Here is a 54,740-nt window from a genome sequence, read left to right on the forward strand (position 1 = left end):
TGCTTATCATTCTCCAAATTCACTCCTGAAGCTAAGTTCTTCCTAATTGATTCCCAAACTCCTAGAGTGTGTTCCCTATTTCTCAAAATACCCCCCACTACAACAATTGATAAAGGAAGTCCTCTGCAATTCTCTACTATTTTCTTTCCAATTTTCTCTAACTCATGAGGGCAACTTCCAACCCCAAACATAATTTTTGAGAAGAGTTCCCAGCTTCGAACCTCATCTAAAAATTCCATTTGAAGGCTATAATTGTTGTTCAATTGGGAACTCAAGTGTGAAAGCCTAGTCGTCACTAATATCCGACTACAATTCTCATTTTCAGGAAAGAAACGTTGTATCCTATCCCAGGCATCGATACTCCACATATCATCCATCACAATTAGAAACCTTCTACCTGACAAATACTGGTAGAGCTCTAATTCTAGTTCATCTTCACTCTTTTCACTCAGTTGTTCCTTGCTTTTTTTAGTGGCTTGAGAAACAAGTTCATAAAGAATTTCCCTTGTGTTGTATTGTTGAGAAATGGTAGCCCAAGCACAAACATCAAAACGCTGCTCAATAATTTTCTTCGAATAAACAGTTTTGGCAAGAGTGGTTTTACCTATCCCGCCCATTCCTGTGATCGGGATGACTTGGCGTTCTCGTTGGTCCGAAACGAGCCTTTCTAGGATTCCATTCACGACACCCTCGGACCACACCACCATGCCACTGCTGTTCTGCCCAGTGGAAGAAGAAGCAGAGATGAAGCTACGCTGCTTATCGTGGATCGCCACCTTCTCTGCATTCCTCTGCATCGCCAAACTCTTGATCTGATCCATTTCTTGTATCACATTTTGCACATCTTGAAACAAGTTCATCTTTTCCTCAGCTCGAAAGCAGCTGTTGAAGCGGCTGCAAATGGTTTCTCTGGATCTGCTCTGCTGAATCTTGGCCACGATATGAGATTCGATGGCGTCTTCAGCTGCGTAAGCTGCATCTGCAATACGCATCTCCAATGGATCTGCTTCGTCGGAAACAGGGGAGTTATAAGCTTCGAGAAACTCCTGCAAGAACGTGACATTTTCAGTGAGGGATTGAGCTTGTTGTTTGTCGAGAGAAATCGGAGGGGAATGATGGCTCTCAAGGTCGTCTATGATATGCATTAGAGAAACCAAGGCTGCGTAGGCCGCCATGATCGATATCAGTTGAAGGGAAACTAATTTTTAGCTTCTTATTTATACTAACACTTTCAAAACCACTCGGCTTTCCTAGAGAACTGTGCATGCTTGTTCCTTAACCACTGAATAATTCTGTGTTTTCAGATTTGTCCTAATGTACACGTTTCGACCTCCGTTGGTCCATTTTTGTTACCTTTGCGACTAAACTGTGGGTATTAAAAAGAATACAAAAACTCCCGTGAAACAGGTTTCTCGGTGAAACCGATTTTCTGAATGAAACTACTTTAACATACAAATGACACTTAAATATTTCCAAATGACACTACTTTAACATACAAATTATATTTGAAGATCATTTGTATGTTGGAGTAGTATCATTCGGAAACTGATTTCACGGTGAAACCAGTTTCATGGAAGACCACTTCCAAAAAGAATAAGTAGGCGACGTCAACGAATAGTAAACTGTAGGGCCAACCGACATATCTTATCTTAGCAGTTGGCAATAATGTGAAAGCGAATGTTTGTGATAATAATTGAGGAGAGATATATAAGCATTGTGACTTACAGATTCTTCTTGTTTCAATGGGATGCTCTAATGGACTGCCTCAGAAATGGGATGCTCCAATTAAACTCCTTATTGCGAAAATAGTTAGAATTATTTCATTGAATCTATAAACCAATTCTACCGAAATCTATAAATTAATTCTACGAAATCTATAAATTTAAGAAATACTAGCATTTGCCCTTTGTACAATGCACATGAAACAATTTTATATTTCTATATTTATATAAAATTGATATAACTCAATTATAATATGAATAAATATAATAAAAAATTAATTTTAACTGAATATATTTGAAATGAATATTAAAAAAATATAAAATATTAAACAAGAATTCACAAATTGATATCATGAAAAGACAAAAAAAATGAAAATAAAAATAAAAAATAATTGAAAAATAGATTTATTCAAAAAAAGAGGAGAGAGAATTTTTATAAAATTTAATCTTTAAATAAATATAACTTTTACACTGTAAATAAAATATATAAAATATTTACAAAAAATATATCAAATTAAAGCTCTTATCGTGATCTTTAATTTGATATGCATATTAAATATTTTATAATTAGTTGAATTTTATAATTTTAGAAGGAATTGAAACAAAAAAAGAAGATAGAAAAAAAAACAAAAAAAAACAAAAAACAAAAAACAAAATATATAGTTTACAAATAAACATTTAATTTTATTATAACTACGAAATTGCCACCCAATTTCGAAATTAATTTGAAATTGACTTCAAATTGAAAGTTATCTATTTAATATATTATACATTTTTAAAAACATTAACGAAATTCGGTCGTAAATTCGCAATTTTATACGTAACACCTTCTTCTCAAAATCACAAGCGGAATACTTTAGTGGGCTAAAGCCCAATAAAAACTTGATTTGATCTTCATTATACTTGATCTTATAGATCCATTTCAGTTGATGGATTCCATCAATTTTTTTCATGTTTAGCTTTTCTCAATGCTTCTCATTTCTTCATCCATCGGTTTTCTCAATTTAGCATTTTTTTACAGCTTCCTTGAAACTTTGAGGTTCGCCTGCAAAAGAAGTAGAGTATGCAAGAAACGGCAAAAGCGAAATTGCACGAGACATAGATATCTTCAAGAGACACTACAAAAAAACACGAAAATAGCGGCGAAAATTACCGGCGACGATTTTGCCGTCGGTAATTACCGGCGGCACGACAGCGGCATTTCAGGCGACCCGCCCTTTCGCAATCACCGGCCAATTACCGACGGCAAAATCGCCGCCGGTAATTAGCGGCGGCAACGCCGCCGGTAATTTTAAAATACGCAATAATTAATTAATTTTATACAATTATCGACGGCGATATTGCAGCCGCTAATTAGCGGCGGCAATTGCCGTCGGTAATTAATTAATTATAGGGCACTCGTATCCCTTCTTTTTTCAGTTTTGCGCCGCACACAGAAACCCCCCCCTCCCCCTGCTGCTGCTGCTTCCGGTCTCCACTCGCCGCCGCCGACCGCCGCCCAGGTAACTCTCTCTCTCTCTCTTTAATTTGCTCTCTTAAAGATCTCTCTCTCTCTTTAATTAATTTTAATTATATATATATATATATAATTATTTAATTTTCACTTATATTCTTCATTGTAGTTCGACGACCTCGTTTCGCCGCCTTCTTCACGACACCCAGCCGGAAACCACCACCGTACGCTTCTCGTATTTATTTATGTAATTATTTATGAATTTATTTATGTATTTATGTTAATTAAATAGATTTATTTGTTAGATCTAGTTAATTAATTTATAATTGGCTTTGTTTATAAATAAATTATATGAAGCATGATTAATTTTAAATTATATTAATTGAAGCATGATTAATTTTAAATTATATTAATCAATTAATATATGTTGTTAGTTTAATTTTAAATTATGAAGCATGATTAACTTTAAATTATATTAATTTTAATCAATTAGTTTAAGTTGTTTGTTAGAATAATTTATATATGTTGGATAATTTTGTTAAATTAAATGTTATGTGCTATGTGTTTATGAAATGTTATGTTATTATATATATTGTGGGATAGATTTAATCAATTTCTTAAGGATCTTCTCCCTTTGGGATAGAAATTGATTATTTCTTAAGGATCTTCTCCCAACAAATGATTGTTTTTAATTTAATTACCCTGATTTTTATTGCTTTTATTTGTATTGTATTATTGCTTCGACATTGGGGGACCGGGTAGACCTAGTATAGGCTTAGTAAATTAGGACCACTATGGTCACTATAGTTGCTGGTAGAGTCGAGCACTTGGTAGTTAGGATAGTGGGGTTATGCTGTCGAAATTTTGTTAGATTTCAAATAATTTATTATATTTTATTTGTTTTTTTCAATTAGAATTTGCAAGAATGAATGATAATCGTATGTGGATGTACGCGAGATACAATGATCGTACTACATTTGAAATGGGGCTTGAGTTTTTCCTTGAGTGGGCGAGAAATCAAACGGCGTACACAGATGGACAAGGTAACATTAGGTGCCCGTGTAAGAAGTGCAAGAATCAAGCGTATTTAGATGTACCTACGGTCAGAAAACATGTTAGTAGGCGTGGATTTGTCCTGAATTACACAAATTGGGTTTCTCACGGGGAAGCACCGCTGTATATGCCGAGAGAACATGCTATAATGAATGAGGATGATGGATTATACAATAACTACGAAAGGATGGTGCATGACCATGCTGGACCTAGTAATTATCAAGATCCTCCAAATCTGGAGCAGCCGCCCAATAATGACGCTCAACAGATTTATAACATGTTGGATGCAACGGATACTCCATTGTACGCAGGATGTGACACGTACACACAATTAAGCTGGATGACTTAATTCATGAGCATAAAGACTGAAAGCCACATGTCAGAGAGAACTTACAATCAGATGTCTTCGATGATGAAAGCTGCTTTACCAGAGGGTAACAACTGTCCAGAAGACTTCTATAATACGAAAAGAAATCTACGTGGTTTGGGTTTGCCAGTAGAGAAGATCGATTGCTGTGTTAATAACTGCATGTTGTATTGGGGGGCAACTAGTGAGCTACATAGTTGTATGTTATGTGACCAATCACGATATAAGGACAGCTTGCGTGCATCTGGGAGCCGCCGAAAGAAACAAGTACCCGCCAAACAGATGCACTATTTTCCCTTGACGCCCCGATTACAGAGATTGTTTGCATCTCCTGCAACTGCTGAACATATGCGGTGGCATGCGACCTCCACAGACGATGGGATAATGCGCCACCCGGCCGACTCTCCGACATGGAAACACTTGAATTCAGTCTTTCCTGGATTCGCCGAGGAGATCAGAAATGTGAGATTGGGCCTCTCTACAGATGGTTTTGCCCCATTTGCACAATCAGGGCGTCAATATTCTTCTTGGCCAGTTATTGTCACGCCGTATAACTTGCCTCCGTGGTTGTGCATGAAAGAACAATTCATGTTCCTCACAGTCCTCGTGCCTGGCCCATCAAACCCAAAGATGAAGTTGGACGTTTTCTTACAGCCACTGATACAAGAGTTAAAATCTCTGTGGGAGGTTGGTGTGAACACTTACGACATATCGTTGAAGCAAAATTTCCAGATGCGAGCAGCTCTGATATGGACTATCAGTGATTTTCCAGCGTACGCTATGTTGTCTGGGTGGGGTACAGCTGGGAAATTGGCATGTCCACATTGCATGGAGAATACAGAAGCATTCACTTTACCGATGAGTGGAAAACAATCGTGGTTTGATAATCATCGAAAGTTCTTACCTCCTAACCATGTGTTTAGGAAAAACAAAACTTCATTCTTGAGGAATAAGACCTGCAATGTTGGTCCACCAGAACAAAGATCAGGAATAGAAATCTTGAATCAAATCGAGGGGTTGGGCTTCGTGAAGGTTACCGAAGACTTCGATGGCAGGAACGCTCAACTCGCCAAATATCAACATGTAGGGTGGAAAAAGAAAAGCATATTTTGGGATCTACCCTATTGGAGACATCTTTTGATTCGGCATAATCTGGATGTCATGCGCATTGAGAAAAATATGTTTGATAACGTGTTTAATAATGTCCTGAATGTGAAGGGGAAGACAAAAGATACAGAAAAATCCAGAGAAGAATTGAACACATTCTGCAAGCAGAAAGAGTTGAAGAAAGTGGATGGAACCCGACAGTATCCGAAAGCATGTTATACGCTTGACAGGGAAGAGAAGAAGATATTACTTCAATGGATCAAGAGTCTTAAGTTTCCCGATGGGTACGTGTCAAATATTAGTAGATGCGTTGACATGAACGCCCTGAATATGCACAATATGAAAAGTCACGACTGTCACGTGTTCATGCAAATCCTTCTGCCTGTTGCCTTTAAAGAACTTCTTCCTAAGAATGTTTGGGAGGCAATTACAGAGTTAAGTTTCTTCTTCAGAGAATTAACATCCCGCAACGTGGCCATATATGATATGGGAATACTTAGTGAGAAGATAGCTGTTACTCTTTGCAAACTTGAGCGTATCTTCCCTCCTAGTTTATTTGATTCAATGGAGCACCTACCAGTTCATTTGGCAGATGAGGCACGATTGGCTGGTCCAGTGCAATATCGGTGGATGTATCCTTTTGAACGATATTTGAGGACATTAAAAAATCATATAAAAAACAAAGCCAAGGTTGAGGGGTCCATCGCTAATGCATACTTACTTGCAGAAATGTCAACTTTCTCTTCGTTTTACTTTGAAGATCAAATATCTACAAAGTGGACAACTTTGCCTCGCAATATTGAGATGCCTGTTGCTGAAAATGATGATCCTCTTTGTCTCGCCATATTCAAACCTATTGGGCGTTTACTTGGCCGAGGGACGAAGAGATACATGGATGAGCGCGAATACATTGCTGCACACATGTATATTTTGAGCAATTGTGCAGAGGTTGCAGAGACATATAGCAAGTGAGTATTCTCGTTCAATTTATGTATAAGAAGTATTCATCATATATAGGTGTTAACATATAACTTTTTCTTTGTATCCAAGGATCTTCGAGGAGGAAAAACGATATGCAAATCCTTACATGACTGATGCAGAGTTTGAGGTCGCGTTTGACAATGAGTTTATTGTGTGGTTTAGCCATTACGTAAGAGACGATAAATTTATGTTAAATATACATTTACTTACTCTAAAATTGGCTTGCAAACTTAAATGATATTTGTGTGAAACAAGTTTGTCGTCCTTGTAACGACGAGTTGAACCCTTATATTAGGTCGCTTGCAGCTGGACCATTAAGGGAGATTGAAACATACTCCGGCTATTTCGTGAATGGCTATAGATTTCACATAACTGATCATGATAGAGAGAGTGCGACTGTGAACAGTGGCGTTTGCATAAAAAGCTCGGTCTATGGTAGTGATAGAGATGTACTAGACTTTTATGGGCGTCTGCAAGAGGTTTGCGTGCTGGAGTATCCGGGGTATCCAATTAAGCAGACAGTCTTGTTCAAATGTGAATGGTTTGACTTGTCGGCTCAGGGAACTTCTATTGATACAGACTTCAAGTTAGTTTCAGTGAACCACACAAGAAGATATAAGAAGTATGATCTCTTTGTTTTGGCGAGTCAGGTAGTTCAAGTGTTTTACTGTCCCTATCCCAGTACGAACCAATCAAAGAAAAATTGGTGGTCAGCATGCAAAGTCAACGCAAGATCAAAGGTTGAAGTGTCTACTGCAGCATCTACATCAACATTAGATCAACCATTTCAAGAAGAAGTGGTTACTATTATGTCTACTCACACAAGTGTAGGCATTGAACAACCACTTCTTCTTCATCCCCTCGGTGGAGTCGTTGAGATTGAAGATGACGATGAACCAGAAGACGAGGATCCCCCGTTGACATCTAACGATAGTGATGATGATAGTAGTGATGATTATGAATAAATGTAAATGCACATTTTGGTTGAATTTGATAATAAATTTGTTATGTTTGTTAGTTACTGTTAATGTTATGTTGGCTATATATTTGTTAATGTAATTGTATGCAACAGGTATCATGTCTACCCATAGAGGTTTCTTGGGATTTAGGAGGCGATCTGGCGGTAATGCGCCATAAGCTACTACAGATACATCTGATGGGTCCGGGACGCATATTTCTGGGACTCCCGAAACTCCCCAGGCCTCTGCTAGTAGTTCACGGGCTAGAAGGCCTAGGGACCCTACAGTTGTCGATATCAGAGAGAGAGCGGCTAAGGAGAGTACTGGGAGGATTATATTTCAGAGGCATCCTACGACTGGGTAAGTATTTTAGTTTAAATTACTGTTTCTCGTACACCATGATTAAGTGATAAAATTACTTGTACACATTGTGTTGGAGGAGCCCTTCGGCCTGTCCAAAGCTTGCACGCAAGCATTTAAGAAGTTTGATATTAAATTAATTCTCTTTCTTTCAACAGAAAGAGTTTCATTGGCAGCCCGAGGATGAGAATGACGTGAGGAAAATGTGGGAGAAAAACGCCCGCAAAAGGTACTCCGACATGATGAGCGACTACAAGAAAGAGCTCAAGGAGTGTACCCGCCAAGGGAGAGAGATGTCTAGACCCGTCTGGATGACTCCCGAGTTTTGGACTGGACTCCAGGAATACTGGCAGCGTCCCGAGGTTGAGGCTGTTTCTACACGAGCACGTGCCAACCGGATGTCCGAGCCCGATGGGGAGGGTACAGGGATCAGTAGGCACGTGAGCGGGTCTCAGTCGACTCGTATCCTGCAGCAGTATATGGTTAGTAATTAACAAATAATTAAGTTCATAAGTATATATATATATATATATATATATAGGGTGTGGTTCTAGAGAGAACTACATTATTTGTGAGAACGGGAGAACCATCAAATCTAATGCATCCACTGTAAAAATTAATGCATTCGCTGTTAAAATTAATGCACTAAATTTTTTTTAAAAAAATGCTCCCTTCAGGATTCGAACCCAGGACCTGCATTCATCCAACAAGATGATGCATCCACCGTAGATCTTGATGATCGAATGGCTGAAAATGGTTCTCCGGTCTTCTTTTATTTATGGTTCTTTCTTGAACCTCTCCCTATATATATATATATATATATATATATATATATATAAGTATATAATTATTTATATACTTATAAATATATTTATATATATAAATATATATAAATTATTTATCTTATATAATTAGGTTCATAAGTATATATATATAAAAATATATATATATAGGGTTAGGTTTTATTGAGAAGCTCAAATGTGTTGAGAAGTTGAGAAGCAATCTAATAGATGAACATGTCAATTAATTTTTATGAACGCGGGTTTGATCTGGGGTTCGATCCTTGGTGGTGGCGTATTTTTTAACAAATTAAATAGATTCGTATGTTCGTCAGTTATATTTGGTATGTTCAAAGAATTTTTTGATCTGGGGTCTAATTGCCATGTTCATCAAAATGTACTGACATGTTCATCTATTAGATTGCTTCTCAACTTCTCAACACATTTGAGCTTCTCAATTGAACCACTCCCTATATATGTATATATATATATATATATATACATATATATAATATCTTGACTAATATAACTTATTTATCTTATATAAATGCATCTACAGAGCTTGGAGCCTGATTTTCCCCACGATGCACCGAACTATGTCACCTTCCTCCGCCTCCACATGTATGTACGCCGACGGAAGTTATACGTCGGAGAGAGATGCAAGAATTGACGTAAGTGTTTAAGTTTATTCAAATATTTAGTGAATGTATTTATTTTCTAACAATTATGCATTGTTATGTATGAATTAGGCCGAGGTTCATCGACTGGCCGCTGCCACAAGACGAGAGTCACGGCTAGATGAGGTGTATTTGGAGGTGGTGCATCCGGATAGGTCACGGATCTACGGCGTCGGGAGTGCCGGGCAGAGTCAGGCTAGTAGGGGGTCTATCCGCAGCACGGACACTTCTGCGGTGTCTCAGCAGCTTTATGAGACACGGATCTCCACGCTGGAGGAGCGATTGGCGGCAGAGCAAGCAGTACGCCAAGAGATGCAGGAGCGCATGGCTCAAATGGAGGCGTTTATGAGGATGTATAATGCTCGGCCACCTCCACCCCCTGATGCCGATAATGATGATGATGATGATGATGATGATGCTTAGGACTTTCCGTCTTTTATTACCATGCTAGACTTATATTTATGTTTTCAAACAAAATTACATTTGCACTTTCTTTTCAAATTTATGTTTTATTGAACTATATATTTCAAGTGCTTTAATTATTAAAACTATATATGTTTTATATATTTATGGCAATGATGATGATGATTGCATTTAACATAAACAAATAAATTCAAATCACATTATAATAACCAAATTAAAACACTTTTGGTGTATTAATGTTAAAAAAAAATATTTAATTAATAATTAAATATTAATTAAATATTTTACCGACGATAAAAATAAGGACGAAAACGAACTCGATCACTAATTAACAACTTATTTCAGGTATTATCTCCACATATTCAAAGATTATAAATATATGAGTGAGTATATAGCATTTAAATGAATTAATAGGTGTAGATATATCAATAATACGAGTGTTCTGTACTGGTGACCATTCGAAAAGAATTTCAAAGTTAAGCGTGCTTGACACAGAGTACAAGCAAGATGGGTGACCCACTGGGAAGTCGGGTCACCGACTGGGAAGTTCGTCTAAAGTATGCAATACCGTATAAATACGAAAATAAATTGTGGATATACAATACAATATATAAATAAATAAATAAATAAATACAATAAATAAATAAAAAAAAAAAATTACCGAGGGCAAAATGCCGTCGGTAATTACAGAGGGCATTTTGCCCTCGCTAAAAGCCCAGCCCCCTCCGGCGAAGCGCCACCGGACGGCGGTGGTTTATTACCGACGGCATTGTACCGTCGGTAATTAGCGGCGGCAACCACCGCCGCTAATTCTCCGGCATGGCTCCGCCGTTTAACGGCGGAAATTCCGGTGGCAAAGCCACCGTTAATTGCCGACGGCGGCCGATGGCCGCCGGTATTGTCGTTACCGACGAGTCGCTTAGCGGCGGCAGCTTGCCGCCGGCATCGCCGCCGGTAACACAATTTACCAGCGGCCGTCTTTTATTACCGACGGCATTTTGCCGTCGATAATTGCCGATTTTTTTGTAGTGAGAGTGATACTTTCTTGGATGATCTTCCGAGTCCGAATTTGAATCGGAATAGTTCTCTTGAGCATTACTACTCGATGGATCCATAGTCCCCTTTGGTGAAGCATGCTCCATAGGAACAATTGTTGCAGGTTCATTTTCCCACTTCCATGCTACACTCTCATCAAAAATCACTTCTCTAGAAATCACCAATTTGTTAGTTTGAGGGTTAAGTAGGCGGTGGCCTTTCGATTCATCACTATAGCCAATGAAGATGAGTTTTTCACCTTTTTCATTAAACTTCTTGTTTTGAGAAGGAACTAAAACTTTTGAATTCACTAACAAGTTTTTTTTTATGCCACGCTTCAAACGGTGTTTCTATATTTAACAATTATCGATCTTTAAATATTATTTTTATTTATTTTATTGATTTATTCACGACCGAATAATGTAGGTGGAAAACATAATTGATTTAATATTTAATCTTACAAATACAATAACGGCCGATTATTCGATCATTAATATTCCCTCCGTCCCGCTTCAAATGACCCAAAAAATTTGGGCACGAAGATTAATGTGATAAAGGTGTAAAGTGGTGGTGGGACCATCCAAAAAGTAGTGTTAAATATTTCTAAATTTGGGTTGGGTCATTTGAAGTTGGACAATCCAAAATAGAAATTCGGTCATTTGAACTGAGATGGAGAGAGTAGTATTTACTTCTATTATTATTTTTTATTAACTGCTAATGATGGTTTTTCTTATTTCTATTTTTTGTTTTAATATAACGATGGAATAATATAATTGGTTACTACTTTTTAATAAATATTTTTAAAACATTAATGAAATTCGGTCGTAAAAATCCGCAATTTTATACGTATAGCACTTCCTTAATAGTTTTCAGAAATCACAACTGTAAAGGAAAGAAAGTGTCTGCAGGTTATCAAGAGCTTCATAAGCCATCTCGATTTTACACAACAAATTTCTCAAAATTATTGTTTACTGGTTTCAATTTTTCTTTTTCTTGTTCTAATTTCAAAGCAAAACTGGGCCAACCCATTCACTATCTTTTCATCAGTGCGATTCCGCGTCATCCAATCACTATTCCGTCAGTGTAAAACCGTGTCACCCAATCTAATCACACACTAGCTAGCTCAATGAATTCAACTCTCCCAATTTATATTGTTGAAATACACGAAAAAGATTGCTTTTGATGAGAAATGAAAATAACATATAAGTCAATCTACAATAATAATTGAAAATAGGAGTAACCTATATCATGGTCTTCAAACGATATCAATCAATTTTGAGTTCAAAATTCTCTATATTGTTTTTTTTTTAAAATTAAAATTCTCTACATTGTTATGAGAATTGAATTGATACTGATGATGATAGAATTAGGGATTCCCTTTTTGATAAAGAAAGCCCAAATGAGATGTTTTAGGCCCATCTAAAGCTCAAATATATAAAGGGTAATTTTAAACATAGCCCCCAATTTTCTCACTATAACCACTTAATTTAAATAATTATAAAAATAATTATGATTGTACTATTTTACCCTTATACTCTTAAATTAAAATTTTCGTATAACTTATTATTGTAGCCCTTAATTATAAAGAAATAGAATTGCAGGAAAAAGAAAGAGAATTAAGAAAAGTTACGGCGGACTCAGAAAACTCTTTGCCCCAAATTTTGTTCTTGAATTTATGGGCAAATATAGAAAATTTGATTCTTTTTTATAATGAATTTACAATACACATAGCCGGAACGCAGCTGGAATGGGACTCCCTAATCGACGAATACAATCTCGACGGTGCTGCCCGCCTCCGTTTCTGGACAGGCGGTGTTGAAAATAACTACAAAGTCAAGAATAGCAGCATCCAAAAGTCAGAAATTGCAGTAGCCAAATCTCCATGTATCAGTCAAATATTAACCAAGGATCCCTTAATCATAGGGATCCTGGTATGACTTTAGAGGAATGTAATACATTATAAAGGGTGATTGTATTCTTCAGAAAATATAAGCAATACAATAAAATCATTTGCTTCTCTTTATCTTTCTCTATGCATTATGATAATACCATGTTTTAACATGGTATCAGAGCAGGTTCAACCCTAGGAACTCAGAAACGAATCGTCATCGTTCATAATCCAAAACCAAAACCGTTCCTAGCCAATTCACCAAATCAAGGCAGCCCCTGTTCTTCATTTCCTGAAAAAAAAAAAATGCCAGGAGAGATTGAAACCATAAACCAAACAGATTCAAATAACCCAAATCCAAACAGAATCCACAGAATGGGTCGAAGAGACCCAAATCCAATCAACTGCAATGAAGAAGGGATTAATAAGCACCGAAAACTAATCGGAAATTGCCGATTATTTCAGTTCCTCCCTAGATTAGATGGGAGATACGACAAACTTTTTCGGGACATTCTCAAGAAAGTTCTCGTTCCCTCAGTCGAGTCGGCGTTCTCAAAAGTGAGAAGGGAGGCCGCCCGACTACAAAACTTGCAGCCGGCAACCAACCGCTCCGACATCGACGCCTCATCATCGGGAGGGGTCGGAGCCGGACTCGCCGCCACCCACCGCCCTACTCAGCGGCCTGAGCTCCGACCGCCACACACCGCCGCCGGTCCAGGCAACCCACCGGAGTGGTGGGAAAACAATCACAAAATTGCCAAAGGGAAGAAAGCGAGCGACGACGATGAGGTGGAGCAGCTGCTGCGAGCAGCGCAGGATGACGTGCTTCTCAAACTCAGCGTCAATTCCCACACGGCGCGCGGCTCCGGTGCCGCCGCCATCGACCCAGATCTCGACCGCCGTGTCCTGGCCCTCAAGAATTCCCCAAAAGAAGCTCACGCCGGCGACAGCAAAGCGGCGGATGACTTCCTGTCCATCAGATTCGCAGCCCTCAAGAGTTCACTTCCGTCAAACAACAGTAATTTTACCAAGGAAGAAGAGGCAGCGGCGGTGGCCGTGGACCGGTCTGCAGAGATTGGGCAGAATGGAGGAGGCCGATTTGAGGGGGAGGCGACTGGAGAGAATTGGGGAGGCTTGGTGAGGCAAAATTCAGGTATAGGGTTTGGTGTTTTCACACCAAACCCTCCCACTTCTCCTGAATTGCAAAAAGAGCCCCACTTTATGCAAACTACCCCCTGGATTTCCATAAATTACAAAACCACCCCAAACCTCTACATAATACTAAAAACACCTCTCAATTATGTAGAAATTCCCTAAATACTTCCGCTGCATATCAAACCTCTTGTGATAATAGGGATAGAGATAAAGGGTGGATTTTTTATTGTGGAGCCACTGATACAATGACTTTTGATAAAACTGATATTATTAAGTCATCAACATCACATCGTACGCATGTTCAGACTGCAAATGGTGATTTGACTCGTGTTAAAGGAGCCGGAACTATAGAAATTTCCCCTACTTTACGTCTCTCAAATTGTCTTTATGTCCCGTCTCTTTCACACAAACTCTTATCTATTAGCCATGTTACTAAAGAGCTCAATTGTACCATGCTTATGCATCCTCACTTCTGTTTACTTCAGGATATCAGAACGGGGAAGATTATTGGGCGTGGCACTAAGCGGGATGGATTGTACTATGTGGATGAGATAGCTCAACAAGGCAAGGTGATGCTGGCTCACGGAACTGCTGACCGGGAAGCCTGGCTTTGGCACCGTCGGTTAGGGCATTCATCCACGGGTTACCTTAAACTTTTATTCCCTAACATTATGCAAAATAATACTTTGTCTTGTGAAACTTGTGTTTTGGCTAAAAGTCATCGACAACCTTTTAAACCCAGTGATACTCAAGTCGATTCTATTTTTTCTTTAGTTCACTCTGATGTTTGGGGTCCTTCACCTGTTGCCGGGGGTCAAGGGTTTAAATATTTTCTGCTTTTTGTTGATGATTGCACTAGAATGACATGGACATATTTTCTCAAAAATAAATCTCAAGTTTTTGATAAATTTACTCATTTTTTCGCCATGGTGCAAAATCAATTCCAGAAAAATATCCAAATCCTTAGAACTGATAACGGGGGTGAATTTGTCAATCATAACATGCAGAACTTTTGTCAACAAAAAGGGATAATTCATCAAACCACTTGTCCCCATACCCCTGAACAAAACGGTGTTGCCGAACGAAAGAATAGAATCTTGCTTGAAATGACCCGAGCTATGATGATTGAGTCTAAGGTACCCAGCCATTTTTGGCCCGAAGCTGTCGCAACCTCAGTTTACCTTATAAACCGCCTTCCCACTAGAACCCTCAAACTTCAAACCCCATTACAAAAATTATCCACTTTGGCCTCTGTCCCTGTTACTCTCACTCTTCAACCCCGGGTCTTTGGTAGTTCTGTTTTCGTTCATATCCCTAAGAATGAACGGACTAAACTTTCTCCTTGTGCCATTAAGTGTGTGTTTGTCGAGTATGGTGTTAACCAAAAAGGGTATAGATGTTACAATCCTAAAACCCGTCAAATCCTAACTACCATGAACTGCGACTTTCTTGAAACTGAGTATTTTTACAGTACCCACCTTAACAGTCAGGGGGAGAGTGAAAAAGAGAGTGAGACCGACCTGTTAAGTTGGTTACCAATGCCAGGCCCGGAAGCAGACCCAACAGAAAAAGTTAGCCTTGACACCAAGCATATTTCATCCGCTCCAGAACAATCTAGTCTGCTGCATGAGCCTATATCTTCTCCGCCACTGATATCTGAGGTAAGATCTTCTGAACCTACTATTGTGGCTTCTAATTCTGCTGATAATATTTCTCAAGTCATTGAAGAAGAACAGGAGGATAATACAGTAGATGGAGATACTGGGAGATATGTGCTACCACCCAGGAGTAATCGGGGTGTACCTCCTAAACGGTATACCCCAGAGAAAATTGTGAGGAATTCGCGATACTCAATTGGGAATATCGCCAAGGGAAACTTGTCCAAAAATGCCACAGCCTATGAAGCGGCCTTATATGATGAGGAGATTCCACAAACAACAGAGCAAGCCCTGAAGATCGAGCATTGGAGAAATGCTATGAAGAAAGAGATAGGAGCCCTAAACCGGAATCACACATGGGAGAAGTGTCGGTTGCCAAAAGGGACGAAAACTGTGGGATGCAGATGGGTTTTCACAATCAAACGAAAACCCGATGGATCTATTGAGCGATACAAAGCTCGGCTGGTTGCAAAAGGCTACACACAAACATATGGGATCGACTATGCAGAAACTTTCTCGCCTGTGGCAAAGATGAACACTGTTAGGGTGCTCCTCTCCATTGCTGCAAACAAGGATTGGGATCTTCATCAGTTTGATGTTACAAATGCCTTTCTTCATGGTGAGCTTGAAGAAGAACGGGAGGTATACATGGATGCACCCCAAGGTTTTTCAGATGAGTTCGAGGAAGGGAAGGTATGCAGATTGAAAAAAACTTTATATGGACTCAAACAGTCTCCCAGAGCTTGGTTTGGAAGATTCACCACAGCTATGAAGAAGTTCGGGTACCAGCAAAGCAATTCAGACCACACCTTATTCTTGAAGAAACGAGGTGATCTTATTTCTTGCTTAGTCATTTACGTTGATGACATGATCATAACAGGGGATGACTTAGAAGAAATCCAGAAGTTGAAAGCAAATCTTTTCAAGGAGTTCGAAATGAAGGACCTTGGGAGACTAAAGTACTTCCTCGGGATCGAAGTACTCAGATCGAGGAAAGGGATTTTTATCAATCAGAAGAAGTATACTCTTGACCTTCTTGCAGAAACTGGGATGCTAGATTGCAAGCCAGCTGAGACGCCTATGGCTGTCAATCATGGGCTACAGATTGTGAAGGGAGCTGAATTGGCGGATCGAGGAAAATATCAACGTTTGGTAGGGAAACATATTTATCTTTCCCATACTCGGCCTGATATTGCATATGCTGTTGGAGTTGTGAGTCAGTTTATGCACCAACCACAAGCTGACCATATGGAAGCAGCACTCAGAATTGTGAGATACTTGAAAGGAACCTTTGATTATGGAGTACTGTTCAGGAAGACTGGACATCTCGAGATACAGGCATACACTGATGCTGACTGGGCTGGAAATCCCGTCGACCGAAAGTCAACAGCAGGATACTTCACCTTTATTGGAGGCAACCTTGTCTCATGGAGGAGTAAGAAACAGAAAGTGGTAGCACTCTCTAGTGCAGAAGCCGAGTTCAGGGGAATCAAGAGTGGACTAACTGAAGTCCTGTGGCTAAGAAGACTGTTGACTGAATTGGGTCTTCAACCGACAAAGACGTGTCAAATGTTCTGTGACAATAAAGCAGCCATCAGCATATCAGAAAATCCGGTGCAACATGATAGAACCAAACATGCTGAAGTTGATAGGCACTTCATCAAAGAGAAGATCGAAGGAGGGATCGTGACCCTACCCTTTGTCAGATCCGAAGATCAACTCGCTGACATCTTAACCAAAGCTGTGAACTCCAAGAGTTTTTCAGAAGTTCTTGGCAAGTTGAATATCGGGAATCCCGTTACTCAACTTGAGGGGGAGTGTTGAAAATAACTACAAAGTCAAGAATAGCAGCATCCAAAAGTCAGAAATTGCAGTAGCCAAATCTCCATGTATCAGTCAAATATTAACCAAGGATCCCTTAATCATAGGGATCCTGGTATGACTTTAGAGGAATGTAATACATTATAAAGGGTGATTGTATTCTTCAGAAAATATAAGCAATACAATAAAATCATTTGCTTCTCTTTATCTTTCTCTATGCATTATGATAATACCATGTTTTAACAGGCGGCGCATCCGTACCGGAACTCTGCCTATCCCCCCTCCTCCGCTAAGACAATTGAATATGAGAAAGACAATGTGCTGGGCACCCCTTATTTTCACAATATACCAGCTCAAGTGGAAAATATTGCCAGGATAGTCATAAAAAACGTTCATTTTAGATGGAGAGAATTTAAGTTGACTTTCCAAGAGCCAAATTCTACAAGTTGGGGGATGAACTACAAAGTCTAAATAAAGAAAACTAGTGTGTAACCCGTCGAATTTCGACGGGTATCATTTGATGTTATAATTTATATATGAAAAGCGTAAAAATTATTTCTTAATATATTTATAAATTATGCAGATTATTCACTAAAAAAATTATTAATATGATATAGGCCATTATTACACATTAAACTAAAATGAAAAAATAAATTAAAGAGAACTTTCATCTTTAACATGACTTAGTGAAACGTACATTCAAAAAAATTATTTACCATCCACTACTATTTGCCACTCATACCCGCGATCCGTGAATACCCGCCACCCGCTACCCGTCGGATACTCGTTAAGGCTTGAGAGGTTATTTACCACCCACTACTATTTGCCACTCATACCCGCGACCCGTGAATACCCGCAAAATTATTTACCATCAACTACTATTTGCCATTCATACCCGCGACCCGTGAATACCCGCCACCCGCTACTCGTCAGATACTCGTTAAGGCTTGAGAGGTTATTTACCACCCACTACTATTTGCCACTCATACCCACGACCCGTGAATACCCGCCACCCGCTACCTGTCGGATACCCGTTAAGGCTTGAGAGGTAGGAGCGTTGCTGCTTCTCGGCGTCGACATCCTGCAATCAAGCACCCAACAAATGCAATAAACCACCCCACAAATAAATCACCACGAAAATGCAATAATTTTAGAAAAAATTTCAACTTCTTGTACACTACTATTTGTCACCCATACACACGACTCGCGGATACCCCCACCTGTTCGGTATCCACCAACCCGCCACCCGTCAGATACCCGTCACCCGCTACCTGTCGGATACCCGCCGAGACTTGAAAATAACGATAAATATTAGTTGAATAATAGAATAATAATTCTATGAAGTATGGGGACGAATACGTAATACGAAAACGATACGGGAACATAAATACGTCATTTTTTCAAAAACCATGATCCGATACTTTCAAAAATACATTTTATTTTTTTATTTAAAATATATTTATATATATTATAAATCCATAATTCACCAATAAAATAGTAGTCAAAAAGAGAAAAGAGACAGACAAATTTAATCTATGAGCTCTACAACTAATCTAACTTGTAATAGAGAACCTTCAAAATCCTCTATAAACTGTAGTTCAGTGGCAATAATTACAAAAATTACCACAAAGATTAATACACCATAACAAAAAATCTAACTAAAAAACTACTCAACTATCAACTGTAATCAACTATCAACGGTAGCTCAATGCTTTACACAGATAAACAACACCCGAGTGATCATTATCAAGTTAATGTCGTTTCTCCGCCCTACGAAACCACCAGCTACTCGAGGCGGAATGTGGCTTCGACCACCTTGGCATCAGGCTTCCGTTTAACTTTCTTTTTCGGTAGCAAACTTGACAGCTTTGGATCAGTATGATCTGGGGCGCTGCTGGAGATCAACTTCTTTGTTTTTTCCTGCTTCAGACTGCCCGGATTGGAGCCGTTCTTGGTTTTCTCCTACTTCGGATTGGGGCCATTTGCAGAGGCAACAACACTAAAATGTTAGCCCTCTTAATTCATCATGCTCATTTTCCTCCTCTTCTTCCTCTTCCCTCGTATCTTCAATCTCCAATCCAACCTGCCCATATTTAAATTTAAATCACCCATCAACACCCATCGAAAATCAGCCCCCATATTTAATAAAAAAAAGTATTTGATAAACACGAAGAATCACGGCAAATTGAAAGCACCATTAATATATGAAAATTAGATACAAAATTGAAAGCACCAGTTTCAATTACAAAATAAACGAATCAATCATCCATCAGATCCGCAAATTCAACCAAAACCAATCATATAGTTCTTCATCATCTCGAAAAACACCAGATCAGAATACCATGGGTTCCGAAACTACCCCTACCAGAAGCAATGATCAATAGACAGAATTGATAGATGTGGAACTCAATCAATTTCTAAGCTTGTTCCCAACATACTACACATAAACAATTATTAGTTTACCTGTTTGTGTGAGACTCTCATTTCACTTGCGAGAGCCCGGGGTGGCTGCCTTGTTCGTCGAGGCAGAGGAGTCTCCGACGACGGCACAGGGACAGTGGCGGGTCTTCAGGAAGGGGAGGCAAGGTTGAACGACGGCCCTCGTTGAGTTTTGGAGCACAGCGGCAAGAAGTTTCTTCTTCACCTCCAGTTACTGATTCCAAATTCAATCAAACTCTTAGAAATGTTCAAAGGTATGTGCGTGTGCTTATTATTATAGATTGATAATACTTGACCTCCTACACTCCAATCCACGAATCAATCGCAATTCAACACAAAATGAGCAAAAGTTCAAAGCCCAAAACTTATTCATCACTATAAGGAAACGTAAAGCAACTAATCTACACATAGCCACCAAATTCAGTCGAAATTCAAGAAGAGCAAAAGATGAAAAAACGCAGCAACAGAAGAAAGAAAGATACCTTGTGTGGCTGTAAAAACACAACCTAAATCATTTTAACTAAGGAATTTATACTAAAAATTTAGGTTATAAAGTTTCCAATTATTAATCGATAGGTAAATCTTTCCAAATTTTCATATTTTTAAGATTTAGTACTAACCATAATGAAATGTAATCTTTCCTAATATAATAATTTTCCAAACCCTAAAAATTGACAGATTATTGATCGATTGGTAAATCTTTCCAAAATTTCATTATTCTAAAACACATTCAATTTGTTTCCTAAAATAATACTTACCATGGCTGATGGCGGCGGAGAGGGGAAGGTCAAAGAAACGATGAGGGTGCTTTCAAATCGTCGCGGCAGGGGAAGGAGAGAGTCACTTGAGGCTGGACGACGAATCGCGGAGGGGGGAAGGAAGAGCTGGTGAAGCAGATCATTGCGGTGGGAGGGGCGGGGCGCGGTGGGGCGCTGCGGGGGCCAGGCACGGTGGGTGGAGGGAAGGAGACGGCGAGGTAGATCGTGGCGGTGGGCGGGGCCTGGCACGATTGGGCAGATTGCGGCGGTGGGTGGAGGGTTGGAGACGGGAGAGAAGAGGATGGGTGCCGGCGCGGCGAATCGCGGTGGGGGTCATAGGCAGATCGCGGCGGTGGGTGGAGAATCGCCGGTGGGTGGGAGCTAGGGGGCGAAATGGATTCTAGTGGAGGATAGGAGAATGGTGAATCGATTGCCAATTTTTTTTTTCATTTATTACAATATTTTTGGTGCAGATGCCATGTAATTTGATGTACTATAATATAATAAATAAAATAATGTATATATAAAATATAGCTTATGTGGAATTATATTGGCACGTCAGCGATAGAGAATTGAGCTAGAGGCTCTAGAATTGCAGGGATTTTGAACCTTGAATTCTTAGATATGCCACGTAGGACCCCGGATTAAGGAGAGCGCATGAATTCTTAATCGTATTATATATTGATAGTGCTCGAAGTCTATCTTCTGTAGTTAACCACATAACAGATCCCACTTCCATGCTTCTACTTATTGGAAGAAAAATTTTGTTGAAGAAAACCAAAAATAGGTACACTAATTGCTAGTATTCTCTTTGAGTGGAAATGTGTAATTCTTGTTGTTTTGCTACTCAGATGCAAATCATACATGCAATCAGTCAGGTTCTTGTATGGATGTGCTGTGAATGCATATGTACTGAGAGTTAAGTATACCTGCAGAAACAAATGCAACAATACTCCATATGTATATTCAGCAAGTATGGGGAAAAATTGACAACCTTCTTTGATTGCATCCTAGACTAGCTATATAAAGCCTGGCCCCATAAATATTAATGATACAAGGGAGCTCCAATCACCTATGCCATTGGCTAATATAAACCTCCTCATATACTCGACTCCATTATCGATCAATCTTCTTTTTCAAACCAAAAACTAAACTAAATTTCGAATGAACTACAATTCTGATTGGAAAGCAACCCATTTTCCTCTACATGTGAAGTATTAATCGAGGAACTCTGTCAAGTTCAGAAAATTTTACAGCCAGCTCACGTGTTCCAAATGGAGCTGATGTGGCTGTTAAGATTGCAATTCCATTTGCCTCAAGGATGGCACAATATCGATACCACATATTTCTGAGTAAAGTTCACAGCCTCATTCTCAAATTCGAGAGGGCACTAATATCACAGCCTCATTATTATTATTGTTTTCATAACTCGTATTTTTGCATCTTAGAAAGCAAAATTTCTTCAAACCACGAGATAAACGAATTCATGATGGTGTTAAACTTACTTCTTCTTGATGTTTTCGTTCGTGCGTCTATGCATTCTCTACAAGAACCGCATTCTTAAGATTTTGAGAGTTGGGGCTACACTGCATTTCGGCGATGTGTATTATAAATTCATTATAAAAAAGAATCAAATTTTCTATATCTGCCGAAAACCCCATAAATTCAAGAACAAAATTTGGGGCAAAGAGTTTTCTGAGTCAGCCGTAACTTTTCTGAATTCTCTTTCTTTTTCCTGCAATTCTATTTCTTTATAATTAGGGGCTACAATAATAAGTTATATGAAAATTTTAATTTAAGAGTATAAGGATAAAATAGTATACAATCATAATTATTTTTAGACAAGGGGTTATAGTGAGAAAATTGGGGGCTGTATTTAAAATCACCCATATATAAATCATACACAGCTATAAATAAACTATTATATTCATATTATTTTAATATTATTGCAGGTTTAAAGTCACATTTGGCATACGTATCCAGGTTCATCAGAGTTGAGTAATATAAACAATTTTTTATTTATGTCGTGTAAAAACGCTTCAAATTACATTGAAGAATAAAAAAAATGGTCCTTGCACGAATGCATGTATTGATTCATCAAAGTAGAAATTTATTCGAAAATGAAAAGAGATATTTTCTAATAATCAATACTATTTCTTCCTTCACTTATTGTATTTGACATCTAATCTGAATGGTTAGTTTTTATGCATCTTGATTTTTTTAAATGAATCATGTTTTTGTGTAGAATGTATGAGATCTGATTATTCGATCATTAATACTAGTATATACTTATTTTATTATTTTTGACAAAAATTAACTGCTAATGATGGTCCTTTTTATTTCTATTTTTTGTTTTAATATAACGATCGAATAATATAGTTGGTTACTACTTTTTTTAGAAATATTCTAAAAAAAATATTAACAAAACTCGGTCGTAAAAATCCTCGATTTTATACGTAACCCCTCCTTAATAGTTCTCACAAATCACAAACGATGAGGATTAGTGGGCCAATAAAAACTATTACTCTCTCCATCTGTGATATCATTTCTACATTTGTCATTTCGGTTCGTCCGCGATATCGTTTCCATTTTCATTTATAGAAGCAGGGTCCACAAAATTCCACTCACAACAATAGTGGGACCCAAATTCCACTTACTACATATCCACTACTATCCACCACTTTTCTTAAAACCTGCGCTGTCCACAATGTGGAAATGATATCACGGACGAAGGGAGTAGTATATAACAAAAGGCGCAAGTCCTAAAATGAAAAAAGAGAACCCCAACCCTCTCACTTGAATTTCTCTCTCAACTTCTCTCTCTTCTCCGGCGATACTGGTCGCCGCACATTATTGCCACCGCCACCGCCGTGCGCAGCTTCATCAAAGGGTCAGGCTGTTCCAGGCGAATCTCCTGCTGCTCTCTTCTCAATTTCACGACGAAGATATCTAAATCGGTAACGCTCTTCCTTTTTGTCTCTAATTCATTGGTAGAGTTCTGACCTAGCTCTAACAACAAGCATTCAACATGTTAATGCAATTTGAAGTATTTGATTTTATTACTACATCACACGGACTTGAGTTACTAACAATTCAATCTTTGTAAAGAAACAACTAATGCATACAATAAGTAATGTTGATTAATCTACCACATTCAGCGGTTGGAAACACATGAACAGAGCATTAGATACAACAAAAGCATGAATAGAGCATTAATTACAATAGTATGTGTTAAGAGTATTTTTATACTCAAGTTTATTGTCATTGTGTAGACAGCACGAGTGTCTTCCTATATTCTACTTGGCATGTTTGAACAGTCGCTTCATACAATAAGTAATGTTGATTAATCCACCACATTCAGCTCTCGGAAATATGTTCATGATATATACATGAACAGAGCATCAATTACAGCAACAACATGAAAAAGAAGTCATGAATTTACTCAAACAAACATCACCAGATCATGCTCCTTGAATGATATAAAATTAAATTGAAGGTTGTCCAACTCTTTGCCTTCTTTAATTTGAGCAATTCAAAACTTCGCTGCTGAAAAAAAATATAAGAAACTATAGGAGTCATCTAACTAAACCATTAAAATACCAACTAGGAAATTAAATTTTCAAACGAGAGGAAGATGATTAGGCCAAGGTGTGTGCATTTTCATCAATTGTTTTGGAAAAAACTAAATTTGAAAATGATGACTTCATGACTCCATCCTTATATTTAGGATTAACACAAAATCTTGGGTACACGTGGGTGTACCGTACAACCGGATTGATCCGAACAAAGAATAGTATTATTTATATATAGGATCAGGATATGAGTTTAAATCAGGGTGCGGATCAAAGTTTATGTGAAGGTGTACCTCGGTTGTACGGTACACGCGGGTGGACCCAAGACCACCTCTAGGGTTAATAGTATTTTATGTCCCGAACTTTCAGCATTTTTCATAAAATGTCCTGAACTTTTATTTTCTCCTCGAAAACCTCGAACTTTTAATTTTTTTTTCCATAAAATGTCCCGCTATACAAAATTCGATGACGAAAAGATGATAAAAAACTCCGAACTTTCAGCGTTTTCTAATAATAGTGATTCCTAATATGGTTTTTCAATAATGACGGTCCCCAAAATATTTCTTATGGCGAGATAATTCATCTTTTTGGAGAAAATGAAAGTTTGGGACATTTTGTGGAAAATGCTGGAAGTTCGAGACATAAAATACTATTAACCCTTATATTTATAATGAGAAGTTTCAAAATTATTCAAATTTTACAAATCTCTAACCTGGAAAGGAGTATCTATATTGTCAAAAGAACGCTTCACCCAAAGTAGAAAGCTATCATTTCCAGAATTCCGTTGTTTCTCTTGTATCACTTCTGCTGATCTCCAAAGATTTCCGGGCCACTTAGCGTCATGCTCAATCAGTTTAAGTGTTGGAATGTATCCAATATTACTTGGAATCTCATATAGACCATCACACCGTCGTAGCATTAGGCACTCGGGTCTCGAGAAGTGGCTAGCTTCAGTTCTCCAAAAACGCAAATCTGATCGGTCAATTAGCAAGACTCAGCTCACGAAATTCTCCCTCAAATGTTTCCCAGGTTGTGCCGAAACAAGCATAGTTTCTTAGTTTAAGCACTTGAAAATTACCTTCCCACAGTCTCTTAATTAAGAAGTTGATATTCGAGATGAACGACGAATTGGCGTTGGATGACATGTTGGGAAAGATAAGTACATTGCCCCTTATTGAGAACCATCTCTCTCTCTCTCTCTCTCTCTCTCTCTCTCTTTGTTGGGAGATGATAAGAGGTGAGAGGGAAGAAGATTGAAGAAAAATAAGCAAACACACAAAAACAAGAGAGATAATGGTGGTAAAACCTAGCTAGCTATCACATATAACTTCGAAGTTGGGGCCTGCCAAGCTCTGCACTGCTTCATTCTTACACGAAAGCTTAACTTGAACATGAAATGGAAGATCTTCCCCTTGTATTTCCACTTGTTCCTCTACGATCTCCTTTGCGCACATCACAGCAGATTCACCACAATAATCCATCCATATCTTTTGCAGCATCGGTATGTCTCCAATCTGAGTCGGGATCTCTTTCAACTCCATATGAACAAGACGAAGCTTCTCAAGGCGTGGAAAGATGGAGTTCGATTCTGCAGTCCAATGCTCCAAACTGGGACACGGACCCAATTCCAAGTATTTGAGGGAAGGGAATTGGCCTTCAACCATTTCCCACTTGCCTGTTCCAAAGCATCCCCTTAACAACTTGAACTTCTCGAGAAGGGGCAATGCACCAATCTTTCCCAATATTTTTTCCCATTCAAAGCCACGATTAATGGAAAGATTCAACTTCTTGAGGCTTTGGGGGAATGTGAGCACATACAGTGAAGCTCTAAAATTCCAACACATTACGGAGAGGGATTTCAATTTACACAGAAGTTTGATATTGTTCAGACAATAATAATCATCTTGCTCGATTCCCCCTCTCCAAAAATACTTTATCCCCAATTTTTTGATATTGGGAATTCTCTTAACCACCTCTTCACTGCACTTGAAATTTGCTATGCTCTTAAGCACCAGTAGATTCTCCATGACGACGACATCATCACTCGAAGGTTCTGGAAGATAAAAACTTCTTTCAGTCATTTCAATATGCCTAAGTTGTGGCATTCTCCAAATCTCAGCCGGTGCAGTGAACTCCTTCCAACAACAAACAATCAATATGTGCAGATTCCAAAGGCGAGTAAACGAGGTAAAGATCGAGGACATGCTACCAACTTCAACAACAAGGTGGCGCAAGTTAACATACTGAGACGCAAGGGACTTGAGCAAGCTTTCATCTTCAAAATAATGATGAAACTTGTATGCATGTAATGTTCTAAGCAACCCGGAATTCTTAATACGCGGGACATTCCCATATTCACTGATAATGGAACGAGCATGTGGCATAGACTGCAAGTCGTCAAGGACTTTCTTCTTCGGTGTGTTCCTGGGTATAACAACGCGGTGTTGGCTACTTATGCCTCGAGGACTAGATTGCCCTATCACATGATAGAACCCATCTTTCTTGCTCTGGTTCAAGCATAAATCCCTCAACAGATCATGAATTTTGACAAATTTTATGTTTCCTGTATGACCCACTTTATCAACTAAAATGAGATTTCTATCAACCAAGTCCTGTAAGAACTCTATGGCAATAGTTTCCAAACTTTTGCCATTCATGGGTTTTAAAAATCCTTCAGAAACCCATAGCTTCACGAGTGTTGAGACTTTAACCGAATCATCCTCCTCAAACACTCCCATATACAAAAAACATGGCTTTAAATAAACTGGCAAATGATTATAGCTCATTTTCATCAGTTTCATGCAATTCTTATCATTCTCCAAATTCACTTCTGAAGCTAAGTTCTTCCTAATTGATTCCCAAACTCCTAGAGTGTGTTCCCTATTTCTCAAAATACCCCCCACTACTACAATTGATAAAGGAAGTCCTCTGCAATTCTCTACTATTTTCTTTCCAATTTTCTCTAACTCATGAGGGCAACTTCCAACCCCAAACACAATTTTTGAGAAGAGTTCCTAGCTTCTAACCTCATCTAAAAATTCCATTTGAAGGCTATAGTTGTCGTTCAACTGGGAACTCAAGTGGGAAAGCCTAGTCGTCACTAATATACGACTATAATTCTCATTTTCGGGAAAGAAACGTTGTATCCTATCCCATGCTTCGATACTCCACATATCATCCATCACAATTAGAAACCTTCTGCCTGACAAATACTGGTGGAGCTCTAATCCTAGTTCATCTTCACTCTTTTCACTCAGTTGTTCCTTGCTTTTTTTAGTGGCTTGAGAAACAAGTTCACAAAGAATTTCCCTTGTGTTGTATTGTTGAGAAATAGTAGTCCAAGCACAAACATCAAAACGATGCTCAATAATTTTCTTCGAATAAACAGTTTTGGCAAGAGTGGTCTTACCTATCCCGCCCATTCCTGTGATCGGAATGACTTGGCGTTCGCGTTGGTCCGAAAAGAGCCTTTCCAAGATTCCATTCACGACACCCTCGGACCACACCACCATGCCACTATTGTTCTTCCCAGTGGAAGAAGAAGCAGAGACGAAGCTACGCCTCTTATCATGGATCACCACCTTCTCTGTATCCCTCTGCATCGCCAAACTCTTGATCTGATCCATTTCTTGTATCGCATTTTGCACATCTCGAAACAGGTTCATCTCTTCCTCAGCTCGAAAGCAGCTGAAGAAGCGGCTGCGAATGGTTTCTGTGGATCTGCTCAGCTGAATCTTTGCCACGATATGAAATTCGATGGCGTCTTCAGCTGCATAAGCTGCATCTGCAATACGCATCTCAAAGGGATCTGCTTCGTCGGAAACAGGGGAGTTATAAGCTTCGAGAAACTCCTGCAAGAACATGACATTTTCAGTGAGGGATTGAACTTGTTGTTTGTCGAGAGAAATCGGAGGGGAATGATGGCTCTCAAGGTCGTCTATGATATGCATTAGAGAAACCAAGGCTGCGTAGGCCGCCATGATCGATAGCAGTTGAAGGGAAACGGAGTATAATTATGAGAATTTTGGACAAGAATTTGATAGAATCTTAATTTAGGCGAAGTATCTTATCTTAGCAGTTGGCAATAATGTGAAAGCTGAAGGTAGAAGAAAGCTAGCCACATAATGTTTCTGATAATAATTGAGGAGATATAAGCATTGTGATTTACATGTTTTCCTTATTTCAATTAAACTCCTTATTGCGAAAATAGTTAGAATTATTTCATTGAATCTATAAATCAATTCTACTGAAATTATGAATTAATTCTACCGAAATCTATAAATTATTCACGATACTTGGTTAGTGTAGAATTCAATGCAATTACTTTTTAGGATGATTGGGAAATAATTATCCAATTTAATCGATAATTATTATGTTTTCAGTTTTTTTTTTTATAAAAATAATAACGACTGAATATTCGATCGTTAACAAGGGATCATTTTATTTTAATTTTTTTTATATTTAACAATCAAAATATCAATCGTTAAAAACTATGTAATGATCTTAATCTATCCCTCATTAGAGGTGCTCTTAATATTCCATCCGTCCACAAAAAAATAGTCATTTTTTTTTATCATTTTGAGATATTCACAAAAATTAGGTCCTTTTTCATTTTTAAAAACTACTAGCAGAAAGAACGTATGTTGTACGTGCAATTAATGTTATTTTATTTGATAATTTATTATTTTAGAAAATCTATTAATTCATTACTTTTATTAGATAATTTATCGAATGAATATATTTATCTATAAGCCTTATCAATAGCTATAGATATATATATCACATAGATTAAGTGTAATATCTAATGAATTAATATATTCTTATAAATATATACTCCCTCCGTCCCGTTATTAATGGCACGTTTTCCTTTTTGGGTTGTCCCGTTATTGATGGCACGTTTCCTTTTTTAGAAAAAATAAGGGAGTGTTTAATGTTAATGAAATCCCTAATTAAAAGTCTAATAAAACACGTAATTTCCCTCTCCCTCTCTCTCTCTCTACCACTTCGGTCTCTCCCTCCCGCCTCCGTTATTAGTACTACTAGAAGTCGAGGAATTATTCCGACTGCAAAGCAGATTAAATCTACGGATTTAATTTAAGTTATATTACAGTTTATCAAGTTAGCAGGCAAGGAAAAAGATATCAAGCAGATACAGAAATGCGATAATTAGAAAATCGAAGCCAGTATTTTATTTACAGTTCACGGATTATAGTTTAGTTCCCAGCTTGGGGAAAATCGTTTAGTATATCACAAGGTTGGATTTACATGGGCCACTTACTAAGTGTTGGGTACAAAAGTCAAAGAGATAGAGAGAAAAAAAAAAAAAAAAAGTATGCTGCAGAGTAACCGACCACCCTCTGCACTCCCATCTCTTCAGCCGCCCTCCAATGGCTGCCCGGTTCCTCATGTCACAACCTCCAGCCACCCTATTTTCCTGCACATCCTGCTAGCATACTCAAGTATGCAGCAGCAAAGTCTTCTACTAAGCATAAATCCCAACCATCAAATGCAAACTTCCACTCTCACAAAAATTATAAAAGAGCAGCAGGGAGTTCTGCCAAAGTATCAAGAAACCTCAAGTTCAGTTACTCCAGTTCGACAAACAGCAATATTCAACCAACAAAAAGGCTTCAAGCTTCGGCTTATTCACAGCTCATTCGTTTGATAAGCTCAGCCACAAACCAACAGTATACTTCAAGGTAATCATGCTATCCTATTATCCATACCAGTGAGCATTCATATTAAAGCATGAGCATGATCAGTTTCAATCATAGAAGACCTTATAGCATCTTGAACTTAGTAAACACCCCAACTATGCGATCATGAGCAAGTGACAGTTCAAGTATGAGTTTTAATCGAGCATATGAGTTTATGCAAAGCAAGAAGAGATACACCTTATCCTCGCCTAATTTACGCTAAGAACCAGTAGAAAAGGGGGCGAGATGTAACTTAGCTGTAGAAGGGAAGGGGCGACTGCCCTGCTCTGAATCGGAAGACGGCGTGACGACGGAGCTTCCGTTGGCGTCGGAACTAGGGCGCAATGGCAGCTGACGCCGATCAGACCTTGGCCGAGAGAAAGAACAGCCGGCGCCGACTGATTTCATGGTTGAGACGAGGGGAGAGATGAGTGTGGCCAACGCCTACTGAATCGCTGGGTTCCAGACGAGGACAATCAGCTCCAAGGCCGGAGCAGTGCCGCTCCCAGACGACAGCAGCCCGTCGGATTTCGGAGGAGGATGCGACCGCAGCAGCGACCTGGTATTTGGCGATTAGGGCTCTACGATGCAGACTAAAGGGCGGCGCTGGGATAGACACGTAGAAGAATGACGCCGGTGATAGCAGACGATGGCTGGACGGCCGGAGTAGGTGGAACCGACCGGATTTTGAGAGGAGCCGAGCGAGCAGACTGTAGAGGAAGGGGCGAGCGGCTCCGAGAGAGAGAGAGAGATCGGCTTTGTGACAGATCAGTGTCCGAGTTTGAGAGAGATAAAAGGACCGAGTGTGTTGAGAGAGGAATTGGGCTTCCTATTTTAATTATTTGGGCTTTCCCCTTTTAAATTGTTTTGGGCCAAAGGCTTTTAAGTTTGGGCTTGATTTTATTTAATTGCTTGGGCTTTCACATTTAAATTCGAACTGGGCCAGACTTTTATTTAATTGGCCCTTCTCATTATTTCTATTGGGCTTGATTTATTTAAGGAGTTGGGCTGATGCATATTTTATGATGGGCTATTATTCTAATCCCATTTATATTTCGTTGGGCCAATTTAATTCACCATTTGGGCCGATTAAATTGCCTATTGGACTGAGATTTATTCCTTCCAGCCCACATTAATTACTATTATCACTTGGGCTGAAGCTACTTTTTTAGTTAAGCCTTGCAGTAATTATTTAGATAGAGCCCAATTATTTATCAGTGGATGAGCCGATTCTTATTTAGTAAATGAGCTGCCCAGTCTATTAATTATTGTTTTTGGACTTCAGACTTTAAAGCGAGCTATCATTGTTTATTTCCATTAAAGCCACTGGTTTATTTAATTAATTGGCTACTTTCTTTTGAGCCTATTAATTATTTGAGGTTACATTAGTAATTATGTTTCTATCGAAAAGCCCGATAATTTCTACGAGGTCACACCTCGTTTAAAGCCGAGTTAGTCCTATTTCCGATCGAGTACAAAAGCGAGATTTATTTCACAACTAGAATATTCCGATGAGGAAGGAAGAATCACAGTTCTATTCGACCACGTTATACGAAGAATTAGTTAAACCTATTAACGAGGATTTATAGTAGGATTCCCGATTATCGCTCAGAAGATTAGTACATGCATACCAGATTCATGCATAGTTACAATTACGCTTTCTCATTAATTGAGAATTTTCCTCGAGGCAATGTCTTATTTTACATTCTCGTGATTAAGGTCAAGTGCGAGAGTAAGAACTACTCAAGGAGTCACAGTACCTTAGCAAAACCTTGCTATCAGGTGGGCAATTTCTTACGCGTAAATTAAAATGCTATTAAAGAACTATGCAAGTCTTATGCTTTAATATGCCTAAATGAGTTAAGCTTTATTATGCTTCACGATAAATGAATTACGTTATGCTGTTTATGCTATTTACGCCTTATGTGAATTACGCTTGTTTACGCTTGAATGCTTTATGCTAATGAGTTTATGCCTGTGTTTGATGCTTGCGTCTGTTGGGGGAGGCCTCCCTAAACAGTACGATGCCGTGTCCGCTGAGGAGGGCCTTCCTCACGGCGCGATGCCCGTGTCCGCTGAGGGAGGCCTCCCTTGCGGCGCGATGCCAGTATGCCAGTGTTACAGCGTCTATTGGGGGAGGCCTCCCTCAATAGTACGATGCCGTGACCGTTGAGGAAGGCCCCCCCTCACGGCGCGATGCCCGTGTTCGTTGGGGAAGGCCTTCTCCACGACACGATGCTTGTTATATGATTGTTGATATTGAAGAATGCGCTCATGCTATTTATGGTTTTGGAAATGTCAGTAAACAAAGGATTTGAAAGAACCTCATGCCTCTTATGTGATATTGTGAAATTGTTAATGATGTTAAGTTTATGCTTTAGTTTTGGCAACTGCCCACTAAGTACTCTTGTACTTAGCCCTACGTTGTTTATGTTTGTGCAGGTTGAGCTGTGATGGGCGATGAAGTGTTGCTGAGTGGAGTTTTTGTCGAACTTAAAGTAGGCTCAGAAAGGATACATGTCTTCATACATGTATCTCAGTTATGCTTTCCGCTGTAAACACTGATTATTTCAGTTACGCCTTCCGCTGCAAACGCTGATTATATTTTAGTCAACCTCTAGCTATGCCTTTTTTCCTTTCAAGGAATAATTCACGCTTATTCAAGTTCTTTGAGTATTCATTCATGCGCCCCTTTCTAAACCCGCTTCTTAAGTTTTCTTCCCCAGTCATGGTTTTCCCAGCTTAATTATCCTTAATTAAGGCCGGTCGTGACAGAATGGTATCAGAGCAGTTCGTTTCCTCTGAGCCTAAGAGTTTATTTAAGCCAAACTTAGAATGGATCACTAAAGTGTCTAGAATTCAGTCGACAAAGCTCAGCACTTCATCGCATCACACTCAACAAGGCAGAATGGTAAGCTCTTCCAAGTTTGAGTTAATGTTTACAAAAAGTGAGAATTATCGTAATAACAAAGTGTGTAACTGTCAATAGCTATGTTATGTTGTTTGAATGAAATGATTTACGCAAGCACGATTAAGTATGCCTATGGAATGAATCCCTATGAACATAGAGCTATTAAGATATGAGATCACCACTACGACAGAACATAGAAGCAAACATAGAAGAAATTAGATTGTATCTTTTGGTGGCTATAGTGAAGGCAGTAAGATAAGTGATGCGTATAGAATAATCTTTAAGCTCATGATTTTATAGCCGCTATAAATCTCCATGACTTATGCCTAAGTATCCAATTTAGATGATGTGATAGTATATGCTTAAGATTTTCAAAACCATAAATAGCGTGAGTGCATTCTTTTTTTCATCGAAAGTCTTATTAATAAGCATCGCGTCGTGATGAAGGCCTTCCTCAGCGAACACAGGCATCGCGCCGTGAGGGAGGCCTCCCTCAGCAGACACGGCATCGTACTATTGAGGGAGGCCTCCCCCAATAGACGCTAGCATCGTACCGTTGAGGGTGGCCTCCCTCAACGGACGCTTAAACACAGGCATCGCGCCGCGAGGGAGGCCTCCCTCAGCGGACACAGGCATCGCGCCGTGAGGGAGGCCTCCCTCAGCGGACACGGCATCGTACTATTGAGGGAGGCCTCCCCAATACACGCTAGCATCATCACATGCATTAAACTATTAGCGTAAAGCATTCAAGCGTAACAAAGCGTAAATCACATAAGGCATAAATAAGCGTAAATAGCATAGCGTAAATCATTTAGCGTAATAATAAAGAATAATAAAGCTTAAATCATTTAAGCGTAATAAAGCATAACACACTTAAATCCAATTTGCATTTTAAAGCATAAACTTGCATAGTTCTTCAATAGCATTTTTATTTATGCGTAAGAAATGCCCACCTGATAGCAAGGATTTGCTAAGGCGCTATGATTCCTTGAGTAGCTCTCACTCTCGCGCTTGTCCTTGATCGATCGTTATTCCCGACCTTAACCTTGATTTCGATAAAATACATAAGATACTTGCTCGGGAAAAATTCTCAGATGCATAATATTCATGCATGAATCTGGTATGCATGAACTAATCCTCTGAGCGATAGTCGGGAATTCTACTATTAATCCTCGTTAATAGATTTAGCTAATTCTCGCTTATCGCGGTCGAATAAAGCTGTGACTCTTCCGTTCCCATCGGAATATTCTAATTGTGAAATAAACCTCGCCTTTGTACTCGATCGAAATAAAAGAACTAACTCGACTTTAATCGAGATGTGACCTCGTAGAAATTATCGAGCTTTTCGATAGAAACATAATTACTAACGTAACCTCAAATAATTAATAGGCTCAAAAGAGGATAGCCAATTAATTAAATAAACAAGTGGCTTTAATGAAATAAACAATGACAGCTCGCTTTAAAGTCTGAAGTCCAAAAACAATAATTAATTTGAACTTGAAGGAAATAATAATAGTTTATCCAAATTAATCAAGCACATAGCTCGATGAAACGAACTAAAAACTCTGGGCTCAAAGACTTAAAAGAGGAATAGCCCATTTTCTGACATAACCATCGGCCCAAACTTTTAAAACAATTCGAGCCCAATAAGTAATTAAAGGAAAAAGGCCCAAATAAGTAAAAAGACTGGGCCAGTTCGAATTTAACATAAGGAAGCCCAAATCTCGGCCTGAAATACTTAAAAAGGTGAGGCCCAATTGCATAGTCAAATCCGGTCCTCTCTCTAATCTCAAACTCAAGGAGCCGCTCGTCCTTCTTCTCAAAGCCTACGCTCGGCCACCTCTCAAATCCGGCCGGCTTCCTCTTCCTCGGCCGTTCAGCGGCTGTCGGCTCCGGTCGACCTTGATTGTCGAAGCATCTATCCCCCGTCGCCTTCTTCTCTCTTCTCCGTAGAGCCTCAAATCGCGTCCTGATTCTCAAGGAATCATCGTTGCTGCTGCTGCTACTCTTTCGCCCGGAATCCGGCGAGCGGTCGCCGTCTGAGGTGGGCGAGATTCCGGAGCGTTGTATCTGCGTTCAAAACCCGGCGGAATCCCGTGCCTGGTTTGCACCCATCGCCGTTGGCGTTCTGGGAGTCGGCGGCTTTACCGCGATTCTGATTCGGAGCGCCGGTCGGCTTCTCCTTCTTCGGCCGCCGTTGCTGTCATTCCGATGCAGGCAAGACGACGAGAGTTCGCCGCCTTCCTTCTTCGTTCCGGCAGTTGAGGTTTGGCAGTTGCCTTGGGCAGCCGGCCCTTCCCTCCCTTAAAGCTAAGTCTAACCCATTCAATCGATTCTTAATCGGACTAGGCAAGGTGCAATCTTCTTGTTTTGCTTACATCTCAATATGCTCGTTTACTCGTATATATATCCTTAGCTCATGAAAGCGTAGTTGGTGTATTTACTAAGTTCAAGATGCTTATGAGGGTCTTATATCCTGTGAAACTAATCATGATCATGCTTGGTATGAATGTTTACTGGAATGGGTATTTGAGATAGTGAATTACTTCGAATGTTTGAACTGATTGCTTGCTATTGGAGTTGAAAGAAATGTGTAATAACTTAAATGAATTGAAGGTGCCGATGCTTAATGAATGAAGGAGACTTTTGGACTGAAATAGCAAAGTTAAGAACAAAGCTTACCTTGCAGTTGTTTGGTTTGATTGATGAATTGTTTGTTATAGCCGACTGGTTTTAACTCAGGAAATTACTGAAATGAACATTGGTCCTTCTGTTAATGCAGGTGAACTTTGATGAAAAGAGATGAAATATTGAGGCCAAGCCTTACCTTGAGAGCTTTGGCAGAAACACGCGGCCTGTTCTTCAAGTTCTTGGTGAAATGAGCTGAGAATGAAAAATAGCATTTGCTGGCTGGGTTGGTATTAATAGAAAAATTAGCGTCGCATACTTGAGTATGCTAGTAAGGTGTGCAGAGATAGGGCGGCTGGAAGTAGAGGCTTGAGGGAACCGGGCAGCCATTGGAGGCGACTGAAGAGATGGGGTGCAGAGGGTGGTCGGCTCTTCCTTCCGCATTCCCTACTTTTGAACTTTCTCTCTGTTTGACTAATGTGCCCAAACTTGAGTGTATGGCAGTAAGTGGGCCATGTAAATCCAACCTCTGTAATATACTAGACAAATTTCCCCAAGCTGGGAACTAAACTGTAATACGTGAACTGTAAATAAAATATGGTTTGAGTTCCTAAACATCGCCTTTCTGTATTCATTTGATATCTGCTTCCTTGCTTGCCAATATCGATAAACTGTAATATAACTTAAATTAAATCCGTGGATTTAATCTGCTTTGCAGTCGGAATAATTCCACGACTTCTAGTAGCACTAATAAAATATAACTGCATCTGTTTCTCGATTAATAAATAACATGACTTCGCTATGTCAGTTATAACTTGAAAATAATAATTATTGAATGGTTCAATAATTCTCATCGCGATTTACTCACGCGATACAAAAGCATAAAGCTATAATAATAACTTCGTCTCTGATAATAAATCAGCTATAATAATAACTTCGTCTCTGATAATAAATCAGGATCATAAGCTGGATTCTCATAAACTGTCAACTGGATTCCATTTAAATAATAATTATTGAATGGTTCAATAATTCTCATCGCGATTTACTCACGCGATACAAAAGCATAAAGCTATAATAATAACTTCGTCTCCGATAATAAATCAGGATCATAAGCTGGATTCTCATAAACTGTCAACTGGATTCCATTTACTGAAAGATGCGATATTAAATATCGTGATACCATATTTAAATAATATAAAAAGAGCGGGTCACTACACTCTCTCTCCTTTCCTAGCACACATACACAAGCATAGCTGCCCTTAATTTTATAGGTGTTTTCACAAATCATAAGCAATGTGGACTAATATATAAACCTTAGTGGGCTAAAGCCCAATAAAACGTATAAAACAAAAGGCCCACTCCTATCCACTATACTCTACCATCAACTCTTTGCCTTCTTAATTTGAACACTCGAGTATGATGAGCTACGTCATAAACAATGGCAATTCAAAACTCTGCAGTCGAAAAAAAAAAGTAAAAATGGGAATCTCATCTAACAAAACCAAGTAGCAAATTAAATGTGCAGAGGAAGATGCTTAGGCCAATTGTGCATTTTCACCAATATTTTTGAAAAAAACTCAATTTGAAAATGATGGCTTTGTGACTACATATATCTATATAGAGCAATTCTCGAAATAAACGCAACCAAATTATTCAAATTTTACAAATCTTTAACCTGAAAAGGAGCAGACATCATATCTATATTGTCGAAAGATCGAACGCTTCAGACGAATTTGAAAGCTATCATTTCCATAATTCCGTCGTTTCTTTTGTATCTTCTTTGCCGAGAATTTCGTCGTTTCTTTTGTGTCTTTTGTTTCCCAGAAACTGCGTTCGCAAGCATAATTTCTTAGCTTAAGCACTTGAAGATTAGGTAATGAACCTGTAAACACATTCACCAAGGAAGATGACATTTTCTATGTCGATGGTGAAAATACAAGAGAGATTGAGCAATGCTTCTTCATGGCTATTCGCTCGAGTTTTTTGGTTCGCCGGCTGGATGACCACTTCATCGTGGAGTCTTATGGTCCTCACCGCTTCAGCCGTCAATTTAGCTATTACCAAATCGTACCCAGCAGCCTTACTCAGAACATTCGAAGGACATCTTTGGAAGAAGGTCTCAACCTTTGGCGCATGTGTTTGCTGCACAGATCGCGATCAAGGGCATGTTTTCCACGATCTTCTTTGGACATGAAGATACATTGTTCAGTCGACTATAAGACTTGGTGGGATAGGACGTACAGATTTTCTTTTGAAAACAAAATCTCTTCTCCGGCTCATATCACTTTTAAAAGAAAATATCAGGAAGAAGCAATCAACTCCAAAGATGGAAAGAGGAAGGTCGTCTCTACCACCCTTATAGCTGATTCTGGTAGTAGCAATTCTGAGCGTAATTGGAAAAAGAAGAGAATTGCGGGGTCCTCAAAACCGGCCGAGGGTCACGTTGAGGAAGAGCCAACTCTAGTGGATGCCGATGTGAACAAGGTCTTTCCTCATCTCTTATCTTCTTTTCGTATTGATATATAATTTCCATTCTAATTGCATCTTCTTCTTGCCCTTTTGTAGACTTTGAAAGAAGTGTTTGGAAATAATCTTGAGAAGGGCTCACCAATCGACTGTGTATCCATTGAATCCAATAAGTCAAACGAGATTCCTTGTCTTGCTAAACAATCCCGCCCCCGACCAATGCCATCATGTGGGGCGCCTTCCGAGTTCAATGCCACACGCATGATCGATGATGAACTCAAGTCGTGCTGCAGGATCATCTGGGGAAAGCTTCGTGACAAGGTTGAGAGAACCAAAGTCGAGTTTCTATCGGCGCTTGAAGACGAGATACGGAGTGGCCTTTCCCGTATGAAGATTATTTGTGGTCTTGACCTTTCCAACCTTGAAGATAGTATTGATGAACTATTCTCCAAAGCCACCACTTTTGATAAAGTAAGGTCGGCTTCTCATGAGATCAATGAAGGCCACACACTCAAAGTTCGAGAGGTCAAGGTTTGCCTTCAAGAGAAGTTTGCCAAAGAGAAGAAGGATGCTGCGAATTGTGATGCTTTAAAAGCGGATCTTGATGAGTTGGAGAAACGCAAGAAAGAATTGTTGGTGTCTTTGGAGCAGCGAAGCCTGATACTCAAGACTACTCGTGGTGAGGTCAAGGTACTCAAGGAAGACCTGGCCAAGCTTGAGGAGGCTTCGAGAAATGATGAGGTCTTGAAGAATTTGGAAGCCTTGAAGCTTTCACTAGAGTCTATGCAGCAGATTTTGAGAGATCAAGACCCTTTTGCTTAGTATATTGCATTTTTATCATTCCTCTTTTGATGATTCTCATTTGGTTTGTCATGGATATTTTGACATCTTCTCCCGATGCTTGTGCTTCTTTTGATGACTTGATTTTTTTTTTGCTATTTTGGAATGAAACGTCTTTTGGTTTCACATAATCAACTTAAATCATAACTTGATGATATAAATTGAAAAGAGTCAAACACAACTTATGACTGAACTTAGAAATTATCTAAGCTGCCTACGTACCCTTTTGAAAGGGATCAAGTCAAAACGTAGTTCATAGGATCAACAAGTGTTTGAGATTGGGTGCCGTGCACAGTTTATACTCATGCGGGCCAGGAGTAACATGCAGTTTAGGCTCGTGCGTCAAGGAGCTGTCTTCATACACTCCATTTTGTTTGCTTTTTTCCATTTCTGGTTTTTTCATCTGACTCATCTTTTTGGCTTTTTTTTTTTTTTGTGCTTTTCTATATATATATTTTTTTTTTATTAAACTATATACATATGTACATGCTTCAACTTCTACCACCTTTCAAGGATAGTAACGTTTCAGGAACTTGCCGTTGATAGGCCCAATTCTGACGTTGTCATCAGAAAGAAGCCTGTATGCTCCGTTTGTGTAGACTTCCTTGACAATATATGGGCCATCCCACCTTGATACGAATTTGTTTCCAACACGATGAGTGACAACGATTGGCCTCCTCACAGCGAGGACCAAATCTCCAACTTGAAAAGAACGCACTCGCACCGTCTTGTTGAAAGACTTTGAGAGGCGAGCTTGGTAGCATTTTAACTTTTGCTGAGCTTCCAGCCTTTTCTCATCTAGAGCTTCGAGTTCCTCCAAACGCAGACGTGCATTTTCTTCTTCAGTTAGCCCTTCCTGAATGGCCATTCTCAAAGAGGGAATTTGTTGCTCGAGAGGAATGACAGCTTCAACCCCATATACCAAAGAGTAAGGCGTTGCCTGCGTAGGAGTTCTATAGGTGGTTCGATATGCCCACAATGCTTCCCCAATACGTTCATGCCAGTCACGCTTTGATTTTGAAACAATTTTCTTCAACAGATTGCACAAAGTCTTGTTGAATGCCTCAGCCAACCCATTTGCCGGTGCATTATACATCGATGACTTCCGTTGCTTGAAGCCGAATTTTTCACAAAGCTTGTTTATCACCGTGTTGCTGAAAGGTGTTCCATTATCAGTTATGATGTAGCGAGGAACTCCATAGCGATAGATGATGTTGGTCTTGATAAACTCAGCAACGGTCTCTTTCTTCACTTCTCTTAATGGTATCGCCTCAGCCCACTTGGAGAAGTAATCGGTCGCTGCCAAAATGTATAAATGCCCCCCTGATGATTTTGTCAATGGACCAACAACATCCATGCCCCAAGCATCAAAAGGCCAGGATGCAACTGTGGGGTGTAGTGGCTCGGGTGGCTGATGAATCAGGTTCGCATGAAATTGGCAGGCTTGACATCTTTGCGCATAATCCAAACAATCTTTCACCATAGTTGGCCAGTAGTAGCCCATCCTCTTGATTCGAAAGTGCAGCTTTGGACCTGACTGATGAGCACCGCAAATGCCAGAATGCGCCTCTTCCATGGCTTTAGCAGCTTCCTCACTACTTAGGCACCTGAGAAATATTCCATCAAAAGACCTTCTATAAAGCGTCCCTTTGAAGAAAATGAAGCGAGTGGCGCGCCGTCGGATGTCAACCCTTCGACGTGGATCATTTGGTAATTTATCATACTTCAAGTAATCGACCAACAGCTGGCGCCAATCTTCCTCCTCAATTTCGAAGACCTCAACAAGATGACTTTCAATTTCTTCGCATTTCTCTTCTTCAAAAATAGGTGGTATAACCCATCTTTCACACACTGGAATTTGAATTTCGCCACTGATCATAGCTATGGTAGACGCGAGTTTAGCCAAGGCATCTGCTTGCTTATTTTCACTTCTTGGAACATGTTCGATTTCCACATCTCCAAGCCACTCAATGATCTTGCGAGCATACTTGACGTATGGCAATAATTCAGGTTTCTTCACTTCATACAGTCCAAGTATTTGATTAACCACCAATTTAGAATCACCATATACTTTGAGGTGAGATTGCTGCATATTCAACGCCATTTCCAAACCGAGGATCAGAGCTTGATATTCTGCTACATTGTTAGAGCAATTCTCAGTTAGAGTGAAGGAAAATGGCAGCACTTGACGTTCTGGTGTCACGAACACGATCCCGGCACCAGCACCTTCTTTATGAGATGCTCCATCGAAAAACATCCACCATGGTAGGGCGACATCGATTACAAGTGCATCTTCATCCGGGAGGTCATCACTTAGCTCCCATTCAGCCGGAATTGGGTGGTCTGCTAAGAAGTCTGCCAACACTTGTCCCTTCACAGCCTTTTGAGGAACATACACAATCTCAAATTGTTGCAGTTGGAGGTACCAACTTGCAAGTCTGTCAGATAGAACAGGTCTGGACATCACAAACTTTAAAGGGTTTGCCTTAGATACGAGGCGGACAGTATGAGCTTGAAAATAATGCTTAAGCTTCTGGATAGAGAAAATCAATGCCAAACACAGCTTCTCAATTGGAGCATATTTCAACTCATTTGGTGTCATTGTCCTGCTCAAGTAGTATAATGCATTCTCTTTTCCACCTTCATTCTCTTGCGCAAGCAAAGCTCCCATGGATCGTTCTTGAGCAGCAATATATAAAATCAAGGGGCGTCCTGGCACAGGTGCTGCTAATACAGGAGGCTGCATCAAGTAAGATTTGATGTTCTTGAAAGCATTTCTACATGACTCATCCCACTCGAATGGTATACTCTTCTTCATAATTCGGCTAAATGGTTGACACCTTCCAGCTAAATTTGAAATAAACCTTCGTAAGTATGCTAACTTCCCTTGCAAACTTTTCAGGTCATGAATATTTCGAGGTTCGGGTATTTTTAGTATGGCATCAATCTTTGCTTGTTCAATTTCTATCCCCTGATGGCGAACAATGAATCCAAGAAACTTGCCGGATTTGACGCCAAATGCGCATTTTAATGGATTCATTTTCAACTGATGCTTTCTCAGTCGCTCAAAAATCATTCGTAGATCTTGCAGGTGATTGTTTCGTTTTTTGGACTTAACCACCAAATCATCCACGTAACACTCAACATTTTTATGAAGTATATCATCAAATATCTTCTGCATGGCTCTTTGGTAAGTGGCACCAGCGTTCTTCAACCCAAATGGCATCACTTTGTAGCAATAGATTCCTTTCGGGGTTCGAAATGCTGTTAACTCTTCCTCATTTGGTGACATGCGAATTTGATTGTAACCGGAAGATCCATCCATGAAGGTTAATGCTTCATGCCCAGTTGTGGCATCGATCATCAATTCGGCAATTGGCAATGGAAAGTCATCCTTGGGGCATGCTTCATTCAAGTCCCTGAAGTCAACACATACACGAATTTGTCCATTTTTCTTTCTTACTGGAACAATGCTTGAAATCCATGTTGGGTATTTGACTTCTCTAATAAAACCCACATTGATGAGTTTGTTCACTTCGGCTTCAATTAGAGGAACTAATTCTGGTCGGAATCGACGCTGGGCCTGCTTGACTGGTCGTGCATCCTTTCTAACGGCTAAATGATGAACAGCTATCTTGGAGCTCAACCCCGGCATTTCCTTATAAGACCATGCAAAGATGTCTTTGAATTCTTTGAGCAATTCGATATATGAGTATTCCTCATCAACGGTCAGCAACGCGCTGATGTAAGTGGGTCGTGGATCTTCAATAGTGCCCAAATTAATTTCTCTCAATTCATCAACAGTAGCCTTAACTCCTTCTTCAAACTGTTGAGGAGCTATTTCAGCGTCTTCTTCTTCGACAACCACTTCTTCACATGAGGTGATATGGTTTGATGTAACAATATCTTCGCAACGCACTTGACCTTGAGTAGTATGAGAAATTGGATTGTTAGCACCATTAGTAATGTAGTAAGATGAAGCCACACTCTCTCTATCTTCATCGTCTTCGGCATCCCGTGTAAAGATGATTGTCTTCATTTTGGCCTTCAATTCTTTTCCACATGATATGAGCAAAGTGGTACACCTCTTCATACGAGAAGGAATCGAGCTCCTTAGCTTTTCTGTTATGTCCAATTCATTGGCCCTTTTTGTCACGTCCTTTTTCCATGACTTGCCTTTGCCAAGCCTTTTAAAGACAGATATTCGTTGAGCTTTTCTTTCATCCAATCTTTTGAAAACAGAAACCCTTTGGGTTCTCCGATTGCTTGAAGATTTCGGGATTTGCTTGGTGCTAGCATAGTTAGCAGTGGCTCTCTTGATGGCAATACGAATGGGGCTTTGCACCATGTATCCCAAGCCTGCCTTGGGATTTTGGCTTGTATTAGCAGTTTTTCTCACATGAGACTTTGACGTGGAGCTTTCTTGGGGATTGTATCCAGCATTCACAAGGAGTTTGTATGCCTTCGGACCAAAGTGTTTTGAGAGTTCTTTGTCTGAGAGATCTCCATGTTCTGTGGCGCCACTTTGCTTTGGTTGGACAAAATCTTTGAGTGACTGAGGAATGGGCTTTTTGGCATCAATCTTAGTCAAAGGGATGGTGAAACCTTCCATCTTTGGGCGAGATTCTTTCTCTTGGCGGGATCCTGACTCCTCCTGTGGTACATCCCTTTCCACCATTGTTGCTTTAGTTCTTCCCAAATAGAATTGAGCATCGGCGAAATGTGACTCTGCTTCTGTGAAAGGTTTGTGATCACCAACCACTTTTCTTACGGTGCCATTTTGATAGTATTTGAAGCATTGGTGCAATGTAGAAGGAATAACACCATTTTCATGAAGCCATGGTCGACCCAGAAGCATGTTGTAGGATGTCCTTGCATCAATCACATGAAGCAACGCTGTGGACTCCATGTCCTGCATCTGCAATTGCAGCCTTATAGTTCCAAGAGCTCTTTGCCCTTCATGGTTGAAACCTTGAATCATCAATCGACTGTTTGACAGCTCTTCTGCTTGGATTCCCAATTGCTTCAAAGTCCTTAGTGGCAAGATATTGACTGCCGAGCCTCCATCGATGAGAATTCGATTGACCTTTTGCTCCTGTGTATAACAACTCACGAACAATGGCCTGTTATGAGGTTCGAATCCAAGTTGCAAGTCTTCATTGGAGAATGTGATTGCCAATGCATCATCGTTTTCTTCCATGTTTATTTCAGGTTCTTCATCTACTTGGTTGGATGTATCATACAGGGTTCCAATACCTTCTATTATGTCATTCAAGTCGGTGGAGACCATATTTACAGTATTAGCGTCTTCTTCAAGAGATATTTTCCCTTCTCGAGCTAACCGCATGACCCTGTCTTTGAAGATGAAGCAATCATGTATGGGGTGCCCAACCAGACGATGGTATTTGCAATAATTTGGATCGTCTGTCCTCCCTGCTTCATTTGGTCGCTTCATTTCTGGCAACTCGATAAGCTTTTCTTTGAGCAGGTCATCAAAAATTCCTGAAACATCAGAGTCTAAGAAAGGGTATTGCTTTTGTTGCATTTCTTTCAAAGTAAGTCTTCTTTGCCCCATGTCTCGGGAAGAGTTCTGATTGTCTCGTGGAGCATTCTGGTTGTCTTCCTGATTAACTTCTTTCTTTAGAAATTTCACAGAAGTTGCTTTCACTGCCATAGATTCCTTCTTTGGTGCTTTGTCATATGGTTTTCCTCCTTTCTTGAATTCTGGCTTGAATTTGCTAGACTCCTGGATTGGTGGTCCTTCGATCCCTCTTGCCATCATGCTCAACTCCATATCATGAGCTCTAGTAGCTAGTTCCTCGAATGTTCTTGGCTGGATTCCTCGCAGAATATATTGCAAGCCCCAATGCATACCTTGAATACACATTTCGATGGCAGATGATTCAGACAATCGATCCTTGCAGTTGAGACAAAGGTTTCTCCATCGGTTGATGTAGTCAATGACTGGCTCTTCTTTGAATTGACGTGAACTTGTGAGCTCCACCATGCTGACAGTTCTTCTAGTGCTATAGAAGCGGTTGAGGAACTCATGCTCCAGTTGTTCCCAACTATCAATTGAGTTTGATTCTAAGTCGGTGTACCAATCAAAGGCATTACCTTTCAATGAGCGAACAAACTGTTTGACCAAATGATCTCCATAAGTACCAGCGTTGTTGCATGTTTCAATGAAATGAGCCACATGTTGTCTTGGATTTCCTTTGCCATCAAACTGTTGAAATTTTGGTGGTTGATAGCCAAGAGGCATCCTCATACTGTCGATTCGCCGAGTATATGGCTTGGAGTAAGTTAACGATGACTTGGAGCTTCCATCGGAGTTATTCTTCATTGTTGCTTCGATGAACTCTTTGAGTTGGTCAATGGGAATGAGGCCACCAGACGAGAAGAGAATGTCTTTTCCTGAAGGCCTTTTTCCATCACTCTTTGATTTGTCTTTGGAGATTTCTTCATCGTTATTCTCTCCATCTTCTTCGCTTTCTTCGTCTTCCCTATCGTTGTTGGCGTGGCTTGAATCTCCTTTTTCTCCTTTAAGCTTTGCAATCTGGGCATCTTGCTCTTGGATGTGCTTGGTTAGAGATTCAACCATCTTTGTCAAGTTCAAGAGTTGTTCCTCCATGGTGGAAGTGTTTGTCATCATGACACTTGCATGGAGTTGATAATTTTCAGTGGGGAATGTGAAGCTTCTCTCAAAGTTGTCATCTTCTTCATGGATAGATGGAAGACGGGAGGTCGACTTGGACACCTCTTGCATCAATTTTGCTTTGCTTCGCGTGATCACACCGATGCTTTCCGAAGAACCTTTAGATGAAGCTGGAGCAGTTGCATTTGGTTGAATGGACATTGTTCAAGATTTTTGGTGAAGAGTAGAGATGAGAGGTAGAGATGTCCCACCGGGCGTGCCAAAATTTGTAAACACAAATTTTGTACTTCAATTTGATAAAATACAAAAATGCGTTACAAAGATAATTTGATAGATTTGAAGATAGATTTATGCGGGTTGCAATCTCTAGTTAATCCTCTGATTCTTCTCTTCCATTTGATTCTTGAACAAACTCGAAGGTTCTTGAAATACTTGTTTTGATGACGTCAATCCAAAGGACTTAAGTCATGATTTTGGATTGAACATTGAACTTGATTTGATTTGAGAACATTCTTAGAATTTGTAAGAATGCCTTGAAGCTTTGGGACTTGATTTGATTTGATTTGAAGAACGTCCTTAGAATTTGTAAGAACGCCTTGAAGCTTTGGGACTTGGTTGATTTGGATACTTGAGGATCACTTCAAAGATTTGCAGGAATACTTGAAGAGTTTGAAGGATACTTGAAGATTTGAACGCTCAAATACTTGAAGATTCGAATGATACTTGAAGATTTGAATGCTCAAATACTTGAAGATTCGAAGGATACTTGAATGTTGCCTTGAAGATCTTGAAGATTTGAAGGATACTTGATGAATACTCGAAGACTTGATAGAATTCTTTGAACTCCTCAATCTTCCATTTCAACTTGTGATACTAGAGAGAATTCTTTATGCTCTTCGATCTTCCGCTCCTTCGAGTTGTTATAATGAGCACCCCAACACCTCTATTTATAGATTTTAGAGATGGGCTTCATGGGCTTTATGGGTTTTGGGCCTTCATGCATGGGCCTTAGGGCTTTAGGTGTCCATGAGCCCATTAATTCATTTATATTAAATATTAATCATATATATCTATTTAATTAGGAATAAAATCCCATTTAATAAAATAGAAAATATAATTGAATATTTAATTCATGAATTTACACGTGGCACGATTTAATTCGACGACAAATTTAATTGTCTACAGAACCAATGATGGTCATATCGCTCCATGAAAACCTCCAACCACTCAAGGTTAACCTTCTCAGTTGTAGACGTAAGTTTTTTTTTTTACTTTTTTTGGGGGGGTGGGGGGGGGGGGAACAGTAGGGCTTGAACCCTAGACTTCACTATTCGTAGACAGGAGTTCGCACAGATTCCGCTTGGTGTCCCCTTGGGGACTAGACGTAAGTTTCTATATTTTTCTTTTTATTTCCCTTTTCTTTATCTTCTTACTTTTTTTATTTTATTTTTTTCTAAAATTATGAAATTTGACTAATTATAAAATATTTAATATCAATACCAAATTAAAAATCATGATAAAAGCTTTAATTTGATATATTTTATGTAAATATTTAATTTAAAATATAAAAATTATATTTATTTAAAGATTAAAATTTAAAAAAATTCTCTCATCTTTTTTTTGAATAAAATTTAAATTCTTTTTATTATTTTTTGGAGTAATGGCCTGCAAATTCCTGAACTTTACCCACTTTCTCATTTTGCACCCATACTTCAATTTCAACATATAAATACCTAAAATTTGTTAATTTTCTCATTTTGCACCCAACAATGAATTATCCCAAAAACACAGTTAACGTGGCAATATTATTTATGACCTGGCACACACAGGTGTCTCAGAAATAATTAAACACATAAATTAGTTAATCTTCCTCGTTCTCTCTCTTAAAAATTAAATTAGTATATCTCGTTTCCTCATTTTTGACATCTGCTATAAGAAGGTCCTAACAATATTGACTAGGGGTGGATCGGTACGGTATGCCGAAATTTTTTCGTCATACCGTATACCATACCGTAAATTGCGGTATGAGAATTTTCATACCGTTGCCGTACCGTACTTTTCGGTATATCGAAAATCGGCATACCGAAAATTTCGTTATGAGAATTTCCATACCGTTGTCGTACCGATAGTGCGGTATACCATATCGAAAGTCGGTATACCATACCTTACAGTATATCGAAATTATTGGTATATTAATATCAATATATGTAATATATAATACGTATATAGTTTTTTATTATATATAACATAATATATACGTAACCCTATAACTTTAAAATTATTTTAGTACACTATAATTAAGTTAAATTATCAACTTAGATAACAATGAAATTATATATATTATGTATCTAATACTTAATAAATAGTTATATTATTATTTATCTTTTCATGAGATATATTGTTAAATAATGCATTATATTGTTTTTATTTATATTCAAGGATTTAATGAGTGTTGAATAATAATTTAATGAAAATATAGTAAGTATTTCATTGTTTGATATTAATTGCTTTTATTTATATTAGAAAAATGACATAATTATATTTTTTTCCCTTAATTAAATGAATCAAATATTTTTGGTTAAGTTTGGTAATCAATTCAAATTTTTGATATTCAAATACGAAATTTTGTGATTAACTCGAATACAAATATGAATATTTTGTTTGATTTGATTAGTTATCAAATATGATTCGAAAATCATAATGCTCGATTACGTATTTAAAAATAAAGAATAAAATAGATATAAAGTGAAATAAACAAAAAATCAATATTTACTTAAATAAAAATTAAATATTAATCAAAGCATTAAAACATTGATTTCAAATTCAATTCATACGAAAGTATTTCATATTTTGAATTAAATAGTAAGAAGTCAAATGAAATAGTAGGAAGTACTATTTCGATTTATATTGTTTAAAATATACTTGTAAAAAATTGAAACGGATATTTGATTCGATTCGAATATTCGCGAATTAGTGTACAGATCGAATATGAATAGCAAATAAAATTTGAAAGATATTCGAGTAACCATTGGAATATGCTATTATTTTTACGAATGTGAATCGAATTCAATAATATTCGCTTCAATTCGATTTGTTTACTTTACATCCGTAGAATTAACTTATTCTAAAATTATAGTTATAGTCTACATATATAATATAACTATATAGCTCACACTTATATAGTTATATATTATAATTGACTATATATTGATATTCTAGTTTCATCAATAACCTAGTGGATCTTGTAATTATTGCTTGAGTTTTATATTTACTCAATTTATTTACTTTCCAAAATTTACTTATGACTGATTATTATCTATTAGTTAATTTTTTATATAACATGAATGTAACTTATTCTAGAGATATAGTTATTCTAGAATTAGAATTATAGTATGTAGACATATAAATATAGATATATATGTAGCTCATACTTGTATAGTTATATAATATACTTGTATATTTTTTAAAGTCCTTTAGTTAAATAACATAGATGCAATTTATTTTATATTTATTCAATTTATTTACATGTTTTTAATTATTAATAAATAACTATATATTTTATAAGTTATCATTAATTTTTTAGTAATTATGAAAAAAAACTTTTTAATAATTTACCACTAATTAAATATATATATATATATATTTTATTCTGACGGTATACGGGTTTTTTCGGTATATACCGATACCGCGGTATATATCGTAGCATGATATATACCGAAACAACGGTATATACCGGTTTTTCGGCATATACCGCGGTATCGATATATATCGGTATACCGCGGTATGGAAAAAATGATACCGTTGCCATACCGAAAATTTTTGGTACGGTACCGAAATTTCGGTATTTTTTGTATTTTTTTGGTACGGTAAGTGTGGTATACCGATTTTTCGGTATTTTGCCCCACCCCTAATATTGACAATCTTTGACAATGAGGTCTGACTATGTTTCTCTCTCAATTATTTGGCCATTTTTTTTATAATTCTGCTGCAAATTTCCTTACCTTTAGCATTGAAAGCTTCATCTCTTTATTTCTCTTAGTATATTTAAGAATTGGATTAAGCTATGGTATGCGGGAACATTGCAAAACTTGGAGAACAAATATTGACACAAATATGGATTCTGAAATGCAGTCTTTCAATTTTTGAGAAAAATGATCGCTAGTGATTTTTTATTTGTGATTCCACGTTCTCTGTGTGCAAGTGGTTTCTTGGAAGAATGAGAGAAGACATGAGTTGTTATTCTTGAGCAGTAAGGCGAGTTTTCAAGTGTATGAACGACATAGTTGCATTATGCAGATCAAGATTGTTTTGAGAGAGAAGAAATTGAGGAAGAGAATGATATATAGATTTTTGAGAGAGGGGAAATGGGGAAAGAAATTTGTGTTCATTAGCTGTACAAAAACGAGGAAATGAGAGACTAAATTAATTTTTAAGAGAGAGAACAAGGAAGATTAATTAATTTACGTGTTTAATTATTTCTGAGACACTTGTGTGTGTCAGGTCATAAATAATATTGCCACGTCAACTGTGTTTGGGGTAATTCATTGTTGGGTGCAAAATGAGAAAACTAACAAAGTTTAAGTATTTATATGCTGAAATTGAAGTACGGGTTTAAAATGAGAAATTAAAGTGGATAAAGTTTAGGAATTTAGAGGCCATTACCCCCCCCCCCCTCCTTTTTTTTTTAAACTTTTTTACTTATTTTTTTGCCTTTTCACAATATCAATTTTTATTATTGTGAATCTTTCTTTTTTTTATATATATTTTTCAATATTTAGCTCAAATATATTCAGTAATAATTAATTTTTTTATTATATTTATAAATATGATAATTGAGTAGGAATTAATTTTATATAAATATAAAAATATAAAATATTTTCCGTGCAATCCGGGTGCAAATGCTAGTTTTCTCAACAAAACACTTTTAGGTAAAATTGCCTTTTCATAATAAAGCAAAAATATTTCTCTCCAAAATTGGTCACCAAGTCATTTCATATGCCCAGATTTTTGTAACTTTACGACAGATTATTAAGTTTAATTTTCTTCTTCTCTCCACTCGACCTTCTCCCTCTCTATCTTTCCGTTTACGATTTGCCGTCCTCCCTCCCTCCGATTCAGTCTGCGCCACCACAGTCGCTGTAGCATGGTAGGAGACGATTTATCCTTCTCTAACTATGCTCTTGCTTTCACTTCCAACAATGAGTACTTTGCTCTGTTTTTGGAAGCTAGATCAGATCTTGAAAGATAGATTTAATGTACATTTTAGGGTGTATTCACTTTGGTTGATAAATTTATCATGAGAAAATGAGGGTTAACAAAATTCTCCCTTTAAATGCCTCATTTCTTTTTCCTCATTTCCTACAAAATAAAATCATTCACCATTTTTACTTGAAAGACGGATAATATTATCCGAGTGAAAATAATGAATGAGAATTAATGAAATTATCTTTTAGTAGAAAATGAGGATAAAGAAAGGAGAGTTTTTTTGTTATCCATTCTTTTCCATGATAACCTTATCAACAATACAATTAATTAATCCATTATTAACACTCACTCACAATGTGTGCATCTACGCCTCTGCAAACCGGTGCCACAAGTGGAATAATTTGGCAAGGCTCATAAACAACAACATCCCTCACTCTCACCTAACACTCCTCCTTCCTCACCCACACATCTCCCTTATTATAACAAACCACGCAAAGGCTTCCCTCGTCCACGCCCAACCTCATCGTTGAATGACATGGACGACATGGCATCTCCATCTCTCCAAACTCCTCGCTCTTCAAATCAAATGTAACAATAATTAATTACATATTAAATATTTGAAAGGTAAATATAAAAATAATTATAAAATACAAATAATCAAAATTGAAGAAAAAAAATTAAATAGGAGAGAAGGAGAGAAGAAATATCTGCCCCAAGGTTTAACACAACAACATGGTACACACTTGTTCGAACAAGTGCTCGGCAAAGAGAAGAAGAGAAGCTCATATGGGATCCTCTATCCCACTATTTTATGTGTACCACCGTGTGCCACTCTTAATTTATCTATTTTATACTTCCTCCGTCTCATTTCAATAGGCTCATTTTCCTTTTTGGGCAAAAAAAGTACTTAATTGATGTGGACTAAACCACTTTCTTACCAAAAAGTAAGTTTTCCTAATCTCCGTGCACAAAAGAAGTGAGCCTATTGGAGTGGGACGGAGGGAGTAATTGTTTTTTTATAAAAATAAAAAATATTATTATATTATAAACTGTAATTAATATTTATCAATAAAAATTGAAATTTTAAAAAATTATATAACCTAATTTTGAATTAATGAACGCAAGTAATCAATTATTAATTCAAATAAATATAAAAATAATAATTATAAACCCTAATTGGATTAGTGAACCATTATTAATAATATTAAAGTATAATAAATTAAAATTGAAGAAAATATAATTAAAAACTATAATAAATTCAGAGTGGTACACACAAATTAATAGTACAGGGGATCTTATCTGATACTTTTCGTGTGCTCTTCTAAAATCACGTAGGGAAAGCCCAACAGCTTATGAACACATGTCCCTAAAAATCAGGAAAACTCAAAACCGATGAAAGAATTATTCAATAAAAATATTCGGATGGTTACGCAATATCTATATTTATATCAATTTTGTTTCTTTTATAAATTCAATTTCTTTTAGGTCAATATATTAAGTCGGTTTGCAAAAATATGGCAATTTTTATACGAACTTTTAGAAATAGACAAATTATTTTCAATTTTGGCGTCGGTAAGCCACATTGGTCTCATTCGGGCTATTATGGGTCACATTTAAATATAGATTCAAATGTGGCCTATAAAAGCTGAATTTTTTAGAATCCTATAAAATCTGAATTGAGCTCAAATATGATCAAGAAATGTCAAAATTTAAAATAATTAGTCTAATTCTGGAAGATCGAAAAAAATTGGCCTATTTTTGCAAACTGGCGTAACATAATGGCCTTCAATAATTTTTAATTCTTCTTTTCTCCTATTATTTTTTTCTCTTTTTAATTTTTAATTTTATTCTTTTCTAAACATTGTCAAATTTGATATATGATAAAATAATTGATATGCATTTTAAATTAGATATTCTCACAAAATATTTAATTTGGTGTAAAAATCATTAAAAATTAATTTAAAATAAATAAGTTATGATAAATTTAAATTTTAAAGTATTTTATTTAATCTATTCATTAAAATATTAAAACTTTCTCTATCCTTTACCATTTCAACATACGGTATTTGTTCTCTTTTTCTATATTAAATTTAGGGAGAAGTAGTAGCCCCATATCATATAACTCCCTAACACATTTACCTCCCTATTCATTAATTGTGGGCTGTTAGCCCTCAACATCTCATAAATAGTGTAAAATTCCCTCTGTTTCTTACGGACACTTAACACCGTTAAATATATTTTTTTTCTTATTTCTTATTTCACTATAATATTTGTTAAGCAAAATACACTCCTATAAATATTTATACGCAAACCTCAATCTTAATTAATAATTAACAACTATCATTAAATATAAATTTGCATTTTTTGGGAACAATCAATGAGTACGCAAAGATTAAAATATGCTCATGCAATTGCTTTTATTTATTTCTCCAAGAAGCACGATCCATTGACCATGATGATAGAGAAAAATACGTGAAAACTTATGAGCACTCAATCTTACATATTTTAATCTTTACGTACTCGTCGATTGTTCCCAAAAAATACGAATTTATATTTAATGATAGTTGTTAATTATTAATTAAGGTTGACGTTTGCGTTGAAATATTTGTAGGAGTGTATTTTGCTTAACATATAATATAGTGAAATAAGAAATAAAAAAAATAAAAAATATTTAACGGTGTTAAATATCCGTCGGGAACATCAGGAATTTTACACTCTTTCTGTTTTCTAGACGGGCTCTCTTTTTCCTCTTCTCCTTGAAGAGGTTTTTGGAGGTCCGACCCTCAGTCGCGTCTGTGCACTCATGGGTCTAGGTTTTCCTTCTTTTAATAAAATTTCTATTTCAGCAGAGGGGCTAACAGCCCACAATTAAGAGATAGGGAGGTAAATTTGTTAGGAGGTTGTATGATAGGGGGCTATTTGCTACTTCTCCCTTGAATTTATTTGGTTTTCTGTATTCCTATCAAAAATCATTTTTTATATGTTTTAATTGTAATAATTACTAATGCAACTAAGAAGAGTTGTATTACATTCATTTATTTTAGGACTCTTTATTTTTAAAAATAAAATTTGGAAAACAAGAATTTGTAATATTAATGTTAATATAAATTTGTAGACGAATAATTAGTTACATATAAATTTGAATACAAATATAAATCTGGAAAGTTCATATAGATCCGATTAAGCGTGTGAGCCTCAAAGTATTCAATAAACAAAGTTCAGGATTCGATTCGATACTAAACAAACCAAACTTGAACATACCAATATTCGGTTCGATTACACCCCTACTCGATATATATTCAATTATTTTTATTAAAACCCGTGTCGTTATCTTCTAGAATTATTTTTAATAGATGAAGAGAGTATTAGATATTGATAATATTGCTTTAAGTGTATTATGATGACATAACTTTTTTTTTTGGATAAGGTCAATATGAACTAGAAAAATATTTCCTCCGTCACCCAAATTTATGCCTTGAATCTTTTGGCACGAGTTTTATTAAAAAATAGTTGAAAAGTTGTTAATTGTATTAATAATAAATAAAAGATATTGATAATGAAGAATGGATCCCACATTAAGAAAAAAATATGTGTGTGGTAGTGTCCCAAACAAAATAAAAAGGACACATATTAGAAAAACGGGTCAAAAAGGAAATAAAGGCATAAATTTCGGGAAGCAGGGAGTATACACAAAAATGAATTGACCTATACTTTTTCTAAATCAATCTAAAAATATCTCCCAAAATAAATACTCCAATGAAAGATATAATACACTAAATGGATCGGAGACCAAAGGTTCTTAGGAAAATTTCTTCATACGTAGCCTACTTTAATTAATTTGCTAGCAGTTTCTTGGGCTGATTGGGCACAAGCTTTCACTAAATTTTTAATTTTACAAATGAACTAAATATTCTTCTTTCAAATAAACAAATTTTTGTTATAAACTATAGAGAAAAACAAGAGAATACAGAAGAGAATATGTATTAAGCATATTTAATACAAGAACCAAAGGCCTCTAATTATACAAGTAGGAAGTTAGGATTTTAGGGAATATTCAAAGGCCTCTAATTATACAAGTAGGAAGTTAGGATTTTAGGGAATATGAGGGCCAAAGGCCTCTAATTATACAA

The 54,740-nt window shown here is 37.8% G+C and overlaps 4 protein-coding genes and 1 long non-coding RNA gene across 5 annotated transcripts in view; 1 reads left to right on the top strand and 4 right to left on the bottom strand.

Moving 5' to 3' along the window:
- The window catches only part of LOC131018377 (putative late blight resistance protein homolog R1B-17), a 3,318-nt gene extending 2,143 nt beyond the window's left edge, over positions 1 to 1,175 (bottom strand). The window contains exon 1 of the mRNA XM_057947105.1: positions 1 to 1,175. This exon is cut by the window's left edge and continues 1,483 nt beyond it. Coding sequence (XP_057803088.1) covers positions 1 to 1,175 — 1,175 coding nt within the window.
- A 17,817-nt stretch (positions 1,176 to 18,992) lies between these two features.
- LOC131017640 (uncharacterized) lies at positions 18,993 to 21,090 on the bottom strand. The gene is made up of 3 exons (XR_009099726.1): positions 20,635 to 21,090; positions 19,901 to 20,090; positions 18,993 to 19,520 (listed from the first exon to the last, which is right to left on the bottom strand). It is a non-coding gene; the product is annotated as an uncharacterized LOC131017640 (long non-coding RNA).
- Positions 21,091 to 25,516: 4,426 nt separating this feature from the next.
- Positions 25,517 to 26,944, bottom strand: LOC131018378 (putative late blight resistance protein homolog R1A-3). The gene has a single exon (XM_057947106.1). The coding sequence runs from the start codon at positions 26,942 to 26,944 to the stop codon at positions 25,517 to 25,519; it is 1,428 nt and encodes a 475-aa protein (XP_057803089.1).
- Positions 26,945 to 27,220: 276 nt separating this feature from the next.
- Positions 27,221 to 28,186, bottom strand: LOC131018379 (putative late blight resistance protein homolog R1B-13). Its single transcript, XM_057947107.1, has one exon. The coding sequence runs from the start codon at positions 28,184 to 28,186 to the stop codon at positions 27,221 to 27,223; it is 966 nt and encodes a 321-aa protein (XP_057803090.1).
- Positions 28,187 to 37,338: 9,152 nt separating this feature from the next.
- Positions 37,339 to 38,803, top strand: LOC131017562 (uncharacterized). The gene is made up of 2 exons (XM_057946363.1): positions 37,339 to 37,925; positions 38,007 to 38,803. The coding sequence occupies exons 1-2, from the start codon at positions 37,404 to 37,406 to the stop codon at positions 38,727 to 38,729; spliced, it is 1,245 nt and encodes a 414-aa protein (XP_057802346.1). The 5' UTR covers positions 37,339 to 37,403; the 3' UTR covers positions 38,730 to 38,803.
- Positions 38,804 to 54,740: the final 15,937 nt, after the last annotated feature.

The sequence above is a fragment of the Salvia miltiorrhiza genome, chromosome 3 (assembly GCF_028751815.1).
Source record: "Salvia miltiorrhiza cultivar Shanhuang (shh) chromosome 3, IMPLAD_Smil_shh, whole genome shotgun sequence".
NCBI classification, from domain to species: Eukaryota; Viridiplantae; Streptophyta; class Magnoliopsida; order Lamiales; family Lamiaceae; genus Salvia; species Salvia miltiorrhiza.

Coding starts and splice junctions, on each gene's coding strand:
- LOC131018378 (XM_057947106.1), bottom strand. CDS start 26,944: ATGGGAGTGTTTGAGGAGGATGATTCGGTTAAAGTCTCAACACTCGTG.
- LOC131018379 (XM_057947107.1), bottom strand. CDS start 28,186: ATGGCGGCCTACGCAGCCTTGGTTTCTCTAATGCATATCATAGACGAC.
- LOC131017562 (XM_057946363.1), top strand. CDS start 37,404: ATGGCTATTCGCTCGAGTTTTTTGGTTCGCCGGCTGGATGACCACTTC. Junction 37,926..38,006: donor TGGATGCCGATGTGAACAAG/GTCTTTCCTCAT, acceptor GCCCTTTTGTAG/ACTTTGAAAGAAGTGTTTGG.